We start from the raw sequence: 71,643 nt of genomic DNA on the forward strand, positions 1-71,643 counted from the left end.
GGGATTTAGACCAAGGGATACTGGTAAATGGGAGTAGATTTTTTTTATTTCAAAAATATACTTTATTCGTAAAATATTCATAAAATAATTTGATGCACTGTACACTAGGTAATGCCATGCATATTTCCACATTTACATACACAGCTCTAAATTATCATTGTTACATACAGGCCTGTGCATTTCCCACTCATACACCCATATATTGAGCTGAGGCGTCAGCAGAGCCCAAATGACTGCATGGGACTAGATTAATTTAGCATATCTTGTCAGCATGGACGAATTGGACTGAAGGGTCTGTTTCTGTTACTCTATGACCTTCTCCAGGGCAAAAAGGTGGACAATGAATGTCGGCCACACCCCATGAGTGAGTAACGTGATCTCCCCATTGTTCCAAACAAAATGCACAACCTCAAGAATCATTTGTTATCTGGTAGTTTGCGACATTTAGCAATGGATGTCCTGAGAATGTTCTCTTGTGGCATTCAGTAACAACAATGGCCAACTAGTTCGGTTGCCATAGTACCTTGTAGCATTTCTGTCCTTTGCAATCACTAGGTGATAGATGTTAATGAAACAGGGAGACACTGGGATGGAGTCCGCTTTCCCAAATCCCCTCCTTCTCAGTCACCCTGTCATCTGGTTGGTAAATTCCTGTCAGATTCGGGGACTGGAAAAATTGGAGGCCCCTTGGAGACTTTTTGGGAACGTGAACAATCTCGCTATGATATGCTCTACAGGGAACTTCCCAGAGGATTTATGAAGGGATGAGCAGAGTTACACCTCCTCCAGCCTGCTCCTCCATTGTAGATCATGTCTGTTGATCTGGCTCAATGCCATTTTCTTCGCTATCCCCATATTATGAGAAGGTGAGTACTGGGGACTGAGTTGGATGTTCATATTGAATGGTGGGGCAGACTTGAAGGGCTGAATGGCCTACTCCTATGTTTGATTAGATTAGATTCCCTATAGTGATGAAACAGGCCCTTCGTCCCAACAAATCCACACCAACCCTCCGAAGAGTAACCAACCCCCCTCTGACTAATGCACCTCAACAACTATGGACAATTTAGCATAGCCAATTCACCAACCTGCACATCTTTGGTCTGTGGGAGGAAACGGGAGCACCCAGAGGAAACCCACGCAGACACGGGGAGAATGTGCAAACTCCACACAGACAGTCGTCCAAGGCTGGAATTGAACATGGGACCCTGGCGCTGTGGGAGGCAGCAGTGCTAACCACTGAGCCACCTGGTTAAATGTCATTAACCAGAAATGTATTGAGTTTTAAAGTTATAGGAGTTTAAGTTAGAGGGAGAGGCTGAGACTTTTTTCACTGGAACATAGGAAGTTGAGGGGTGACCTGACAGGGTTTGTACAAGGTATAGATAAGGTACATGGCAGGTGTCTTTTCCATAGGATGGGGGATTTCAAAAGTTGGGGGCATATTTTTAAGGTGAGATGAGAAAGATTTCTAAAAGACACGAGGGGTAACATTTTTGACACAGATTTGTGTGTCACAAATTTGACGATTTGTGCCCAGTGAAGTAGTTGAGGCTTCCATATTGATAACTTTTTAAACAATAAAGGAATTAAGGGTTATGGTGAGTGGGTGGGTAAGTGGAGCTAAGGCCACAAAAAGATCAGCCATGATCTTATTGAATGGTGGGGCAGGCTTGAGGGGCCAGATGGCCTACTCCTGCTCCTAGTCCTTATGCTTTTGGAATGAATTTGCAGAGGAAGTGTTGTCTACAGGTATAGCTACAACATTTAAAAAAACATTTGTATAAGTCCATGAATAGGAAAGGTTTGGAGGGATATGGGCCAGGAGCAGGCAGGTGGGACCAGTTTAGTTTGAGATTATGGTCGGCATGGACTGGTTGGGCCAAAGGGTCTGTGTCCGTGCTGTATGACTATGACTCCGGCTTGGACATGCTCAATGATTGATTTCCATAACCCTAGGGGAAGAGAATTCCAAGGATTTTGTGGGAAGAAATTCCTCCTCATTTTGGGACTTGCCCCTTATTCTGAGACCGTGTCCAGTTGATTCAGAAGCATCTTCCCAGTCAGTGGGATATATTTTTGGCACAGTGGTTAGCACTGCTGTCTCACAGCACCTGAGACCCGGGTTCAATTCCCGACTCAGGCGACTGACTGTGTGGAGTTTGCACGTTCTCCCCGTGTCTGCGTGGGTTTCCTCCGGGTGCTCCGGTGTCCTCCCACAGTCCAAAGTTGTGCAGATCAGGGTAATTGGCCATGCTAAATTGCCCGTAGTGTTAGGTAAGGGGTAAATGTAGGGGTATGGGTGGGTTGCGCTTCGGCGGGTCGGTGTGGACTTGTTGGGCCGAAGGGCCTGTTTCCACACTGTAAGTAATCTAATTTCCACTGCACCAACCCTGCCGAGCCCTGTATTAATTTTATACTCAAGTCACCATTGTTCCAGAGGACCTAAGCGAGAAAGAGTTTAATTTGAGGGTTACCACACTGTAGGTGAGGGGAAAGGTTACGGTAGGGCCTTCATTGTAACCTCGGCCAGTGTGAGAATTGAACTTATGCATTGTTGTCATTCTTCATTGCAAACTAGCCAGCCAATTAACAAACCTAACTGATTATGTCCTTCTTAAATTTGCACAATGTCCCATCATGCACCACACACCAGGCTACTGAATTCCATGATTCATGGTTTATTTGAGAGAAGTAATTTCTCCTCCTCTGTTTTAAACCCTTATTCTAAAACTATGCTGTCTCATTCTAGATTTGTCCCACATGAGGAAAGATCCATAAGATCACCTTTTCTTCTGAACTTGTAAAGTAACAAGGGACATGAGTTCTACCTGGTACCAAAAATCAGTCTCATCAATAGCAAGCACAGGCAAGATGGGCAAAATGGCCACCATGTTTGCTGTATGTTCATTGAAGATGCACAGATTGTCCCTTTGTATCATTGATTGCTCCTTTGTGAAAGGTTGGCAACCTTCAAAAGCAGAGGGCTGACCCAGTTCCATTCCCAATCCCAGCTCTATTCTCAGTCCCATTCCCAATCCAAGCGATAGTCTCATTCCCAGCTCCATGTCCACTCTTAATTCCAGTGCCAATCCCAATCCCAGCTCCAATGTCATCTCAGCTCCAGACCCAATCCCAACTCCAGCCTTATCTCCAATCCCAGCTCCAGTCCCAATCACATTCCCAGTCCCAATCCCAGCACAGCTCCAGCCCCAATTCCAGCTCCAATCCCAGTCCCAATCCCAGCACAGCTCCAGCTCTAGCCCCATTCCCAGTCCCAATCCCAGCACAGCTCCAGCCCCATTTCCAGTCCCAATCCCAGCACAGCTCCAGCCCCATTCCCAGCTCCAATCCCAGTCCCAATCCCAGCACAGCTCCAGCTCCAGCCCCATTCCCAGCCCCAATTCCAGCTCCAACCCCAATCCCAGCACAGCTCCAGCCTCAATCCCAGTCCCAATCCCAGCACAGCTTCTCCAGCTCCAGCCCCAGTCTCAGTCCCAGGAGCGACCGCCTCTGGCCGAAGGGGGGCGCTGGCGGTTTCGAAACGCGTTTTCGCCGCCGGGGCCTGCGGGGCCGCCGTCCGGGACGGAGGCGCATGCGCGGCGGTGAGTTCGCCGGCGCTTCTGGAAGTTTCGGCGCGATGGATTTCGAGGGAGGGAGCGGGGGGCCCGGCTTCGTGGGAATCCGCTTCTGTCAGGAATGGTGAGGCCCCGGGGGGGGGGGGGGTAAAAAACATTCACAACCCCCACCCGACCATCCCCCACTCACCATCCCCCCACCCCCTCACCATCCCCCCACCCCCTCACCATCCCCCCACCCCCCTCACCATCCCCCCCCTCCCATCCCCCCCACCCCCTCACCATCCCCCACCCCCCTCACCATCCCCCACCCCCCCTCTCCACCCCCCCCCTCACCATCCCCCCCTCTCCATCCCCCCACCCCCTCACCATCCCCCACCCCCCTCACCATCCCCCCTCACCATCCCCCTCACCATCCCCCACCCCCCCTCTCCACCCCCCCTCTCCACCCCCCTCTCCATCCCCCCTCTCCATCCCCCACCACCCTCACCATCCCCCACCACCCTCACCATCCCCCCACCCCCCCTCACCATCCCCCCACCCCCCCTCACACCATCCCCCCACCCCCCTCACCCATCCCCCCCCCCCCCCTCACCATCCCCCCACCCCCCCCCCTCACCATCCCCCACCCCCCCCCTCACCATCCCCCTTCACCACCCCTCCATCCCCCCTCACCACCCCCCTCCATCCCCCCTCACCACCCCCCTCCATCCCCCCTCACCACCCCCCTCCATCCCCCCTCACCACCCCCCTCCATCCCCCCTCACCACCCCCCTCCACCCTCCCCTCACCATCCCCCACCCCCCCACCATCCCCCACCCCCCTCACCATCCCCCCACCCCCCTCCATCCCCCCTCACCACCCCCCTCCACCATCCCCCACCCTCCCCTCACCTTCCCCCTCCATCCCCCCCTCACCACCCCCCTCCACCCTCCCCTCACCATCCCCCACCCCCCTCACCATCCCCCACCCCCCCTCACTTTCCCCCCACCCCCCCTCCACCCCCCCTCACCACCCCCCTCCACCATCCCCCACCATCCCCTCACCTTCCCCCTCCATCCCCCCTCACCATCCCCCACCCCCCTCCACCATCCCCCACCATCCCCTCACCTTCCCCCTCCATCCCCCCTCACCACCCCCCACCCCCCTCACCATCCCCCACCCCCTCACCATCCCCCCACCCCCTCACCATCACTAACCCCTCGCCATCACCCCTCGCCATCCCCCCTCGCCATCACCCCCCCACCACCCCTCACCGCCACCCCTCCACCTCCCCTCGCCAACCCCCCCACCATCCCTCACCGCCACCCCCCTCACCTCCCCTCGCCAACCCCCCACCTCCCCTCGCCACTCACCACCACCCCCACATCCCCTCACCACCCCCCTCACCCCTCACCATCCCTCACCTTCCCTCACCATCCCCCACCCCACCCCCCTCGCCCCCACCCCCCTCGCCACCACCCCCCCGCCACCACCCCCACCATCTCCTACTCCCCCTCGCCACCACCCCCACCATCTCCTACTCCTCCTCGCCATCCCCCACTCCCCATCACCCCCACCTCACCATCGCCCACCCCCCTTTATTATCCCCTATCCACTTCATCTTCCCATCCCCCTCCTTCGTCGGCCTCCATCCCCCTGGTTCGTCACCCCTCCATCTCCCAACTTCGTCACCCCTCCATCCCCCTGGTTCGTCACCCCGCCGTCCCCCTCCTTCGTCGCCCGCCCGTTCCCCCTCCTTCACCGCCCGCCCGTCCCCTTCCTTCGCCCCTCCTTCGTCGCGCCCCCTGGCAGCAGGGTTGGGAAATTGTTTTTAGGTATTGTAATCTTTTTGTCTGTTATTTTCTAAGCATGATTTTTTTTCTTGTGTTAGTAATAATATGCTGTATCCAAAGGAAGATAAAGAAAACCGGATCCTGCTTTATGCGGTGAGTTTTTAAAGTGATTGATTTATTTGGGAATCTCAGTTTTGCTGAGATCAGCTTTCAGGAGCAAAAGTATCAACACGATATAGGCAGGTGATACAAAGGACCAAAATGGTAGATGTTGGATTAACTAACAAATGGGATGTGAGATGATAATGGGATGGGTTTGATGGAGGTGGAATGTTGTTAAGGTGAGGTGGGGGGGTGGGTTAATATGGACCGGACCGGGTAGGCAATGGAAGAATCATCAGCTTTGACCAAAAAATGTGGCAGAGCTGATGATGTGAAATACCTGAATTCAGTGGGTTCTGAAGGTAAAGAGCCCATTGAAAGATGAAGTATTGCTGCTGGAGCTTGGTTGTGCTGGCCCTTACACTATTCCACATTTTTATCAGGTGGTGTGCTACGTTGTAGTTGCATTCCCTGGTATGTATAAGGGACTGTTTGCAATTGGTCCCACCCCAGGGAAAGGTGCTTCTGCAGGTTGTTGTATTTACATAAAGTACTTGATGTGAAGGAGGAGAATCCAGTCACACATTGGTGCATCCAGAGATATTTCTGCTGCTGCAGGGGAAGGATTGGAAAAGGGAGATGATGGACAAAATAAGTGTCGTGTAAACAAAATACCCAGCTTCTCAGGATTCTACCACCCTTTGTGTATACAAGTGCTTCTTAACTTCTCTCCTAAGTGATCCGGTCCTAATTCACAGACGGTTTCTCTATTTGGAGATTCCAGAACTTGGGAAATAGTCTGTGAATTAGGGCCAGGCTGCTTATCTTTTTTTCTTGTTAATATCACAAAGACTTCAATCAGATCGCCCTTAAACATTTAGATTCAAGAAAGAACAGACCTCATTTGGGTTTTGTTTTAAGTGTATTCCTTGAAGTCTAGGTATCATTCTTTTAAACCTATATTGAATTCTCTCCAAGGCCAATCTTTCCTGCCAAAGTCACACATCTGCGCTCAGTATTCAATGTAGGGTCTATAGGGTTTTGTACATTTTCAGCATAACTTCTGCATCCTGGTCCTCCACTCCTGTAGATATAAAGACCAGCATTCCATTAGCTTTCATGATTGTTTTCTGTACCAGTTTGTGACATTTTAAAAATCTATGCATCTGAGCCCCAAAGTGTCTCGTTCATTCACTGTATTTAACTTCATACCATCTAGTAAGTACACTGATCTATCCTTTCTTGATCCAAAATAGATAACCTCTCATTTGCTTAAATTAAACTGCATCTGTTACGGTTTTGCTCATTCACTTGGTATAAAATTATAAAGAGCAATTGATAGACTATCATCAGTACCGTTATCTACATTGCCGCCTAACTTTGTGTCATCAGCTAATTTGGGTATGTGACTTTCTGTGCCATTATCCAAGATGTGAAGAAATAATGTGAATAATTGAGACCCTAACAGATCCTTTTGGCACACTACTGGTCACACTCTAACAAGTTGGGTACAGGTATCCTCCCTCTGTTATCTGAAAGTAGAGCGTTCTTATGAAATCTTTTGTTCGCCAAAATGGCATGAAGCGAAAATACATTAATTTATATGGGACAAGTTTGACCTCTTCTCGTAAAAGCAAAAGTCCTCTTCGTATTAGTGAAAACAGGTACTAATGTCGGTCTTTCATAAAAGGGAAGTGGCGTAAAGCGAACTTTCGAACAGCCTCCTCAGTTATCTCGATTTCCCCATTATCCCTACTCTGTCACCTGTCATGTCAGTATTTTGCCCTCAATCTCATAGCCATTAGTTAAAAGTCTTTATGTGGGATTTTTTATCAAATGTCTTCTGGAAGTACATATGAACGATGTAGACATTCTCCTGTCCTCAATCACCACCTCACAAAATTCAATGAGGTTTTGCTGGGCATGACCTTTCTGTCATTAATCCATGATTAACTAAATGTGTTCCAGATATGCAGTTACTCCCAATAATTTCCTCACCATAGATATCAGGCTAACTGATCTGTAATTACCTAATTTTCCTATTTCATCATGATGGGCTGGATAGCCTTCTGTCCTGTAATAATTCTGTGAAGCAACTGCAACTGGCAGTATTAAATTTCTGTAGTATTGAAGAGTAATCGTTCAAACTATAAATGAAAGAAACTGGATTGTGTTGGCTCCACTGTTGACAACAGTGACTTTAGCTGCCTGGGCCTTAAACTCTTCGCTCTTGCCTTCCCTCTTCCCTTTTTCCCCTCTTCTTCCTGCTTTCTCCTCTCTCCCTCCCCTCCTCTCACTTCTGCCCCCTTCTCTTCCCTCTTCTCACGTCTTCTGTCTTCTCCCTGCCTGCTTCTTACCACACCTTCTCCACCCTCATTCTCCCCCCTTCTGCCACGCCCTTCCCCTCCCCTGCTTCTCTCTTGTTCCTCCCCCTCCCTCCTGTCCCCATCCCCGTCCCCCACTTTTGTTTTTTGTTCACACTCCATTTCAAATACTCCTTAAGGTTTGTCTTTTTGAACAACGTTTTGATCATCTGTCCCAATATCTTCTCTGACAAATTTTGAGTTAACTGTCCCGTGAAGTACTTTGGAAGGGTTTATATTGTTCAAGGTGCTACGTAGTTTCATGTTACAGTTATGGGAATAAATGACAGTAATCTGTTGCCAGGTTCATTTCTCAAGTAGTCATGGCTGCTTTTAGTTTCTGACAAATCTTGCTGTTTGTATTCAGGAGTGCAGACCAACTGTGGGAGAGCTGAAGTTTACAAAGTGTAATTGTGATGCAATTAACGAGGTTTTTTTTAACTGTGTGGCTGGTGGAGAACTAGAAGAAAGGAAATCCCTGGAGTCTGTGCATGGATTTATGTAAAAGCAGCAGAGCTTGTCATTTAAGTTGACAACTTGTCTGAACAACAGAGAAATGTGTTTGTAAGCAAAAAAAAACGCTGAAATATTTTGTAGCTGGTGTTGGATAGAGACAAACTGATTAAATCCCTTGACTGTTGAACATGCAAAGTGTAATCTGCAATGTTGCACAACTCTAAGTTTACTGTTGGTGAAATGCTAGTCTGTATGACACATACAAAAGCACTTAAACCTTAGAATTGCATGGGTTTAATTCATGGGTTGAGGGCGTTGCTGGCTAGACCAGCAGTTATTGCCCATCCCTAATTGCCCAGAGGGCAGTTAAGAGTCAACCACATTGTTGTGGGTCTGGAGTCACATGTAGGCCAGACCAGGTAAGGATGGCAGTCTCCTTCCCTAAAGGACATTAGTGCATCAGATGGGTTTTTACTGAGAATCAACAATGGTTTTGTGGTCATCATTAGACATTTAATTTCAGATTTTTATTGAATTTGAATTGTACCATCTGCCATTACAGGATTCAAACCCAGATTGCCAGAACATTTACCCGGGTTTCTGGATTAATAGTCCAGCGATATTACCACCAGATGATTAATGTTTTGATGTTTTAGATTACTGACTGAAAATGGGGTGAATGGTTCCTACATTCACTGGCCTGGGGCAGACTTCCGACAGAGTGGGGTTGCAAGATTAAATTTTAGGGTTGCAAAGTCCAAGAACGAAGTGGTGGCCATCAAACTGGATCGCTTTGAATAAATTGTACTTTTCTGGCAAATTGTGCCAAGCTTGTGGCTGATTTTGTGACATCCGGGGAATCCCATCTCTGTTTTGTGCGTCAGATTTGATTCAGCGATGATTGCCACACATCCCAAGGGAGAGGATTTAAAACCCTAGCCACGGCTGCTGCCACGCTGATAGGTGTGCCCCCACCCCACACGCGCACACAAACCCCTACCTTACCAAACTTGTAAAATGGGATCACAGTGAGAAAATGTTTGGGACATAAAGACATTGCCCGGTGTTACACTAGCCCAGACAATGAAGAATGCTTCAGCGGTCTATGCTGAATCATCTGATCTGTTCATGAGCTGCACTGGTTATCAGTGCCTCTACATTTCTGAATTCCCAAACTCTGGGCTTCCCTGCAGAATGAATGGGAAATTGAAGATGTAAACACTTGAACCAGAAGCTTGTTCTCATCTAATCAGGGCCTGTATTAAAATGTAAATTGCTTAAAATATTCTGGAGATCTGGCAGCATCAGTGGGGAGAAACACTAAGCTAATATTTCAGGACAAACACCGAATGCTGGAAACACCCAGCTGTGGCAGCATCACTGGAGAGAGAATCAGAGTTAACGTTTCAAGTCCATATAAAGAACTACAGCTATTTTTTCATGATCTGTGTGACCAGGCTCTAATTTAAATGCTATACGTTTAAATTTCAGTGTCGAAACTGTGACTACCAACAAGAAGCTGATAACAGCTGTATCTATGTCAACAAAATCACGCATGAAGTGGAGTAAGTAGCATGTGTCTGCTGTGTGTGATGTTAAGCAGTGCATCATTGTAACGGAGGCTGGCAATTAAGTTGTAAGTGTACCACGGAGAAGCTAGCTACATGCAGGACTTTGAATAAATTGTATTCAACAGACACGAATTATTGAGAGTGATTAGATTAAATTCCCTACAGTGTGGAAACAGGCCTTTTGGCCCAACAAGTCCACCCAGACCCATTCCCGTGCATTTTACCCCTGACTAATGTACCGAGCACAATGGGCAATTTATCATGGCCAGTCCACCTGACCTGCACATCTTTGGACTGTTGGAAGAAACTGGAGCACCCAGAGGAAACCCACATGGAGAGAAGGTGCAAACTCCATGCAGACAGGCACCCGCAGCTGGAATTGAACCCAGGTTTCTGGCGCTGTGAGGCAGCAGTACTAACCACTGTGCCACCCCACCCCACTGTGGTTCTTCCCATTTCTAGTGGCTCTCTGCGGTCCTGAACCGTGCAGACCAATATTTGCTGAGTGACCTTATTTCAGTCTTTACCTAGTGCTGTGCGTTAGAGAACATAAAGTTGATCTGATTGCTGCCCCATGGACTTGGTGGAAGGTCTCTAAGTACAGGAGCAGAAACAAGAGTGTGTGAAACTGATTCTCGAACTCACTACACCATTTGAATAAAATTTTAGCTGATTTTAATCTTGATGTGGCTTGAGTCTAATAAACTTGTCCAAATATCTACTGGTCTCAAGCTTGAACTTAGTTACCAATTGAGCATCCACAGCTCTCTGGGGAAAAGAATTGCAAAGATTCTCAAACTCAATGCAGAAATCTTGCCCCATCCGAGTCACAAATGGCCCGCTCTTATTCTCTGAAACAAAGCTCTAAACTTCCAGCCAGACCACTCATCCCAGGAATCAATTTTATATTTTGATTGCATTGCATTTTAAGTAATGTGTGTCATTCCTTGGATATGGAGATCAAAACTACACAGTACTCGAGGCATCATCTCTTTAAAGTTTGTGTGCTTCAAGTCAGGATAGAACAGGTGTTCCTGTGTTGGCATCTTGATGCATAAACACCTTCCACACAGAGATTTGACTCTTTTGGTGATGTACTGGAGGATCACTAAGATGTGGCTACTTGGAATCCTCACCTTAAGAAAACCTGTTTCTGTAACCGTTTAATGACCATATAAGGATAATCCATTTAATTTTTTTTATATCCAAAAATATCTTCGTCAGCCCAGGAAAAAAAAATGATAAGTTTCTAACAAGTGATACACGGTCTAAAAGCTAGGTGATTTTTGCAAAGAACCATTTAGCAAAATATTGTAACGTTGGTAGTTTTTCATAAGAGATTCTCGGTGACCTGTACTGAGATATTGGTCTGGATTTTGTTGTTTTCAGTGAAACATTGGCACTCACTGCTGGGTTTGAAAGAACTTCCCCAGGCAAATCCAGAATCTCTACACTGTGGTTTCCTCCCATCCCCACCTGCTGTATAAATCTAGCACCAAGTCAAGGCCACCTCTAACAGCTGTGCTGTGAACAACCAATCACATTGCATTATTCTCACAGACAGTGAGGGAATTTGAAAGCGCTTGAGCTTCTTTGCTTAAAATATGAATAATTCAGCCAGTAAAATAAATGATTGAATTAAGAGGAAAGATTAATAATGAAGATAATCGATGCAGATTATTTTTCCCGAGTCAAGCAGTTTGACATCCCTGGACAAACGTTACTATTTAGGGCCAGAGGGGTGTTTAATAGTAATTTGAACTGAGTGCGTTTTAAAAAAAAACCCAGCTACTCTTCATTCGACACTGTTAGAGTTTTTTATAATGAGAACAAGAGTGTAGCAGCTGAACTTCTGTCTTCAGTTCAGCGTTTTCCAGTTGATCGCTGTCTGGGGGGGGCTCAGAGGGTGCTTGCTTTGAAGGAATGTCGAATTATGACAGCAATTCCCAAATTTCCTGGTTTCTGCTCACGTATGGACTCCAGAAGTTGCAATCAGCTTCAGTGGTGTAACAGCAACGATTGTTGTGACACTCATCACCATTGGTCCAATGGCCTTCAAGTTGAATTTCTTTTTGTTTTCCGATACATGGAATAGCTGATCTTGTATGTTTGAACTTTATACCAGTAACCGTTGCTCTGTTTTGTCCACAGCACCTACGTTGTTTTAATAAAGGTATCTTTGTTTTTCTTTCACAGTGAATTGACCCAAATCATAGCTGATGTGGCACAGGATCCCACACTGCCCAGAACAGAAGACCATCCCTGCCCAAAGCAAGTAGTACTGCAGCCTTGCCTTATTGTACAAAGATGTGGAGGTGCTAGTGTTGGATGGAATGGACAAAGTCGTTACAAGACACTAGGTTATAGACCAAGATCATTATTTAAAATCACGTGCTTTCAGAGCGCTGCACCTTTTTCAGGTGAAGTAAGAGGATGTACCTTCTTCTACTTCACCTGATGAAGAGACAGCGCTCAGAAAGCTTGTGATTTTAACTATACCTGTTGGACTATAACCTAGTGTCTTGTGACTTCAGACTTTACTTTACAAGAGTTCTCATACAGCCTAAATTTGTTGACTATCCAGTCTTGAGTTATCAGGAAGAAAGATGACATGTCTATATATTGACTGCACCATGCTCTCTAATACGCAACCATTCTCAATCGTTGATCATTGAGAACCTTTCTGATTATGAGAACATTCCTGATGAAGGGCTTATGCCTGAAAGGTCGATTCTCCTGCTGAAATGCTGCCTGACCTGCTGTGCTTTTCCAGCCCCATACTCTTGACACAGATCTCCAGCATCTGCAGTCCTCACTTTCTCCCATTGAGAACCTTTACCAACCGTGTTGTAGCAGGTCATGGTTTGGATCACACTTTCCTCTCTGTAGTAGATACGGAGCAGAGGTTCTTGTTTGGTGCGATAAGAGAAGACAAAGTCTATCTTATGAAAATGTCAGGTATATGACCTCCAATAGCACAGCAGTCAGGTGGCTTAGCTGACTCTGTGAATCATCCAAATCTTTCTCCAGTTGACTCAGATCTGACTGTCCTGTTGGAGCTAGTCAAAAAATAATAGTACCTAATCCCTAATTTCGACAGTGTGCCTCGGCTCCTTCTGCCTTGACTTGTGATATCTAATGCTGCAACATCTCACTGCCCTCTTCCATGTTGAGCCAGTCTTTAAACCTCATAATCCTTTCCATGATGATGACTACTTATTGCGCATTGTTTACCTTCTCCTAATCTCTACCCTCCTTCCGTAGGCAGATGTTAGCACCCTCAATTAGGAGTAATTCATTCTCACTATGATTGTTGTGAGCATTTAATGTCTTTTTCCTGAGAAATAGATGTTCTAACCAGAGCAGCTTGGATGTTATCCTGGATCCTGGAGCAGAGGCAGCCTCAGAAACTGGCATATCAGCCTGTGGCCTGAATGTGCAGCAGCAGCTGATGCATTGCAGAGAAAAAGCTTGAGGCATTTGCTGAGAGGAGCTGGAGCTGGGGACGGAGACTGACAGTCTGAGGCCAGTGAACCTTAGAGGGGTTTGGAATACTTGCGAAGCAGTACTCTAGCTGCCATTGCCATGAGATAGATAGGTAACGTCATTAACTGATACAGCACAGATGGTGGCCATTTAACCCATTGTGCTTATGCAGCTCTGTGTTGGGATTGTCCAGGTGATCTCCATGTCCCTCTCCCTAAACACGTGTCTTTCCCCATAGCTGTTTTCTCGCCTTCAATTATCCAGTTAATTCTTAACAGTTGCTCCTGAATCTGTTTCCAGCCCATGCAATGCATTCTTGGTCATAGGAGGTCTAGAATTGTTTTGCCAGTTACTCTGTTGTCTGTTTACTGACCCTCCTGGAAACAATTTCTCCTTAGTCTACCAAGACCCTTTGAACATCTCTATCAAATCCCCTGTTAGTACCTCAGACTGTAATGAGGGAACCTCTCTGCGTTTCCACTCCATATAACTGAGGTCCCTCAAGTGATATCATACAGTAAATCACCCTGTCCCTCCTTCCCAGGCCACAACACCCTACAGTGTATGGCTGAGCATTGGATGCAGCACTCCAGCTGAAGCCTAATATGAACTTTTAAGATTTTTGCATGTATTTGTGCTCTATCCCTCAGTTAAATCCAAGGATCCCAAGATTTTCTTTAGTGGTCTTCTGGATATCGAAGATTTGGGGGCATACAAGGTCTCTGTTACTGCACCCACTTTAAAATTGGACCATGTTGCTTCTCCTCATTGTTTCCAGAAAATGTATGCCTTCAATCAGTTTTGTATCAAAAATGATGAGGGGTCTAGAAAAATCAGAAAGGGAAAACCTGCTGCTGCTCATTAGGGGATTGAGAACAAGAGGCCACCGATTTAAACTTCTTATCAAAACAAGCAAAAGTGCCATGTGGTAAATCTTGTTTAAGCAGTGAGTGGGTACAGTCTGAAATGCACTGTCTTCAGTTCGCTTGAAATGCTCAAAAGGGAATTAAGGCTGTTATCTGAAAATGAACTGCGTGCATTGACAGATCAAGAGGAGAAGATGTAGGAATGGAACAAAGTGAATTGCTTGTGCAGGCTAGTGGGCTGAATGGTCTCCTCCTGCACTACAGCAGTTCTGAGATTGTGTGAAAATTCACCAGGCTGTCCACATTCTTCTGAAAGCTGTTAACAGCTGTTTTAAAATGTCGTTGCAGGTGTGGACACAAGGAAGCTGTGTTTTTCCAGTCACACAGTGCAAGAGCTGAGGTACAGACATTGAACCTGTTGGAGATATGCACGTAGTTGTGAAAAGCATGTATTCAAGCCACTTAATTCTACTGAATGTCATCAGTGATATGGATAATTGTGTTATCTATTAGAGGCACAGAACAAACGTTAGTTGTTTTCACTATTTGTCCTTTGGTAAAGAAAACTGAACTTTAATTTATCCTCTCTTTAAGATGTAAGGGAAGGGTGTTTAAACTTGTGAAAGTAGGTGTTGGCGTGCAGTGCTGCTTTGTTTACTGACCGTATTTTTTGTTTGCTGAGTGGGTTCTCTCAACACTCCTGCCAAGCCCAGTATCGAGCCGCCTGCAAGCTCCAGCAGCCATTGTAACCACTACTTAAACCTTCTGCTGCCTAGCTCGAAATGTGCACGTAGCTGTCTGCTTTGAAATGCCTTTGCGACAGTTTGTGCGTCTGAATGTGTAGCCAGGGAAAATAGGATAATGAACAGCCATGAATTACTCAGGGTGTGTGTGGGTTTTCTTTTGTTTTCTAAGTCATGGCACTGAATAGGTAACCTGGGTGATGAAAAGCTTTAAGTTTGACCCTTGATTGGAGTGCTATGGGAGTGTGACAATATGTTGTATTGGTTACAGACTCTCTGGAGAACCATAATTATTCGAAAGTGAGATCTCTGAGGATAACAAGGGTGTTGCTTCGTTAAAAAAAACTAATATGTGGATATGTAGTAAATCTTATGTTAAGTACAATAGGTGTACATAAGATTTAAGTATTCTTCAGTTTTAAAATGTAAAATCCAGGAAGCTTCCCTCAAAATATAGACAGTTCAACTGTTGTGTTTACGTGCCTATTAAGGTTTAGGTCAGGACTGTGACCTTGCTTTATGTACAACATTAACAGCGTTTATGGCTTTAAAAGGCTGAGAAACATATTAGAATGTAGGGAAACCCGACTGCCAGTTTGCCTCCACTTCTGCGAATGAGCCAAATGGTGTTTGTGACTCATCGGGGACAAAAGATTGAGTTTGAAGCACACATCTAATTGCAGCTACCGTTCCTCCCCGCTGCAGGATGCAATGAGGCTGTACTATGTGTGCACAGCACCACACTGCGGTCATCGCTGGACTGAGTGAGGAGGCTGTGTCAGCCCGTGAGACTTTGCTGTGTCGTTGTCAGACTGTACCACCTGTGACCTTTCTCAACAATCAGATTGTCAATTCATGGACAATGCAAAATTGAGTCAGAAAAATCAGCGTGTGGTAAAATGTTTATTTTTTTTTAATGCACTGACTGCTGATTTGTAAATACAGTAATAAATGTTTTAAAAAGTTGGAATTATGTTCTGTGAATCAGCATTTACTTAAGTGGTATCTATCAGTCCTGTTTCACGGAATCAAGAAAAACCACGTAGTATCTGAAGTGAATATACATCAGAGTTTATCTATTCTGACCCCTTGCCCCATACACACTGATGTTTCTCTTTGTCTTTATCTAGTTGTGTTAAATGATACAGTAAACTCCTGGGATTTTCTTTGTTACGTAGAGGCTCTCATATAAAAGTATGTCTCAGAGGAGCTTAAAAAATGATACGATGTACATTTTTCCACTTCTTTTGCTCTACTCTTTGGTGGCCTTGCCTTTAATTGTCTAGAGGCTTAAACTCTGCAAAACTTTCCTGAAACAAATTCTACTTCTCTTCATCTTTTGAGAAGCTCCTTAAAGCCTATCTTTTAAAGAAAACGTTTGTTCACTTCCTGCTATCTTGTTCTTTAGTTCTTTGCAGAAGGTTCACTGGATTGAAAACGTTAACTCTGCTTCCTCTCCCAGTGCTGCCAGACTTGCCGAGTATCTCCAGCTGTTTATGTTCTTGTTTCAGATCTTCAGCATCTGCAGTTCTTTGTTTTATTTTGCTCTTTAGCTCAAAGTCCATTTGTGTTTGATAAGCCCTCCTGTCAAATGCCTTGGCTCAATTTACTCCACAATAGCTGTATATAAATGAAAGCTGTTGCTGTGTCCCTACTTGTACTTGTATGAAACAGCAGTCTTATTCTGCTGCATTAATGTGTGCACCAATGTACATTTTAATGTCATTCTGCAGCCTGACTAACATGTTGCTGTTCTTTTCTGATGGACAGAGTTACCTAGTTACATCCACCCAATGCCAGCATCAGATTCTTCATTGATCCTCATGGACAGGATGGGAGAGAAGCAAACGTACTGATTTGTAGAGTCTGTGAATATTAGGTGGTCAGAGAACAGGATGTAAATGTTTTGGGTGATTTGTAGACAGCAGGATGGCTCAGTGATTAGCACTGCTGCCTCATAGCACTAGGGACTGGGTACAATTCCAACCTCGGGTAACTGTCTGTGTGGAGTTTGCACATTTTCCCAGTGTCTGTGTGGGTTTCCTCTGGGTGCTCCGATTTCCTCTTGCTATCCAAAGATGTGCAGGTTAAGTGGATTGGCCATGGTAAATTGCCCCATAGTACCCAGGGATGTGGATTAACCATAGGACATGCAGGGTTATAGGCATAGGGTGGGATGCTCTTCAGAAGGTTGGTGTAGACTCAAGGCCTACTTGCACATTGTAAGGATTCTATGATTTGGATGTGAATTGAAAAGTTTTCTGCCTGAGTCCACTCTGTGCATCTCATTTGTGTACCAACAAGCTGTGCTGCTCAATAGTACCTTAATTTTCTTTTCTGGAAAATGTACAGCCTCTAAACTGCAGTTTATGGGCTGCCAGTGGCTCTCTGGTACCCTGACCACTGTCTGAGTCTTTAACCTCAGCGAAGTTCCCCTTTGTCTTCACTCAGCATTCATATATTCATGTTCCCGACATTAGGAACATGCTTTGTTACAGTGAGATTATTTTCCCCCTCTCTAACTTGCTCTGCCTTACTGGAGTTCAGAACTATGGACAGCTAGAGGCTCCCACATATTCTCCACCACACGTCCAGGAATCTCTCCCAGTCTCGCTAGTCATCATTTGTATGTGTTGGAAAGATTTGCAGGTTGATGTGCATCCTATTTGGCCCTGTTGTGCGCACACATTTTCTTGGTCATTGAGTCCTAGAGTGGGATTCTAACTGGACCTCCTAAACTTGAGGCAAGTGCACTACCCACTGTGCCTCAGAACATTCCTTTCTCCTGTGCTTGCCCCTGAACTCATTTGGAGACATGCCTGTGTTTTATCACAATCAATCTGGCATCAAACTCAGGCCTGTGGGCAGCTCCGATCCTGTTGATGTTCCCTTCTGTCCTTTTATATTTTTTCTCTCGCCCCAATTTAAAATTGTTTGTCATCTCTTAATATGAAGTCTGTTTGATGCCAAACTACCGTCTGTTTCCCATTATCTTTTTTGAAAATTTATTCATTTTTGTGGGATGCGTGGTGTTGCTGGCTAGCCAGCATTTATTGCCCATCCCTAATTTCCCTAGCTGAAAGCAAACAAATTGTTTATCGACGCCATTGAGTTGGACAGTTCGGGTGATGAATCCTTCACTGCAGCTTAAAACTGAACTTGGAAATGCTCAGCAAGTTAATGGCCGCAGAGTCTATGGAGAGATGTATGGTTAGATTAGATAAAATTAGATTTAAAAAGTCACATCTGAAATTTTAACTCTGTTTTTCTCTCGCTGCAGATGCTCCTACACCTGGAATAAATTTTCTGTTATCATTTGAGATTTGCAATGTTCAATTAATATTTTTCAGTTCAGAAGTTGTTCAAACAATAAACAGTCTGTACTGAATAAAAACCGAAAGAACTGCAGACGCTGTAAATCAGAAACAAAAACGGAAATTGTTGGGAAAGCTCAGCAGGTGGGGAGCATCTGTGGAAAGAAATCAGAGTTAATCTTTTGTGTCAAGTGATGCCTCCTCCTCCTAGCTAACCTTCCCACCTTGTTAGATCAAGTATCACAGTGAACACCTCCAAATGACAAGTTTATTCCAGACACTTGAGCAGCTAATCTCGTTTCTTTCCTTTGGATTCTGAAGAGGCCATTTTTGCTCATTCTTAAGTGCTCTTGAACTGGGTATTTTGCTAAGCCGTTTTGGAGGATAATTAAGAGTCGACTCTTGGCTGTGAATCTGGAGTCACAGTCGGCTAGATGACACAAGGGGGCAGATTTCCTTCCCTAAAGAGCGTTAGTGAACCAGGTGGATTTTTTAAACAATATGTTGATGATCACCGTGACAGAGACCAGCTTTTATTTCCAGATTTATTCGTTTAATTTCTACCCGCTGCTATTCTGGGGTTCTGAAATGTGAGTCCCGTAATGTTACTACTTGCTAAGTGTGAAAGATAGCCTTTTCTGAAGGACTGCATTGATGATGCAGATGGGCCATTGCAGCAATCAGTGATGTTCCCCATAATTGAGACTACCTTTTAATTCCAGGCCACCTCACTGTGGTGAGATTTTGAACCCATGCTCTTAAGTTGTTTAGTGTTATTCTGACTGTCACCACCTCCATGTTAGTGACAATGTGTTCTGGTACCCTCCCCGCTACATTAAATCACAGTGATTTACTGAAACCAGAAAGAACTGCAGATGCCGGAATTCAGGGGCAAAAACAAATTGCTGAAAAAACTGGGGCGAAAGCAGGAAAATGGGGGCAAGAAGCATGTCAGCCATGATCGAATGGCGAACCATACTCGATGGGCCGAATGGCTTAATTCTGCTCCTAGAACTTATGAAGCAGGTCTGGCAGCATCTATGGAGAGAAATCTCCACGGGTGATTTACTGGTGATGGTTAATAGATGGAAAAATGCCAAAGCGACTGAGGGGGACAAAGCTAGTCTGCGTAAGAGCACTTCTGGATATAAAAAGAATTGTAGGAAAAAAAACTAGGACTTAAGCTTCCATGAAAAAAATAAGTGCACATAATTGGTTCCAAAACCAGTTTCAAGGAGTAGTGGAGTTCATCTCTGGTGTCCTTGCCAATATTTATCCCTCAGTCAACATAACTAAAAGCAGATGATTCTGTCAGCGCATTGCTGCTGTTTGTGGCATTTTGATCCTGCAAGTTGGTATCACATTGCCTATATTAGAACAATTGATGCATTTTAAAAGTTTTTCTTGGGCAACTTTTGGACGCTGCTCGTGATATCAGCTATCTCAGTGCTGCTGCTTTCTTGGCTGGTTTCTAGACAAAACGTGGGAAGAGAAGCATGTCTAATCTATCCTGGAATGACGTGCCTTGCTTGCGCAGGTACTTGCGCAGTAACGGGCTGGTTGGATGATGGTCCCTGATGTGGAGGAAATACGTGTCCCCTTGATTAGACGTAAAACCGCAGTCCTCACAGACGAAAATCTTGGAGCGCCGTTCCCGATAGGCATAGTTCTGGTGTATGCTGTGAATCTTTTTCAGGTGGGACTCCAAGGAACATCGCTGCGTGAATGCTTTCTCACACAGGTCGCACTTGTAGGGCCGGATACCTGTTTCAAGCGAAGGTGAGTTGATAAGTCCCCACCCCTCCAATGTGAGGAGATACCAGACACTACTAGAAAGAGCTTGCATTTATACAGCAACCTTTCACAAGGTTCATAGTTCCTTGAAAGTGGAGTCCCAGGTAGACAGTATAGTGAAGAAGTTTAGATTAGAGTGGTGCTGGAAAAGCACAGCAGATCAGGCAGTATCCAAGGAGCAGGAAAATCAACATATCAGGCAAAAGCCCCTCATTAGGAACCCTGCTGACTTGCTGTGCTTTTCCAGCACCACTCTAATCTAAACTCTGGTTTCCAGCATCTGCGGACCTCACTTTTGCCTAGGATAGTGAAAAAGGCATTTGATACACAAGGCTTTATTGGTCATTGCATTGAGTACAGGAGGTCATGTTGCAATTGTACAGGACATTAGGTAGGCCACTTTTGGAATACTACGTTCACCTCTGGTCTCCCTGCTGTAGGAAGGATGTTGAAAGGGTTCAGAAAAGATGTACGAGGATGTTGCCAGGTTTGGAGGATTTGAGCTATAGGGAGAGGCTGAATAGGCTGGGGCTGTTTTCCCTGGAGCATCAGAGGCTAATGGGGCAACCTTACAGGGGTTTATAAAATCATGGGCATGGATAGGGTGAATAGACAAGGTCTTTTCCCAGTGTAGGGAGGTTCAAAAGTAGGAGGGCTAAAGTTTAAGGTGAGAGGGGAAAGATTTTATGGGGCAAAGCTTTCACACAGGGGCTGATGGATGTATGGAATGAGCTGCCAAAGGAAGTGGTGTAGGCTGGTACAATGATAACATTTAACAGGCATCTGGATGGGCATACGAATAGGAAGGGTTTGGAACGATATGGGCCAAGTGCTGGCAAATGGGGCCAGCTCAGCTTAGAATATCTGGTCAGCATGGACGAGTTGGACCAAAGGGTCTGTATCTTTGCTGTACATCTCAGTGCCTCTAACTGGATATGCATCGAAGACATCTTAAAGCCAGTGTAGTCACCATTGTTTGAACATAGGAAGCATCCCCCCCAGGGGTCCCACAGGCTTCCTTAACTGGAAGGAATGACCTGCTCATCTACATTAGGTTTCATTTGAGTGATGCATTTTGGCTAAGGTATTGTGAAAATGCTTTGGCCTTGTCCCAATTCACATAAGATGTTGGAGCCTCAGTTTGGGTCTCAGCTAAAAAGCTATGCCTCCGATCCTGATTTTGTCCTTGAACAGGTCTTGGTTGCACAGAGATTCACGTGCAACGCCTCAACAGAGTTCCTCGCGCAGCACTGAGCGTGTGCGGCATTGCTGTTATCTTTTGGGATTTGACTCTTCTCTGTGAGGCCTGATGTACCTCCTCCCCCCCCCCCCCCCCCCCCCCCGCTGTACCTGTATGTGTTCGCATGTGCCTCTTCAGGTCAAACGTGTCGTTGAAGCCTTTTCCACAGAAGTTGCAGATGTGCCTCTTCACGGCACTGTGACACTTCAGGTGGCGGGTCAGCATGCGGTGTAACGGGAAGATCTTGCTGCAGGAGGAGCAGAGGAAATGGCCCTGGGTGTAGGCTGATTGCGCCTTGCAAAAAAACCCAAAAATTAATGGTTCAACAAGAGAGAATGACTTACAGCACAAAATCTAGTCCATGTTAATGTTGAGTCGCCTGTTGACCCCGTTTTGCTTAGAGCGTGCGGGAAGTTTTTTTTGGTGTGAGACCCCCTTTGAAAAATGTGTGTGACTGTCCCTTCTAAGCATTAACCTGTGCCTGGTTTCCACAGGAGACTTTTTTTGTTCTTTCATGGAATCATCTGGATGGGTATATGAACAGGAAGTGTTTAAAGGCATATGGGCCAAGTGCTGGCAAATGGGACTAATTCATAATCACACAAACACCAGGTTATAGTCCAACAGGTTTATTTAGAAGCACTAGCTTTCGGAGCATGGTTACTAGATCGGGAGTAGATTAGGTTAGGATATCTGGTTGGCATGGATGAGTTGGACTGATGGGTCTGTTTCCGTGCTGTAAGTCTCTATGACTCTGTGGCTGTGATCCTCACAGTGTGGAAAAAGGCCACACTGAACCTCCGAAGAGCATCCCACCCAATCCTCATAACCCTGCATTTCCCATGGCTGACCCACCTAACCTAACGCATCCCTGGACGTTATGGGGCAATTTCCCATGGCTAGTTCAATCTGCACATCTATGGACAGTGGGAGGAAACTGGAGTGCCCGGAGGAAACTAGAGTGCCCAGAGAGAACCCACGCAGACATGGGGAGAATGTGCAAACTCCACACTGACAGTCATAGAGATGTACAGCTCATCTGTGCTGACCCAGATATTCTAAATTAATCTAGTCCCACTTGGCCCATATCCCTCTAAACCTTTCCCTATTCAGTTATCCATCCAGATGCCTTTTAAATGTTGTCATTGTTCCAGCCTCCTGGTTCTGGACTCGCCCACTCCAGGAGAAAGACCTTGTCTATTTACCCTATGTGCCCCTCATGATTTTCTAAACCTCTATAAGGTCATTCCTCAACCTGAGGGTGGGGAAATGAACCCTGGATCCTGGTGTTGTGAGGCAGTAGTGCTAACCACTGAGCCACCACATTGATTTTGTAGGACTTGGGTGCCGTTGGCAAGACCAGCATTTGTTGCCTGACCCCAATTACCCTGGTTTGCTGGGCCCTTTGGAAGAATAAACCATAGTGTAATGGTCAACTAGGCGAAAGTGAGGACTGCAGATGCTGGAGAACAGAGTCAAGATGAGAGTCCTGCTCCTTGGATGCTGCCTGGCCTGTGCTATTCCAGCAACACTCTAATCTTGACTCATATTGTAATGGTATTTGGAATCGCATCTAGGCCAGGTTAGGCTGGCAGAATTTCTCCCTTAAAAAAGTATCAGTGAACAGATAGATTTTCACACCAATTGATGACAATTGTCTTGGTTACTATTATTGAGTCCAGCTTTATTTCATAGAACACAATGTAGAACAGTACAGGCCCTTTGCCCTCAATGTTGTACTGACCTTTTACCCTACTCCAGGATCAAACTAACCTACATACCCTACATTTTACACTCCATTTTTTAATGATAGTATTTCCTGAATTTAGTAATTGCATTTAAAAGTTGCTGTGCAGCCGTTTTCTCATAACAATAACCTGGGCGTCTGGATTACTAGTCTAGTGATATGACCCGCTGTGCCACCATCTCCCTCACTGTCTCTTTCATCCAACCCTATCTGTGTTGCTTTCTCCCTCATGTACTTCACTGGCTTATCCTTAAATAACATCGATGCTTTTTTTCCTTCAACCGTTTCATGTCACTGTGAGCTGATGTGATCTCTGGGGAAAAATGTTTCCCCTAAATGACTACATTATATTAATCAGAAACAGAAGTTGCTGGGGAAACTCAGCAGGTCTGGCTGCATCGGTGGGAGGGTAGCAGGGATGAGGCTGATTTTATTTTGGATTTGCCTCATTTCTACATTACATGTTGCATTCCTATTTCTTCTTACATGTAATAATTAAACTTCCCTGAGTAATGCAAACAAGTCTAGTTACATTGGTTTAGTTTAAAACATAACTTCATTGAACTTAGGAGAGAGGCATGTACAATGGAGGGGCTCGATTCTGAATTATAACCAACCAGGAAGCGCGTGAATAACATCCTCTATCCTGTCTGGAACCGTAACAAATTAGAGAGAGTGGTCATAATAATTTAAACTATGAAGATGTACCTTGGCTGTTTTCAGCACTGGCTGTACTTCAGGCTGATCTGTTTCATGGAATCCTTTATCAAATGATCTTTCCCATGCGTCCTTTCCACTCATTGTGTCACCTCGGTCAGGTAAACACTGCTGCCTGTCTAAACGTTCTGTGGATTGAATGAAATACTATCCATGTCAGATCACCGTTCTGTTAACGAGATGTCTTTCACGACTGGCATCAAGCCTACAGTTGGTTGTGATATAACGCGACAGTTCCGTTCCCATGAGATCCCACGTTATAAGAAAATAGCCGCACCATTTAAACCAATGGGGCAGGAATTGTTATAGCCAATATGGGTAAGGAAAGTTGGCGAATAATGGCTTAAATTCTTCAATCATATTATAGCCAGCTCGTGTTGAAGAAACGTGTGTCATGACAGAACCGACTATACTTCGAAACGAACATCATCATGCGATGGCCAGAATATTATTAAGCTGGACAGGGTTCAGAAGAGATTTACCAGGATGTTACCGGGAATGGAAGGATTGACAAAGGAGGAATTGCTGGAATAGCACAGCAGGGCTGGCAGCATCAGTGAAGAGAAACCAGAGTTAATGCTTCAGAGTGAACCAGGTTCTGGACCCGAAATGTTAACTCTGATTTCTCTTCACGGATGCTGCCAGACCTACTGAGCTTTTCCAGCAATTTCTGTTTTCAGTACTTTGTAAATAAGATGGTGCTGTGTGTGGTGACATTGCCCACTTTTCATTGTACTCCTGTACTTGAATAGATGTGACAATAAAACTTAATTCCAATACCATTCTACCCTGGTATCTACATCCTACAAAAACAGCCAGAGGGTAGGAAATTGTGGATTTGAATCCTCAAGCAGCTTGACCATGATTGTATTGACTTCCCAGCAGGACTGAAGGGCCAAATGGCCTACTCTGCTCCTAATTCCCATTTCTGGTGTGTCAGCCAATTATTAATCCCTCGCCCAGTAAAACTGTTCAATGTTTAACAACTATCTTGCTGTTTGTAGGGCTGTGTGCAAGGTGGAGCAGTGCTTACAATTCTGGCCTCCCTGGGATGGGAAGGGTATTATTAAATGGAGAGGCTTCAGAAAAGATTTACCTGGAAGGTTTGAGTTATAAGGAGGGGCTGGATGGGTTGGGACTTTTCTCATTGGAGCGTCGGAGGCTGAGGGGTGACCTTATAGAGGTTTATAAAATCATGAGGGGCATGGATAAGGTGAATGGAAGGTGACCTTTCACAAGTGTAGGGGAGTTCAAAACGAGGGGACAGAACTTTAAGATGAGAGGAGAAAGACATGAGGGGCAATCTTTTTACACAGAGTCGTTCGTGTGTGGGATGAACTTCCTGAGGATAGAATCCCTACAGTATGGAAACAGGCTATTTGGCCCATCAAGTCCACACTAACCCTCTGAAAAGCATCCCTCCTAGACACACCCCTTATCCTATATTTCCCATGGCCAATCCACCCTAACCTGCATGTTTTAGGAAATTGAAAGAAAACCAGAGTACCTGGAGGAAACTCAAGCGGACATGAGGAGAACGTGCAAACTCCACACACACAGTCGCTCGAGGCTGGAATTGAACCCAGGGTCCCTGGCGCTGTGAGGCAGCAGTGCTAGCCACTGTGCCACCCTAGAAACGTTGTTGCAGGTACACTTAACAACGTTTAAAAGACATTTGGATAAGTACATGAATAGGAAACATTTGGAGGGATATAAGGCAAGGTGGGATTAGTTTAGTTTGGGATTATGGTCAGCATGGACTGGTTTGAACCGTAGGGTCTGTTTCTGTGCTCTATAACTCTGAGTCAGTGTCCACGAGCTGGCTGATATGGGGTGAGGAGGTAGTCTTGCTTTTTAAACGGTGATCTCGCAGTATCCCAAAGCACTTTCGAGCCAAAGAGGTACTTTTTGAAGTGTAGTCCCTGTTGGGATGCTGGCTGGTTTCCACAACAAAAAGTCCCACGAATGAAGATATGGTAATAACCAGACTCAGTTCAGCATTGCCCCTCCTCCCCCACCCCCCAACAGCAAAGTTCCCCTGCTGTTCTTAATGTGGTTGCATGGGATATTGTCGATTCATGTGAAAGCCAGAACTTTGGAATGACCCACTAAGGCTGGCCTCTCAGAAAGTGCAGTACTCTATGTCTATTTATTAATCTCTATCTCTCCATCCACCTCCCCTTCTCTCCTTTCCTCTGCCTATCCTCTTCTAGCTACCTCTACCTCCCCCTCCATCTGTATGTCTTGTGCACCCGTAATCATTTCTATGTTTAACATTAACTTTATTTCTTTATCTTTCTAATTTATCACGAAGAACTGAGATTGATGAGGGCAGAGCAGTAGATGTGATCTATAGGACTTCAGTAAGGCGTTCAACAAGGTTCCCCATGGGAGACTGATGAGCAAGGTTGGATCTCATGGAATACAGGGAGAACTAGCCATTTGGATACAGAACTGGCTCAAAGGTAGAAGACAGAGGGTGGTGGTGGAGGGTTTTTCAGACTGGAGGCCTGTGACCAGTGGAGTGCCACAAGGATCGGTGCTGGGTCCTCTACTTTTTGTCATTTACATAAATGATTTGGATGTAAGCATAAGAGGTACAGTTAGTAAGTTTGCAGATGACACTAAAATTGGAGGTGTAGTGGACAGCAAAGTGGGTTACCTCAGATTACAACAGGATCTGGACCAGATGGGCCAATGGGCTGAGAAGTGGCAGATGGAGTTTAATTCAGATAAATGTGAGGTGCTGCATTTTGGGAAAGCAAATCTTAGCAGGACTTATGCACTTAATGGTAAGGTCCCAGGAAGCGTTGCTGAACAGAGAGATCTTAGAGTGCAGGTTCATAACTCCTTGAAAGTGGAGTCGCAGGTAGATAGGATAGTGAAGGCGGCGTTTGGTATGCTTTCCTTCATTGGACAGAGTATTGAGTACAGGAGTTGGGAGGTCATGTTGCGGCTGTACAGGACATTGGTTAGGCCACTGTTGGAATATTGCGTGTAGTTCTGGTCTCCTTCCTATTGGAAAGATGTTGTGAAACTTGAAAGGGTTCAGAAAAGATTTACAAGGATGTTGCCAGGGTTGGAGGATCTGAGCAACAGGGAGAGGCTGAACAGGCTGGGGCTGTTTTCCCTGGAGTGTCGGAGACTGAGGGGGGAGCCTTATAGAGGTTTACAAAATCATGAGGGGCATAGATAGGATAAATAGACAAAGTCTTTTCCCTGGGGTCGGGGATTCCAGAACTAGAGGGCATAGGTTTAGGGTGAGAGGGGAAAGGTGCTGTACATCTCTATGACTCTAACTGTCATGTAGAATCTTCCTGAAGAAGGGCTTAAGCCCAAAACGTCGATTTTCCTGCTCCTTTGATGCTGCCTGACCTGCTGCGCTTTTCCAGCAACACATTTTTAAGCTCTGATCTCCAGCATCTGCAGTCCTCACTTTTTTTCCCCAGAGTAAGGGAGTACAAAACCAGAGGACATAGGTTTAGGGTGAGAGAGGTAAGATTTAAAAGGGACCTAAAGGTCAACTTTTTCACACAGAGGGTGGTGCGTGTATGGAATGTGCTTCCAGAGGAAGTGGTGGAGGTGGGTACAGTTATGTTTAAAAGACATCTGGACAGGTACATGGTCAGGAAGGGGAGGCAGCGTCCAAGGAGCAGGAAAAATCGACGTTTTGGGCAAAAGCCCCTCATCAGGAATGAAGCCATAGAGCCTCCAGGGTGGAGGTTCCCTGGCCTCAGTCCTGATGAAGGGCTTTTGCCTGAAACGTCGATTTTTCCTGCTCCTCGGATGCTGCCTGACCTGCTGCGCTTTTGCAGCAGCACTCTGACTTCCAACATCTGCGGTCCTCACTTTTGCCCACATGGACAGGAAGGGTTTAGAGGAATATGGGCTAAACACAGGCAAATGGGACTAGCTCAATTCAGGAAACCCGGTCAGCATGGATGAGTTGGGCCAAAGGGTCTATTTCGTGTTGTACGAAGCTATGCTGTACTCATCTTCCTCTGACACTCGTTCTGTCTCTCTTTCTTTCCTCCTGGAGGGTTCGGGAGTTGGTTTGTGGAGAAAGCATACCTGGAATGTAGAAATCCCCTCGCTGATCATCCGATATGTCTCCCCAGTTGCGAGAGCCACACTTGGCGTGTTGCTTTTTGACCAGAAACGATCGCGGCATTGTGACAGAATGTAAGGCAGGCTCATAAACCCAGAGCAGCAATCACTGGTATCATCTCGTAACAAGACCAGACCTTCAGTTGTGTCCCGCATACCAGCTAAACCCTCTACCTCACAAAAAACTCTCTCTCGAAATTCAACCTATGCTCCTTGCTGTTTAAATACATACGGGCTGTAATTTGCCTACTCGCCAATATAGACAGCAAACACTTTGGATTAAATATATTTAAATTTCCTCATCCTTTCAAATGATTTTCCATTTGTAAACAGACTGTTCATGTAAAGATTGTGCAAATGAGCTCAGTATCCAATCTTTTCATCCTCTTTACGCAAATCTTCTGCCTCTCAGTGGAAGCTGTCGCTCAGTTGGTATGATTGAGCTGCCTGAGTCCAGAAGTGTTCAACTCCAGGAGTGGGCAGCATATAAGATACTCGAGGCTGACTGCTGCGTTACTGAGGGAGTGCAGCACTGCCAGTGGTGCTGTCATGGGCTGTTAATCTGAGGGCCAGTTTACTGGATGTAGAAGTGCGTACCATCTGCAAGATGCATGGCAGAAATCCACCAAGGTCCCTTAGTCAGCACCTTCCAAACCCACAACCACTCCCAATAGAAGGACAAAGGCAGCAGGTACATGGGAACACCAGCCCCTGCAAGTTCCCCTCCGAGCCACTCACCATCCTGGAACTTCCTCCCTATGGGCATTGGGGGTGAACCCACAGGAGGTGGACTGCAGTGGTTCAAGAAGACAGCTCGCCCCGGGACCTTCTCAAAGGGCAATTAGGGACAGGCAATAAATGTTGACTGATGGTGATACTCAACATACTATAAATGACTAAAATTTAGTCAAAAAAGTAAGACAGGTACACACATTAACACAAAAACACACGCACACAGACACACACAAACATGCACTTACACTCACAGACACAGACTCTCACATTCATACACACACACCCACACACGCAGACATACACACACATACACAAACACATGCACTCACACACAGGCACAGCATACGCACACAAACAGGTAGATACACACAGAGGCACAGACACACATAGACAAAACACACATAGACGCACACCCTGCTAGGTGGAGACATTCAACAGTATGGAGCGTGTCACCAAGAGAAAATACTCACATAGACTGGAAATTAAGGCATGGAAAATGCATTGATATTTTGTGCTGAGAAGTTAATTGCAATTCATGATAAGTGGCGATTAATGAAGAGGAGCCCAGCTTATTGGAGCAGGTTGATTGACTAGTCGTTGAGCTGCCAGTGTTTACACAGGGCAGCTGATCAAAGGGAGACCCGTTGATGAAAGCACGGCTGTGGGCTGGAGCGAACACAAGGGGGCAGCACTCAAGCCTGTGGCAAAGGAATGGGTTTACACTGAGCTCTCACTGATAATTAACCCTCATCATAGAGACGTACAGCACGGAAACAGGCCCTTCGGCCCAACCCGTCCATACTGACCATAGAGTCATAGAGATGTACAGCATGGAAACAGACCCTTCAGCCCAACCCGTCCATACTGACCATAGAGTCGTAGAGATGTACAGCACGGAAACAGGCCCTTCGGCCCAACCCGTCCATACTGACCATAGAGTCATAGAGATGTACAGCATGGAAACAGACCCTTCAGCCCAACCCGTCCATACTGACCATAGAGTCGTAGAGATGTACAGCACGGAAACAGGCCCTTCGTCCCAACCCGTCCATACTGACCATAGAGTCATAGAGATGTACAGCATGGAAACAGACCCTTCGGCCCAACCCGTCCATACTGACCATAGAGTCATAGAGATGTACAGCACGGAAACAGACCCTTCGGCCCAACCCGTCCATACTGACCATAGAGATGTACAGCACGGAAACAGACCCTTCGGTCCAACCTGTCCATACTGACCATAGAGATGTACAGCACGGAAACAGACCCTTCGGTCCAACCAGTCCATACTGACCATAGAGTCATAGAGATGTACAGCACGGAAACAGACCCTTCGGCCCAACCCGTCCATACTGACCATAGAGATGTACAGCACGGAAGCAGACCCTTTGGCCCAACCCGTTCCACACTGACCATAGAGTCATAGAGATGTACAGCACGGAAACAGACCCTTCGGCCCAACCCGTCCATGCTGACCATAGAATCATAGAGATGTACAGTACAGAAACAGACCCTTCGGCCCAACCCATCCGTACTGACCATAGAGTCATAGAGATGTACAGCACGAAAACAGACCCTTCGGTCCAACCTGTCCATGCCGACCAGATATCCCAACCCAATCTAGTCCCACCTGCTAGCGCCCGGCCCATATCCCTCCAAACCCTTCCTATTCATATACCCATCCAAATGCCTCTTAAATGTTGCAATTGGACAGCCTCCACCATATCCTCTGGCAGCTCATTCCATACACGTACCACCCTCTGTGTGAAAAAGTTGCCCTTTAGGTCTCTTTTATATCTTTCCCCTCTCACCCTAAACCTATGCCCTCTAGTTCTGGACTCCCTGACCCAGGGAAATGACTTTGTCTATTTATCTTATCTATGCCCCTCATAATTTTGTAAACCTCTATAACGTCACCCCTCAGCCTCTGACGCTCCAGGGAAAACAGCCCCAGCCTGTTCAGCCTCTCCCTGTAGCTCAGATTCTCCAACCCTGGCAACATCCTTGTAAATCTTTTCTAACCCTTTCAAGTTTCACAACATCTTTCCGATAGAAAGGAGACCAGAATTGCACGCAATATTCCAACAGTGGCCTAACCAATGTCCTGTATAGCTGCAACATGACCTCCCAACTCCTGTACTCAATACTCTGACCAATAAAGGAAAGCATACCAAACACTGCCTTCACTATCCTATCTAGCTGCAACTCCACTTTCAAGGAGTTATGAACCTGCACTCCAAAGTCTCTTTGTTCAGCAACACTCCCTCGGACCTTACCATTAAGTGTGTAAATCCTGCTAAGATTTGCTTTCCTAAAATGCAGCACCTCACATTTATCTGAATTAAACTCCATCTGCCACTTCTCAGCCCATTGGTCAAGATCCCGTTGTAATCTGAGGTAACCTTCTTCACTGTCCACTACACCTCCAATTTTGGTGTCAAATGCAAACTTACTAACTGTACCTCTTATGCTCACATCCAAATCATTTATGTAAATGACAAAAAGTAGAGGGCCCAGCACCGATCCTTGTGGCACCCCACTGGTCACAGGCCTCCAGTCTGAAAAACTATCCTCCACCACCACCCTCTGTCTTCTACCTTTGAGCCAGTTCTGTATCCAAATGGCTAGTCATCTGAGTACAATGTCTACATATTGAGTCTGCCCTATTCCTATTTACTTCCGGATTTGCAAATTTTCCACTTACTCCCCTTCACGCTCCAAATGCCCACAGCGAGGCTAAAGATTCAAATTGCCCTTATTCTGTGCTGTTCCTGTCTTGAGATTATTTCATGGGGGACAGTGTAGAGAAAGCTTTACTCTGTATCTAACCCCGTGCTGTCCCTGTCCTGGGAGTGTTTGATGGGGACGGTGTAGAGGGAGCTTTACCCTGTATCTAACCCCGTGCTGTCCCTGTCCTGGGAGTGTTTGATGGGGACAGTGTAGAGGGAGCTTTACTCTGCATCTAACCCAATGCTGTCCCTGTCCTGGGAGTGTTTGATGGGGACAGTGTGGAGGGAGCTTTACTATGTATCTAACCCGGTGCTATCCCCTGTCTGGGAGTGTTTTATGGGGACAGTGTAGAGGGAGCTTTACTCTGTGTCTAACCCCGTGCTGTCCCTGTCCTGGGAGTGTTTGATGGGGACAATGTAGAGGGAACTTTACTCTGTATCTCACCCCATGCTGTCCCTGTCCTGGGAGTGTTTGATGGGGGACAGTGTAGAGGGAGCTTTACCCTGTATCTAACCCTGTACTGTCCCTGTCCTGGGAGTGTTTGATGGGGGACAGTGTAGAGGGAGCTTTACCCTGTATGTAACCCCGTGCTGTCTCTGTCCTGCATATGTCTCTTAAGATCCTGACAAACTTGTACTTACTTTTTCATTTTGTCTCAATACAGGAATGGCTTCAAAACATTGGACAATAATGAGGACAAAACAGTACACTGAGCAGGTGTGGGGAAGTGCAGAGATTATGTTTATCCTGACAATGTGAGCCAGAGAGAGAAGGTTTGGGGAGAGTTTACAATGCGCAGGGTGTGAGCCTTGGAGTTTCATTGCACAGAGTGTTAGCAAGAACTCTCCACGTGGAAGTAAGAGGGAAAATGAGTGTCTGAGTCCGTGTTTGAGTCTGATTGTCTCATCCCCCATGCTACAGTGAAATGTGTTGTTTTGAGTGCTCACCAGGCAGATTGTACTACACATGGTGACCAGGGTAGCAGAAGAGTGTGCAAAATACAGAGTTAAAACTGCACAGATGGTGCAGAGAGAGAGAGAGATCAGAATATACATTTGAGAGGTCCATTGAAAAGCCTGATGACAGCAGGGAGGAAGCTGTTCTTGAATCTGTTCATATGTTTATACAATCTTTTCTATCTTTTGCCCGACAGTAGAGGGTGGAACAGAGTATAACCGGGGTGGGAGGGGCTTTTGATGATGTTGGTTGCTTTCCTGAGGCAGTGGGAAGTGTAGACGGAGTCAGTGGATGGGAGGCTGGTGATGGACTGGGCTGTGTTCACATCGCTCTGCAGTTTCTGACTGTCCTGGGCAGAGCAGTTGCCGAACTAGGCCGTGATGCATCTGGATAGGATGCTTTCTCTGGTGTACCTTTAAAAATTGGTAAGAGTCTTTGTGGCCATGCTGAATTTCCTTTGCCTCCTGAGGAAGTAGAGACGTTGTTGTGCTTTCTTGACCATCGTGTCAATGTGGGTGGACCAGGCCAGATTGCTGGTGATTGTCACTCCCAGGAACCTGACACTCTCCACCATCTCCACTTCAGACCTTCTGTGGTACAGGAGGAGGCCATTTCGCCATCTTGGTGAAAGTGAGGACTGCAGACGCTGGAGATCAGAGTCTAGGTCAGAGTGGTGTTGGAAAAGCACAGCAGGTCAGGCAGCATCTGAGGAGCTGGCGAATCGACGTTTAGGGCAGGAGCCCTTCCTCATTCCTGATGAACTTTTGCCCGATTTTCCTGCTCCTCGGATGCTGCCTGACCAGCTGTGCTTTTCCAGCACCACTCTGATCTAGACTCTGATCTCTAGCATCTGCAGTCCTCACTTTTGCCTAGTTGATTTTAACCTTACTGCAAATACTCTTGCAAGGATGCCTACATTGAAGAAGTTCTCCTCTCTCTTCAGGAATCTCAGTGAATCTCTTTCTCACTGCAAGCCTCAGGTCAGCTCCTCTCATTCGTCCATCTTGTCTGTACTGCCCAGTCCAGTAGTGGATGGGAGGAGCTGGCTGGAGACCAGGTAGAATCTGAGCATCAAGTAGGAGCCCTCAATTCTGTTTCTCTACTGCATATTGTCTAATCATTGGCCAAACCAAATAAACCTGTCCCTTAACAACTCACTTAGATACCACTGACTCATGCTTTTCCTTGTAAGCTGTAGTGTGGGGGTGGCTCGGTGGTTAGCACTGCTGCCTCACAGCGCCAGGGACCCGGGTTCGATTCCAGCCACGGGCTACTGTCTGTGTGGAATTTGCACATTCTCCCCGTATCTGCGTGGATTTGCTCTGGGTGCTCTGGTTTCCTCCCACAGTCCAAAGATGTGCGGGTTAGGTGGATTAGCCATGGGCAATGCAGGGTTTATGGGGATTGGGTGGGTTGCTCTTCAGAAGGTCACTGCAGACTCAATGGGCTGAATGGCCTTTAGGTGTACTATACGGAATCAGTGATTCTAGAGCAAACCGAATTACCACAATCAGCAAAATGCCCCACTGGTCCTTGAAGGACAATAGTGTAGTGACTGTCCACTACACTAGGTTTAAGGAAACAGCCCACACGATTTGGGCAAAAGGACATTTTGGGTCATAGATGGAACTCTATTCATCCCTCCAAATCTACAAACTGCCTTCACAATTTCATTTCATGAAAGTAAATCATCCAAAGCCAGAGGGGATGTTGGCTGCTTCAAAAAGTGTTAAGGTGGACAAGGCCCCAGTACCTGCTGGGATCTATCCCAGAATGCTGAGGGAGGCAGGTCAGGCCTTGTAAGAAATCTTTATCTCCTCTTTCATCACAGGAGAGGTCCCAGAGGTCTGGAGATTAACCAACATTCTTCTTTGTTGGAGAAGGGTAACAGGGAAAATCTGGGAAAATATAGTCCTGCCAGTAACAGGGAAATTGTTGGAGAAGATTCTAAGGGATAGGATTTACTTACCGATTTTTGATATTTAGTATTTACTTTGGGAAAATACGGGCTTGTTATTGATAGACAGTGCGGCTTTTTGGGAGGGAGGTCATGTCTCGCACAATGATTATTGAAGGCAGCATAGTATATGTCGTCTACATGGACTTTAGCAAGGCCTATGACAAGGTGCCCCATGGCAGGCTGATACCGAAGGTGAAGACACATGGGATCCGCACTGAGATGGATACAGAACTGGCCAAGTCTTAGAGGACAGAGAGTAGTAGTGGAAGGGTGATTTTTAGATTAGGAGATCTCTGACTAGTGGTGGTCCACAGGGATCAGTGCTGTTGTGTGTAATCTATCCAAATGACTTGGAGGAGGATGTAGGTGATTTGATGAGCATGGTTACGATAACACCAAGACCGGGGGAGCTGTGGATACTGAGGAGGATTGTCAGAGGATACACCAGCTTAGCCAGAGAAATGGTCAATGGAGTTTAATCCGAACAAATGCAGGCTGATGTATTTTGGGTGATCTAACGCAGGAGGGAAATATAGAAGGATTGGCAAAACTCTGAGCAGTATCAACATGCAGAGGGATCTAGAAATATCGGGCCACAGTTCCCTGGAAGTGGCAACACATAGATACGTTGGTCAAGAAGGCATACAGCATGTTTGATTGGAGCAGAGAGTATAAAAATGGACAAGGCATGTTGCTGCTGTATAGAGCTTTAGTTAGGCCCCATTTGGAGCATTGTGTACAGTTCTGGTCCCTATACTAATAGCAGGATGTGGAGGCTTTGGAGAGGGAACAGAAATGATTTACAAGGACGTTGTTGGATTTGGAGGGTAATTGCTACGAGGAGAGATTGGACAAACTTAGTTTGTTTTCACTTGAACGTCAGAGGCTGAGGAGCAATCTGATAGACGTTTACAAAATTCTGAGCAGCATGGATAGGATGAATAGTCAGTGTCTTTTTTCCCAGGGTAGAAATGTCAATGACTGGGGGACATGGGTTTAAGGTAAATGGGGATTAAGTTTAAAGGAGATGTGAGAGGCAGGTTTTTTTACACAGAGGGTGGTAAGTGCCTGGAATGCGCTGCCAGATGAGATAGGTACAATACCAACGTGTAAGAGACACCTTGACAGATACAGGAACAGGCAGGGAACAGAGAGATACAGACTGTGTCGAGGCAAAAGGTTTTAGTTTAGAAAGGCATCATGTGTCAGCACAGGCTTGATGGGCCGAAGGGCCTGTTCCTGTGCTGTACTGTTCTTTCTTGGCTCTATACTGACCCGAGTCAACTCCTTCTCTCGCAGGAAAATTGGAAGTGGGGTCTGGGGGAGGGGTGGGATCCGATACTCCGCAATTTGCTTTACAAAGGCAGTAGCAGTAACAGCCTTGTCAGCATGTTTTCGTCTGCACGCTGGGGATTGTTTTGTTTTTGCCGGTTCAGTTACATTTCTCTTGTTCCATATTCAAATAAACCGGCCGCGCCACAGGGGCGTGGAGTATTTCACAAATGTACCTGGTCAGGGAGAATGGGATGGCCTTTTCACTCTTCAGTGTGCAACCCTGTTCAATTCAGACAATGAACGCAGTCTGTGCTCTGATAGGATCAGGCAATAGTGCATTGTAGAAGAAGGCACTTTGGTCTGTCATACCTGTGCTGGGCTCTCCATCAGATTACCCCCATTTTGTGGGCGGCACGGTGGCACAGTGGTTAGCACTGCTGCCTCACAGCGCCTGAGACCCGGGTTCAATTCCCGACTCAGGCGACTGACTGTGTGGAGTTTGCACGTTCTCCCCGTGTCTGCGTGGGTTTCCTCCGGGTGCTCCGGTTTCCTCCCACAGTCCAAAGATGTGCGGGTCAGGTGAATTGGCCATGGGAAATTGCCCGTAGCGTTAGGTAAGGGGTAAATGTAGGGGTATGGGTGGGTTGCGCTTCGGCGGGTCAGTGTGGACCTGTTGGGCCGAAGGGCCTGTTTCCACACTGTAAGTAATCTGATCATCTTGTTTTTCATGGCCAATTTACCTGGCCTGCACACACAAAAAGATGTTCAGGTAAGGTGAACTGGCCATGATAAACTGCCCATAATGTTAGGTGCATTGGTCAGGGGTAAATATAGGGTAGGGGAATGGGTCTAGGTGGGTTACTCTTCAGAGGGTCAGTGTGGACTTGTTGGGCCAAAGGGCCTGTTTTCATACTGTAAGGGATCTAATCTAATCTTGTATGTCTCTATTAAGTAACCTCTTAGTCTTCTTCTTTCTGATGAAAACAGCCTCAAGTCCCTCAGCCTTCCTCATAAGACTTCCCCTCCATACCAGGCAACATCCTGGTAAATCTCCTCTGCACCCTTTCCAAAGCTTCCACATCCTTCCTATAATGCAGCGACCAGGACTATACACAATACTGGAGTCACAAGGCAATCAGAAATGCAGAAGTAGGAATGGGAGGAGGCCATTCAGCCCGTCGAGCTGCTCTACCATTCAATAGGATCGTGGCCGATCCAACATGTTTTTATGTCTACTTTCCTGCTCTTTCCCCATAACCCTTCATTTCCCTAAATGATTAAGAATCGATCTCAGCCTTAAACATACACAAGGCCATTCAGCCCTTCGAGCTGCTCTACCATTCAATAGGATCATACATTCATGGGCGGCACAGTGGTTAGCACTGCTGCCTCACAGCGCCTGAGACCCGGGTTCAATACCCGACTCAGGCGACTGACTGTGTGGAGTTTGCACGTTCTCCCCGTGTCTGCGTGGGTTTCCTCCGGGTGCTCCGGTTTCCTCCCACAGTCTCAAAGATGTGCGGGTCAGGTGAGTTGGCCATGCTAAATTGCCCATAGTGTTAGGTAAGGGGTAAATGTAGGGGTATGGGTGGGTTGCGCTTCGGCGGGTCGGTGTGGACTTGTTGGGCCGAAGGGCCTGTTTCCACACTGTAAGTAATCTAATCTAATCTAAAAAGGACTCTGCCCCCACAACTCTCTGTGGCAAGGAATTCCAAAGTTTCACATCCCTCTGAGAGATGTTAATTTCCTTCCCTAAAAGGCATTAGTTAATCAGATGGATTTTTGATGACAGTGGCACACGGTTTCTCATTAAGTTAACTTTGAATTCCAGATTTTTTTTGAATTGAAATGTCACTGTCGGCTTTGGTGGGATTCGAGCCCTTGTCCCCGCGGCATTAACCTCATGTTCTGGACTAGTGTTACACCAACACGTCCAGTTGATTTCAGACCAGAAGGATCCATCCTAACCTGCCCATCGTTGGAAGGAAACTCACACAGAGAATGTGCAAACTCCACACAGCCCCCTGAGGGTGGGATTGAACCCAGGTCCCTGACACTGTGAGGCAGCAGTGCTAACCACTGAGCCACCGTGCCACCCCAACAAGGCATTTGGCCGTTTGGCCCATTATGACCGTGCCCTGCTCGCTATGTGAGCACAGCCACAGGCCAGGAAATAACATTCCAACTCCCATGTGAGATCTCGAGTGAAACGGTGAAGCCTGGGAACTGTGCCGACAGCAGCTGGTAACTATCAGCCGGCCTGTTTGTCAAAGGCAGAGCATTGAATTCGGAAACCCAGCTGTGTCAACAACACCCGGACTCTATGTAAATGCAGCGCCCGTTCAATCAACACTTGCTGAGAGGCTCAGTTATCACTGCTCTGCTTCCTACAACTGCAAACAAAATGAAAACAAACACTGCTGTGAAGGGCTGAAAATGTGTTGCTGGAAAAACGCAGCAGGTCAGGCAGCATCCAAGGAGCAGGAGAGTCGACGTTTCGGGCATAAGCCCTTCTTCAGGAATCATTCCTGAAGAAGGGCTCATGCTCGAAACGTCGACTCTTCTGCTCCTTGGATGCTGCCTGACCTGTTGCGCTTTTCCAGCAACACATTTTCAGCTCTGATCTCCAGTATCTGCAGTCCTCACTTACTGCTGTGAAGGGGCAGGGATGGCCTAGTGGTGCTATCACTGAGCCTTTCATCCAGAAACCCAGCTAACGGCCTGGGGGTCTGGGTTTGAATCCTGCTACAGCAGATGGTAGCAATTGAGCTTCCCTTCAAGGTATAATTGTTTTTCTTGACTCATTTGTGGGATATGGGTGTTGCTGGCCGGGCCCAGCATTTATAACCCCATCCCTAATTGCCCCCTTGAGAAGGTGGGGGTGAGCTGCCTTCTTGAATTGCTGTGTGCTGTGGGTTGAACCACGATGCCCTTGGGGAGGAAATTCCAGGATTTTGACCCAGCGACACTGAAGAAACAGCGATATATTTCCAAATCGGAATGGTGAGTGGTGGGGAACTTGCAGGAGGTGGTGTTCCCATGTATCTGCTGTCCTTGTCCTTTGAGATGGAAACATTGGGGGTTTGGAAGGTACTGCCTCGGGATCATAATGATGACTATGAATCCATTGCCAATTATCAGGAAATACTGATGTCTTTTAGGGAAGGAAGATGCCATCCTTACCTGTTCTGGCCTACACGTAACTCCAGACCCACAGCGATGGGGTTGACTCTTAACTCTCCTCTGGGCAATTAGGAACAGGCAATAAATACTGGGCTGGCTTAATTACTAGCTGTAAAAATCTATAACAGGGCTGCCCTGAGGTATCTGATGATTGAAGATTAATCTCCAGTCCAGGGCTGCAAGCGATGTTGAAGAAAAATCAAAAGGTTAACAACAACTTAGATTTTTGTGGCGCCTTCAGTGTAATGAAACGTCCCAGGGAGTGTTACAAAGGAGCACTGGTTCATTTAAGGACAAAGTTAAAAATCACACAACTCCAGCTTATAGTCCGACAGGTTTATGTGGAAGCACTAGCTTTCGGAGCGCTGCCCCTTCACCAGGTAGCTGTGCAGCAACACTCTAACAGCGAGTGCTTCCACAATAAACCTGTCGGACACTTACCTGGAGTTGTGTGATGTTTAACTTTGTCCACCCCAGTCCAACACCAGCTCCTCCACATCATTTAAGGTCAGATCAAGGCAGATCAGGGAAAGCACGCTCAAAGGGGTAGATTATCCCAGAGGAACAGAGGGAGGTTTATACAATCATGGAATCCCTACAGTGTGGAAGCAGGCCATTCAACCCATCAGGTCCACTCTGCCCCTCCAAAGAGCATTCCACCCAGACCCCCGCCTCCATGGCAGTTGGTGGGATTTTAAATTCTCTTTAACGAACCTGGTATGGAAAGGATAGTCTCAGTGTTGGTGACCATCGATTAGTGTTAAAAGCCCCTGCTAGTTCACTAATGCCCTGTGGAGAGGGAAATCTGCCATCCTTCACCAATCTGGCCTATAGGTAGCTGCAGACCCACAGTGATGGGATTACTTCAACTGCCTTCTGAAGTGACCGAGTGAGACCCTCAGTTTGGGGGTAATTAAGGATGTAAAAAATGAGGTCTGCAGATGCTGGAGATCACAGCTGCAAATGTGTTGCTGGTCAAAGCACAGCAGGTTAGGCAGCATCTCAGGAATAGAGAATTCGACGTTTCGAGCATAAGCCCTTCATCAGGAATAAGAGAGAGAGAGCCAAGCCGGCTGAGATAAAAGGTAGGGAGGAGGGACTAGGGGGAGGGGCGATGGAGGTGGGATAGGTGGAAGGAGGTCAAGGTGAGGGTGATAGGCCGGAGTGGGGTGGGGGCGGAGAGGTCAGGAAGAGGATTGCAGGTTAGGAGGGCGGTGCTGAGTTGAGGGAACCGACTGAGACAAGGTGGGGGGAGGGGAAATGAGGAAGCTGGAGAAATCTGAATTAAAAGGATGGGTAATGAATGTTCGCCTCACCAATGACAAATCGCCTCTTGTCAAAGAATAACCGAGGCCATGAATAACCCAATCTTTTCTCATGGGACGACCAGGAATCAGTGGAGTGAAGGTGCTCTGATCTGTTTCTGAAGCAGTTACATCATTCCCGAAGTAAGGACGATGCAGATGTGTCCTCATCAATTCTCTATACAACTTCAGCCAAACATCTCTGCTTTTCCATTCCATTGCCCTTGCAATAAACACCACCATTTCATTTGCCTTCCAAATCATCGAGTCGAAACCTTTAAGGAACGGGATACACCAGTCCACTCAGGAACACCCCTACCCTATCTCTGTGACCCTGCATTTCCCATGGCTAACCCACCTAGCCTGTGCATCCCTGGACACTACGGGACAATCTAGCATGGCCAATCCACCTAAACCTTCACACACACACTCCCATTTACATACGTGCATTCACACACATGCACAGTCACATGCATGTTCACACACGCTCATGTTTACACATGTACATCCACACATATGCACAATCACATTCACGTGCATGTTCACACATTCACGTTTACACACATGTACATTCACACACATGCACAATCATATTCACACACATTGACATGCATGTTCACACTCACAATCCCAATCATGCGAATTGCACTATTGGTGTTCAATCACAGAAGGAAACCAGGGTCTGATCTTAAGACAAAAGAATATAGAGAGAGAAGCCGGATGCAGAAGGTCAGTAAGTGGGAAAAGGTAGATCACCGTTCAATAACAGAGAAAGAGCAGTCCTTTGATAAGTTAAAACATGAATCATCAAAGCTGATTTTCATAGAATGATAAAGCAGTCATCGGGTATCTAAGCAGCTGCTAACTGAACTTGGAGAGAACAAAGAGAGTGAACAACCTTTGTTCAGCTCAGCCAGACATTCCGACTGAGTCCATTCTGCCCCGACATTTCCATGTTGGAATATCGGACTACTTCGAATTCCTTGGATCCAGGTAATCAGGGTCACGTCAATGGAAGCTCCCTATTGATTGACAGTTCATCAAACGAGTCTAGCTCAGGTCAGAGGGTCCAGTTTATAATTACAACAATTTAAACAAAGTGTCACAGACAGCAGATTTATCCGCAGGCTTGTGTCTCCCACTTGTATCACTGTGCTTGGCATTGTCTCCAATACCACTATAGCTTCCCCTCAACGTATCCATGTTATTCAACTCAATGCCCCCCTGTGGTGGTGAGATCCATGTGCTCCCCATTCTCCGGGTGAAATCCAGTGGCGTGGCGTGCTAGAGGATGGATAATAAACAAAGCAATGTAACAGGATCCCAGTGATTAGCACCTTACCCTACAGTGTGGTACTGGAGACAATGCCAAGCACAGTGATACACTGGGAGACTCAAGCCTGCAGATAAATCTGCTGTCTGTGACACTGTTTAAATTGTTGTAATTATAAACTGGACCCTCTGACCTCAACTGGACTCGTTTGATGAACTCTCAATCAATTCCATTGACGTGACCCTGATTACCTGGATCCAAGGAATTCAATGCGGCAGAATCCCAGTGATTTGAATCCAATAGAAATCTGGAAATAAGAATCTAATGATGACCATGAAACGATTGTCAGGAAATCCCACCTGGTTCACTAATGTCTATCAGGGAAGGAAACTGCCATCCTTACCTGGCCTGGCCTACACGTGACTCCAGACCCACAGCAATGTGGTTGATTCTCAACTGCCCTCTGGGCAATTAGGGATGGGCAATAAATGCTGGGCCTAGCCAGTGATGCCCACATCCTGCGAATGAATAAAGAAAAAGGCTTCTTTCTCTGTTGTTTTAAAAAAAGTCAGATTTGCATCTATTTGGCCCTATTCCTGACTGTCAGATATCTCAAAACACTTTCCAGTCAATGAAGTAAGTAAGGTTTTATATTGAATGATTTAATTGCATGAACTTTTGCTATAAATTCTGTGTGTTATGATCCTCGTCCACTCGTTACCTGATGAAGGAGTGTCGCTCTGAAAGCTAGTGCTTTCAAATAAACCTGTTGGACTATAACCTGGTGTTGTGTGGTTTTTAACTTTATACACCCCCGTCCAACACCAACACCTCCAAATAATGTATACCTACAGTGGTTACCATGAAGGACTCTTCTCCCCCCACTCACCTGAGGAGTGGTGAGCCTCAGGTTAAACAACCACTCCCTATTCATCTCTCTCTCTGTCTCTCTCTCTTTGTCTCTCTGTCTCTCTCTTGTCTGTCTCTATCTCTCTGTCTGTCTCTCTCTTTGTGTCTCTCTTTATCTTTCTGTCTGTCTCTCTCTATGTCTCTCTGTCTGTCTCTCTCTATCTCTCTATCTGTCTCTCTCTTTGTGTCTCTCTTTATCTTTCTGTCTGTCTCTCTCTTTGTCTCTCTCTCTGTCTGTCTCTATCTCTCTGTCTGTCTCTCTCTTTGTGTCTCTCTTTATCTTTCTGTCTGTCTCTCTCTTTGTCTCTCTCTCTGTCTGTCTCTCTCTATCTCTCTATCTGTCTCTCTCTTTGTGTCTCTCTTTATCTTTCTGTCTGTCTCTCTCTTTGTCTCTCTCTGTCTGTCTCTCTCTATCTCTCTGTCTGTCTCTCTCTTTGTGTCTCTCTTTATCTTTCTGTCTGTCTCTCTCTATCTCTCTGTCTGTCTTTCTCTTTGTGTCTCTCTTTATCTTTCTGTCTGTCTCTCTCTTTGTCTCTCTCTCTGTCTGTCTCTCTCTATCTCTGTCTGTCTCTCTCTTTGTGTCTTTCTTTATCTTTCTGTCTGTCTCTATCCATCTCTCTATCTGTCTCTCTCTCTGTCTGTCTCTCTTTATCTTTCTGTCTGTCTCTCTCTTTGTCTCTCTCTTTGTCTCTCTCTCTGTCTAATGAGCAAGCAGCCCTATGGTGCGGTCAGACTATGGTGACCCGACCTACTCACCATTGTGTTGTCTGCTCACGGCATGAGAGAGGGAACAGGTGAAGTGCATTCTGATTTGGATACCATGCCTCGATTTGACTGTCAAATGACAGGATAAAGTGTGAGAAAACAGCAGGAGGCAAAACACTCAAAAATCAACAGACTAACAGGGGAACAGTACACTTGGTGAGATGGCGAAGTCAGAGGAAAGCAAACCCAGCAGAGAACATGCTCAAAAATAATGATATCCCGCCCACCCCTAAGTGGCCCAGGGGACGTTCTGTGCAAATGCATTTGAAAATTCGGTAATAATTCCACTAATGCAACAGATTTTCCTCAGGGCTAGTGGGGGAGCTTTTGTATGTCGCACAACAGAAAAACCGAAAGAACCGTGGATGCTGTCAGTCAGAGTCAAAAACAGAAATTGCTGGAAAAGCTCAGCAGGTCTGGCAACCAAGATTGTGTCCAACACAAACACCCCGCAGAGTGGCCAATAAAATAAGAATGGTTTGGAGATGCCGGTGTCGGACCGGGGTGGACAAAGTTAAAAATCACACAACACCAGGTTACAGTCCAACAGGTTTAATTGCAAAAAAATAATAACTTCTGCAATGCAAGGGAGGCAAAAATAGCGATTGCTGGAAAAGCTCAGCAGGTCTGGCAGCGTCTGTGCAGGAGGATGCTGCCTGACCTGCTGTGCTTTTCCAGCACCATTCTAATCTAGCATCTGTGCAGACAGAGCATCCAGTGTTGCTGCCAGACCTGCTGAGCTTTTCCAGCAATCGCTATTTTTGCCTCCCTTGCATTGCAGAATTGTTATCATTTTTTTGCGGCCATTCTGCAGAGTGTTTGTGTTAAACACTGTCATTACTTCCACATTAAAACCGCACCCGAAATGAGCTTCATTGAGCTGAGCAGCGGCTGACTTTGATCACACCACCTTGACGATTTTACCTGCCTACTTTAGATGCGAGAGCACAGCGCAGTCAGAGAACCCCCTCCATAAACAGGGGCTAACATATAATCAGTGAGTAAAAAGTGAGGTCTGCAGATGCTGGAGATCAGAGCTGAAAATGTGTTGCTGGTTAAAGCGCAGCAGGTCAGGCAGCATCCAAGGAACAGGAAATTCGACGTTTCAGGCATAATGAAGGGCTTATGCCTGATGAAGGGCTTATGCCCGAAACGTCGAATTTCCTGTTCCTTGGATGCTGCCTGACCTGCTGTGCTTTAACCAGCAACACGTTTTCAGCACTAACTTTTAATCAGTCTCTTCCGAGTCGTTACGGCATCCCTGCACTACGGCTGAGACTCAAAATGCAGCCCTTCTGGTCCAGAGGTTGGGTCCCTACCATGAGGTTCTTAAAGGAGTCGACTTATGACGCCTTGTTTATTAGACGGTCAATATGCCCCAGGCAACTAATTGGCGTGATCCAGGGTAAAGAAGGGTTGGAAAGCTGTTGTTGAGACAGTGATGGGGTTGGGTCTCCCATATCCAGGGGTCTGCACACGCTATTAACTCTGCATCAGCCTTTCCTGGACAGGCCCACTGTGCCTTCTGTGCTGGCATTGGGGTGGCATGGTGGCACAGCGGTTAGCACCGCTGCCTCACTGCACCAGAGACCTGGGTTCAATTCCCACCTCAGGCAACTGTCTGTGTGGATTTGCACATTCTCCCCGTGTCTGCGTGGGTTTTCCTCTGGGTGCTCTGGTTTCCACCCACAGTCCAAAAATGTGTAGGTTAGGTGAATTGGCCATGCTAAATTGCCCATAGTGTTAGGTGAAGGGGTAAATGTAGGGGTCTGGAAGGGTTGCTCTTCGGTGGGTCGGTGTGGACTTGCTGGGCCAAAGGGCCTGTTTCCATGCTGTAAGTAATCTAATCTAATTACCTGCTTTCTAATTCTTTGCCCGGTTGGGTATTTAGTGCCCATCCATAATTGCCCCTGAAGAAGGTGGTGATGAGCTGCTTCTTGCGCCGTGGCCGTCCTTAGGGTATAGCGACAATGCTGTTAGGGAAGGAATCCAGGATTTTATCCAGCAACACTAGATAAACAGCGATACATTTCTGAGTCAGGATGGTGAGTGGCTTGGAGGCAAAGCCTTTTGAAATGATCGGCGAACATCCCCATTTCGAATCTTATGATGGAGGGAAGGTCATTGATGATACAGCTGAAGATGGTTGGGTCTAGGACACTATCCTGAGGAACTCCTGCAGAGATGTCCTGGAGCTGAGAGGACTGACCTCCAACAACCACGACCATCTTCCTATGTGCCGGGTATGACTGCAGCCAGCAGAGAGTTTGTCCCCTGATACACATTAACACCAGCTTTGGCAGGACCCCTTGATGCTATACTCGGTTGAATGTAGCCTTGATGTCAAGGATTGTCTCTCTCGCCTCCCCTCTGGAATTCAGCTCTTTTGTCCATGTTTGACCCAAGGCTGTAGTGAGGTTCCTGACAGAACCCAAACTGGGCGTCACTGAGCAGGTTCTTGTTGATTAGATATCATGTGATAGCACTGTTGACACCTCCCATCAGTTTGTAGATGACAGAGAATAGACTGGGGGGCTTTGATGGATAACTAAAGAGAAACTATTTACAAACCAGTTAAAATGAACTGACTAATTAAGGTGCAATGTTGTTCATTCAGTCACTGCTGCTCATTGTCCATTGCGTTCAGAGGTTGGTGGTTCCCAAGAACTGAGTGACCAGTGCAGACAGCAATGAGCAACATCACTACCAGCATGAGTAACCCAGGCAGATTCCCTTCCCAAAAGGACATTAGTCAAGCAGATGGGGTTTAAAGACAATCAGACTGTTTCATTGTCACCATTACTCAGATCTTTCTCATGATTCTAGATTTATGTCCTAGGTTGGATCTAATTTCCTCCAGCTGCTGTGGTTGGATTTGAATTCTTGCCTGCAGATCATTTATTCAGACTATGAGCACCAGTAACATAACCAATATCCCAGTAACATAACCACTATTTCAGTAACATAACCAATAGCCCGTACTCCAGTAACATAACCATTATTTCAGTAACATAACCAGTGTTCCACCAGGCAACACAGGAAAGCACAAGCCATCTCACTGTATGAGCAACATCCCAGCCAGTATCTTTAACTTTCGGTAGGTTTATATTGTTCATTTAATCAGGAGAAGAGCTGATGTTCAAAGGAGACAGACAGCTTTATACATTTGATAGCGATATTCTCAACTGTAGGAAATACAATGTAACCAAAATCCTTTGTTATATTTTGCTTCACAGTTCATGTCTCAATCTAATCAAGAGGTGCATGTGTTTATATATATAGAATAAAAGATACTTGGGAGTGGGTTACAGACAGGAATCTAATCGAGGTGTTCTGGGGGTTTATATATAGAATAACAGATACCCAGGAGTGAGTTATAGTCTGGAATCTAATCAAGGGGTTTAAGGGGTTTATATATTGAATAACAGATACCTGGGAGTGAGTTACAGACTTGAATCTAATTGAGGGGTTCAGGGGATTTATATACAGAATAATAGATACCTGGGAGTGAGTTACAGACTGGAATCTAATCAAGGGTTTAAGAGAGTTTATATATAGAATAATAGATACCCAGGAGTGAATTACAGACTAGAATCTAATCGAGCGGTTAAGGAGGTTTATATATAGAATAACAGATACCTGGGAGTGAGTTACAGACTAGAATCTAATGAGGAGTTCAGGGTATGTAAAGCAATACTGAGATTCAGCAATGAGTTACCCATTCAAATTTGTTGAAGGTATTTGGATAATTTATGCATAGAACTTGCTGGAAGTACAGGGAGGGACAATCGGCTTTAGTGTATTTTCAGAATTCGATTTCATATTTGGTGTTTATTTATAGAGAATAATGGATCTCCAGGATAGCTTTCAAACAGGCAATCTAATCGAAGTCGTCACCGTGCTCTAGATCAAAGTTTGCATTGTTTATATGTGTCACCGGAGCAGTCTGATCAGATTACATTATCCCCTGCACCCGTTACACATTAACAAGAACTTGACGCAATCAAGCAAATTTATCAGGGAATGATTGCCAGTTAATTAGAAGGAAGTTGTGTCTGGTATGAGTTCTTGCCAGATGCTGTGTATGTTGCTGTTTCGTTTAGACTAACTGCAGGTAAGAGACTTGTTGTTCCGTCTGCCGCACACTTAAATTAATTTCAACCAATTTTGCAATTTCAGTTCACCCCTTACCTGTTGGAAATAGCCCTCTGGGAGGGAGGCGCTTGGGTAATGAAAGCAGTGAGATGCCCTTAATTTAGAGTCATAGAGATGTACAGCATGGAAACAGACCCTTCGGTCCAACCCGCCCATGCCGATATCCCAACCCAATCTAGTCCCACCTGCCAGCACTTGGCCCATATCCCTCCAAACCCTTCCTTTTCATATACCCATCCAGATGCCTCTTAAATGTTGTAATTGTCTCCACCACTTCCTCTGGCAGCTCATTCCATACACGTGAAAATGTTGCCCCTTAGGTCCCTTATTTATCTTTCCCCTCTCACCCTAAACCTATGCCCTCTAGTTCTGGACCCCCGGACCCCAGGGAAAATACTTTGTCTATTTACCCTTTCCATGCCCCTCATAATTTTATAAACCTCTATAAGGTCACCCCTCAGCCTCCGACGCTCCAGAGAAAACAGCCCCAGCATATTCAGCCTCTCCCTGTAGCCCAAACCCTCCAACCTTGGCAATTTCCTTATAAATCTTTTCTAAACCCTTTCAAGTTTCACAACATCTTTCCGATAGGAGAGAGACCAGGATTGCACGCAATATTCCAAAAATGGCCTAACCAATGTCCTGTCCAGCTGTAATATGACCTCACTCTGGTTCAGGTATGATGGGAGTAGAATCCAGAGGCTGGTTAGCTCAGTTGGCTGGATGGCTGGCTTACAATACAGAGTAATACCAACAGTGTGTGGTTCAATTCTCAGGTTGGCTGAGACCACCTGAAGGAACTCTCCCACAACCTCTCCCCTTGCCTACAGCATCCTGAGTCTGTGACTAGAACCACCCCCAAGTCTCTCTCCATCTAACAAGAGAGCAGCCTGATGCCCTCGTAAGACTCTGCCTTAATTTAGCATCTATGTAGGACCAGGGCTAATGGGGATTTCCTTTCAGAGATTTGATTGCTCTGGGTGTTAACTGACTCTGTTCTATGAGAAAGTGAGCACAGGACATCAGAGTCAAAAAGTGAGGTGCTGGAAAAGTGCTGGTCAGGCAGCAGGAGCGTCGATGTTTTGGGCATAAGCCCTTCATTTTTTGAGTTTGACTTTGTTCTGTGGCCATCCAGATTGAGGCTGGGTGCTGGGGAGAAGGAGGGTATAACAGGTACACAGTCGACGGGATTGCCCTGTGACTCAATGGGAAACATTCCCACCTCCAGGACAGAAGGCTGTGGATTAAAATCTCACTCTATCCATCTACATTCACTAACCAGGGCAGTCGGGACCGTTGAGTATGACATTAAACTCAAAGTCACTCCACAGAGGGCGATATCCCATCATCCTTTATTCACACGTGGAAAATCTTTAACACTGAGCCAGCTCTCAGAGTGAACAGGACCCCTGACACTCCTGTTTCTATCTGTCAGCCCGGGCTCCCTGATTGGACCAGATTAACAGCCCCAGTCAGGGAACTCAGATTCTATGAGGTCCACCTGACTGACCTCATTATAATCACTACACAACTGAATCCTTATCTATCCTCCCAAGTGGATATCCTGTAGGCTATTTCATTGGGGTTTTGATTTGCAGATGCCAGTGTTGGACTGGGGTGGACAAAGTTCAAAATCACACAACACCAGGTTATAGTCCAACAGGTTTAATTGGAAGCACTAGCTTTCGGAGTGATGCTCCTTCATCAGGTGGTTGTGATGAAGAAACAGCGCTCTGAAAGCTAGTGCTTCCAATTAGACCTGTTGGAATATAACCTGGTGTGTGATTTTTATCATTGGAGTTTGCCCTTGTATTCTGACCACTATGTATCCCTCAAACAATAATCACTGAGAGCGGATTATTAGCTTGCTATCACAATACTGTTAGTGTGAACTTGCAGTGTTTCCTAACACAGCAAGAGTGATGACTCCTTATAACTGCTTTGGCACATCCTAAGTGTGTGAAAGGATCTATATCAATGCAGGACCATTTCAGTTTCCACATCTTGCCCCAAACATCTGGATATTTTTCTTTGTTCTTCTATGGGATATGGCTAGATCAGTAGTGGTTGTCCATCCCCAATTGCCCCTTGAGCCAAATGGTTTACTTGGGTCATTTAAGGGTATTTAAGAGTTGATCTCCATTTCGGTGGGTCTGGAGTCACGTGTAGGCCAGACTGGGATAAGGACGGCAGATTTCCTTCCCGAAAGGACATCAGTGAACATTGATGATTGTTTCACCCTCACTGGGACTAGCTCTGTAGCATTGCACAGCACGGAAACAGACCCTTCGGCCCAACCAATCTGTGCTGGCCATAATCCCAAACTAAACTATTTCACCTGCCTGTACTTGGCCCACACCCTCCAAACCTTTCCTTGTTCATGTATCTGTGAATGAATTAAAAAACACAAACCTCTTCCCCTTTTCCGTCCTCTCAATCTCTGTTGTCATCTCTATTCCCTTCCCCATCACCTGCCCATCCAGTTTCCTCTTAAACACACACCATTCACTCCCTGTGGGAGCAAGTCCCACCTTCTCCCCACCCTCTGGGTAAATACTGCTGGATTGCCGATGGGAATTTCCTGGAGCCTATCTTATACCATGAGGATAAACTCTCTGTCTCCAAACCATCGAAACATTTCAGCATTTTAATGACCTCCACTAGGTCACTCTCCACCCCCTTCCTGGCCTTTATTTCCAAGAGAGTAGAGGCTGAGCCTGGAAATTTTCTCCGAAGGTCCAGCTCTATTTATTTCCTGTGTTCACATTGGTAAATCACCCCCATACCCTCTCCAGGACCTCAATATTCTTCTTATAAATAGTGGCCAGAGCTCAATACATTCAGGGTCATAGAGTCAGAGATACAGGTCCTTCGGACCATCGAGTCTGCTATGGTCAGCTAACTCTTAGAATCCCATTTCCCAACACTTGGTCCATAGCCTTTCCTGGTTAAGGGCTCTAGCCCAAAACATCAATTCTCCTGCTCCTCAGATGCTGCCTGACCTGCTGCGCTTTTCCAGCGCCACACTCTTGACTACAGCCTCGTGTGAGAAAGTGAGGACTGCAGATGCTGGAGATCAGAGCTGAAAATGTGTTGCTGGAAAAGCGCAGCAGGTCAGGCAGCATCCAAGGAGCAGGAGAGTCGACATTTCGGGCATGAGCCCTTCTTCAGGAAAGCCTTGTGTATCTTAGCATTAAAAATACACATTTAATGACAGTAAACTTTTCAGTAACCAGTACCTTCGGGACCAGGAATGTGTCTGTCAAGCAAGAGGTCCGTATAGTCAATGTAAAAACGCACATTAAGTAATAGAGACATGATGCAGGAGTTATACACAACACTGTTACACTTTATTGACACTTAAATAATAATTCAACTTTGCCTTTAATAAAACTTAACGAGGGACAGCCTTCTCACTTCCACCCTCCCTGGACATAATGGTGCTGGAGGAGAAATTGACTCGAAATTGAATCAGTGATAATTCATGTGGCCTTTTGAATAAACAATGAAGTATATTTACATTGAGATAAATATGTTTTTGAAAAATAATTGGACGGAACAATATGTTAAATGTGGTTGAGGTATATAATTCGTGCTGCGTTATCGAAAATGCCACTTCAAGGGTTAAAACAGCTGTATTTTTTCAGGCAGTGAGTTCTGGGTTCCTACCAACCTCTTGGTGAAAACATGTTCCCTCAAATCTCCTCAACGCCTTCTGCTCCTTTACACTCTATCTCCTGGTCTTTGGGCCCTCTCCCAAGGGGAAGTATTTCTTCCTGTTGACCTTACCCATCACCCTCGTAATCTTTTACATCTCAATCATGTCAGTGATAAAGAGAAACCTCTTCAGCCAGAGACTGGTGAATGGATGGAACTCACTGCCACAGAGGGCTGTGGAGGCCGGGTCAATGAGTATATTTAAGACGGAGATAGATAGGTTCTTGGTTGTCAAGGGGATTGAGGGTTATGGGGAGAAAGCGGGAGAATGGGGTTAAGAAAGTTATCAGCCATGATTCAGCAGAGCAGACCCGATGGACCGAATGGCCTAATTTCTGCACCAATGTCTTCTGGTCTTATATTGCCATTTCTCAGTCGTCTCTATTCCAAGGCAAACAGCCCCATTCGGTCCAATCGCTGTTCAAAACTACAACCCTCCAGACCAGGCAATATCATAGAATCCCAACAGTGTGGAAGCAGGCCATTCAGCCCATTGAGTCAACACCAACCCTCCGAAGCACATCCTATCCAGACCCACCCTATCCCTGTAATCCCTACATTTCCCATGGCTAATCCACCTAGCCTGCACATCCCTGAACACTATGGGGCAATTAGCACGGCTAATCCACCCTAACCTCACATCTTTTGGACTGTGGGAGGAAACCGGAGCACCCGGAGAAAACCCACGCAGACACGGGGAGACTGTGCAAACTCCACACAGTCGCCCGAGGCTGGCATTGAACCCGGGTCCCTGGTGCTGTGAGGCCACTGTGCCACCCTTAGTATCCCAATAACTCTCCTCTGCACTGGCAGGTCTCTAACTGTGATCAAACTAAACTTCAATACAGATTTATCATAATTCCTTACTTTTCAATTGTCAACCCGTCATCTTGGAAGTTGTAGGCACGGTGGGCCTGTTAAATGCCGATAAGATTTGGGCATCTTTGTAAGGACACCATGCCAGATAACATTCAGAAACCACAATGAGAGACTGGTCACTGGAAGGACATTGTAAAAGGGCGGTACAGTGGCTCAGTGGTTAACGCTGCTACCTTAAAGCACCAGGGGCCCAGGTTCAATTCCAGCCTCAGGCAACTGTCTGTGTGGAGTTTGCACGTTCTCCCTGCGGGTTTCCTCTGGGTGCTCCGGTTTCCCCCCACAGTCCAAAGACGTTCAGGTTAAGGTGGATTGGCCATGGGAAATTGCCCCATAATGCTCAGGGATGTGTAGGTTAGGTGCATTCGTCAGGGGTAAATGTAGAGTAATAGGGTAGGAAAATGGGTTTGGGTGGGATATTCTTCAGAGGGTCAGTGTGGACTTGTAGGGCCAAAGGGCCTCTCACCACACTGTAGGGATTTGATGAAAAAATTCAATTGTCCTTGAAGGTGAACTAAAGGGGGAATAACATAAAAGAATTCTCTGACTGAATGTTGCTTTCCCTTATCAAAGAAAGATGATAAACTCCTTACACGCTTACAATTAATTACCTGTTCCCATCATGAAAAATTAGTTGGGATGTCTCCTTGACGAGCAGTGACCTAAGGGGATAATAGTCTACTGCTTAGAAGGTGAGATTAGGTTGGACAGCTCCTGGGTAACCACAGAACAATGGGCTGAATGGCGCCCCTCCCTCCCCCCGCCCGCCTCCATGTTGTGAACTTTCAATGAGCAGAGCGGGAGTTCCATCCTTCTAAAGTTGTACCCTTTTCACCCCCCTGCAAGGGCAAAACAGAACGACCCAAATCGTCCTGTACAGCTATTTGGAAAACCACCGAGGAGCCATGAGGAATTAAGGCAGGAGTCAACGCGGAGAGGAATTTCTCATTTCACTATGGACGGATTGGCAGGTTATGTCAGGAATGTGTCAAACCTGTCCCAGAGTGAGATCAATTGCACCAACCCTTCCTTGCCCATCAACGTTGGATATTTTATTGCGGAGGCATTAACCGCCTTCCTTGCTGTTTTCGGGAATGTCTTTATCTGTTTCGTTGTGGCCAGGAACAGGAAGCTGAGGACAGCGACGAATTACCTCCTGGTGTCACTGGCCGTGGCGGACATATTGGTTGGGGCAATTGCCATCCCGTGCGCCCTGCTGACGGACGTCGGCCTACCCCGGTGCAGCTACTACCTCTGCGTCCTCATGCTGTGCACCCTGCTGGTCCTCACTCAAGCGTCCATCTTCGGCATGTTCACCATCGCTGTGGAGCGCTACATCGCTATCCTGAGGCCCTTCCGTTACCCGGTCCTGGTGACGCCCGGGAACGCCGGCCTGGCCATCGCCGCGACGTGGGTGCTGGCCGTAGCCATCGGGCTGGTGCCCCTGATGGGATGGCGCAAGGTGCGGGTCTCCAACAGAGGCTGCTTCTTCAACGTTGTCATCGACGAGAGCTACATGGTCTACTTCAACTTCCTCGGCTGCACCCTGTTGCCCCTCCTTGCCATGTTCGTCATCTACGCCAAGATATTCTTCGAGGTGAAGCGGCAGATCCGGAGGATAGCCGAGAGACACGTCGGCATCAGCGCAGAGGAGAAACGCCGGAGGATTATCTGTCGGGAACTCCAGACGGCAATGTCACTCTTCATCGTCCTCTTCTGTTTCACCCTGAGCTGGATTCCGATCCACATCCTGCACTGCATCAGACTCTATTGCCCAGAGTGCGACGTCTCCAGGTCCATGATGCTGGCCATGGTCATTCTGTCCCACTTCAACTCAGTCATCAACCCCGTCATCTACGTCTTCAGGATCAAGGCCTTCTGGGAAGCCTTCAAGGAGGTCTCCTCATGCATCCCCTACCCCGCACTCTTCGGGAAGTATTCCAAATCGAACTTGACCGTGATGATTACAGCTGAAACTTTCAGGAATCGGAACAATGCGTTGCCGGGGTTGTAGGACTGGGGAGAGGAACTCCCAAGGGCTGGCGTGACCCAGTGACCTGGCACCCTCTCAGTTGAGACACTCTCTGTTTCGTCAATTCTGTTTCCGTTTGAATTGAACGTTTCTGGTGGTCAGGACTCATGGACCGCGAGTGCTCAGAGGTCACACTTTGTAGCTTCATAAAGGGCAGAGAAGTTCCATCAGGTCTGCACCAACATAACTACCGCACTCATCCCAATTGTCCCATATCCTTGATTCCTTTGGACTGGGGACCAGGGAGGTGTGTGCTGTGAGAAGGATGCTAAGAGGCTGCAGGCTGACTTGGACAGACTGGCTGAGGGGACCAATATGTGGCAAATGGGATATAATGCAAGGTTATCCACCTTGGTGGCAAAAACAGGAAGGCAGGGACTACTGAACGGTAGCAGTTGAGGGAAAGGTGAGGTGGGATGAGACCTGGGTGTCATGGTGGAACAGTTGCTGAAGGTTGGCATGGAGGTACAGCAGGCAGTGAGGAAAGCTAATGGCATGCTGGCCTTCATAGAGAGAGGATTGGAGTCAGGATGTCTAGCTGCAGTTATACAGGGCCTTGGTGAGGGCACTCCTTGAGTATTATGTGCAGTTTTGATTAGATTAGATTCGATTCCCTACAGCACGGAAACAGGCCTTTTGGCCCAATAATTCCACACCTACCCTCCAAAGGGTAACCCACCCAGACCCATTTCCCTCTGACTAATACACCTAACACTACAGGCAATTTAGCGTGGCCAATTCACCTGGCCTGCACATCTTTGGATTGTGGGAGGAAACTGGAGCACCCGGAGGAAACCCACACAGACACGGGGAGAATGTGCAAACTCCACACAGTCAGTCACCCGAGGCTGGAATCAAACTTGGGACCCTGTGCTATGAGGCAGCAGTGCTAACCACTGTGCCACCATGCCGCCCGAGTCTGAGACAGGACATTCTAGCTATTGAAGGAGTCCAGTGAAGGTTCACCAGACTGATTCCTGGGATGGAAGGACTGATTTCTGAGGAAAGGTTGGATCAACTGGGCTTGTACCCACTGAAATTTAGAATAATGGGAGGGGCATCTCATAGAAACATATAAATCCTGATTGGACTGGACAGGCTGGATGAGGGAAGAATGGTCCCAATGTTGGGGAAGTCCAGAACTAGGGGTCACCATCTAAGAATAAGGGGTAAACCATTCAGGATGGAGATCAGGAAGAATTTCTTCTCTCAGAGAGTCGTGAACCTGTGGACTTCTCTCCCACAGGAAGCTATTGGGGCCAGTTCATCAGATACATTAAAGAGGGAACTGGACGTGATCCTTGTGGCTAAGTGGATCAAGGGATATGGAGAGAAAGAGGGAACGTGATACTGAGATTGCATGATCAGCCATGATCCGATTGAAGGGTGATGCAGGTTCGATGGGCCGAATAGCCTATTCCTGGACCTATTTTCTATGTTTCTATGTTATTAAATATGACAATTCATAATGATTTGCTTCTGATCCAGTTGCCTGTCAATTATAATGTAAATAATTAAAATTAATTTGCAGGATGTGGCCGGGCCAACATTTATTGCCCTTTAGATGGTGAGGCAGTGAGGAGATTCTCAATAACTGAATCATTTTTTCAAGCTATTTCAGGGGACAACCCCATCGCTGTGGGTCTGGAGTCACGTGTAGGCCAGACTGGGTAAGGATGGCAGATTTTCTTCCCTGAAGGACGTTAGTGAGCCGGGTGGGTTTTTACAATAGTGTCCAACACCGAGGCTCATTGTTAATTCCAGGTGTATTTGAATTTCCTAGCTGTAGTGATGGGATTTGATGTCTTGTCTCCAGGTCATCACAACGGGCCTTCTCGATGCTCATGTAACCATTGCATTTGATCATTGTTGACAGTAGATAAAGTTTGTCAAAGATTTCAGTCTTTCCAGTCATCAGGACAATTCACCAAGAGTCAACATTCTGAGACTTGGATGAGAATTTGGGAGGTACGGTTAGTACGTTTGCAGATGACTCCAAGATTGGTGACAGAGTGGAGAGTGAGGAAGGCTATCCGGGAGTACAGCGAAATCTGGATCATCTGGGCTGAGGAATGGCAGATGGACCTTAATTTGGATAAATACGAAGTATTGCATTTTGGTCAGGTAAACCAGGGCAGGATTTACATAGTCAATGGTAGGGCGCTGGGGAGTGCAATAGAACTAAGAGATCCAGGGGTATAGGTTCATTGCTCCTTGAAAGTGGAGTCACAGGTAGACAGAGTGATGAGCTGAAAATGTGTTGCTGGAAAAGCGCAGCAGGTCAGGCAGCATCCAAGGAACAGGAGATTCGATGTTTCGGGCATAAGCCCTTCTTCAGGAATGCCCGAAACGTCGAATCTCCTGTTCCTTGGATGCTGCCTGACCTGCTGCGCTTTTCCAGCAACACATTTTCAGCTCTGATCTCCAGCATCTGCAGACCTCACTTTCTCCCAGACAGAGTGATGAAGAAGGCTTTCAGCAAGTTAGCTTTCATCAGCCAGAGAATGGGATGTCTTGTTGCAGCTGTACAAGACGTCAGTGAGACCACAATTGGAGTGCTGTGTGCAGTTCTGGTCACCCTACTGTGGAAAGGATATTATTAAACTAGAACGAGTGTAGACAAGATTTACCGGGATGCTATCCGGACTGGAAGGTTGGAGTTAGAAGGGGAGGTAGGAGTGCAGGAGACTGAGGGGTGACCTGATAGAGGTTTATAAAATCGTGAGGGGCATTGACGAGGTAGATAGCCAACAGCTTTTCCCCAGGGTAGGGGAGTGAAAAACCAGACGGCATAGGTTTAAGGTGAGAGGGGAGGGATACAGAAGGTCCTGAAGGGCACTTTTGTCATACAGAGGGTGGTGAGTGTCTGGAGCAGCTTGCCAGAGGTAGTGGTGGAGGCGAGTTCTATTTAAGAAACATTTAGACAGATAGAAGGATGGGATAGGTATGGAAGGATATGGGCCAAATGGAGGTAAATGGGACTAGTTTAATTGTGAAAACGGGACAGCATGAGCAAGTTGGGCCGAAGGGCCTGTTTCCATGCCGCAGACCCCAATGTACCTCTGACTTCCATGTATCATTGGGACTTCTTGTGAATCGTCCTGAATATTGCTGGAAGAAAAATGGTGACAAAACGTCTTTACTTCAGTGACCCTGAGAGTCTGTCCCACCAAGTGACTACGTGTAACTTGGATACAGTAAGGATTGCAGATGCTGGAAGCAAGAGTCAGTAGATAGTCATAGAATCATAGAAATATTGTGAAACTTGAAAGGGTTTAGAAAAGATGTACAAGGATGTTGCCAGGGTTGGAGGATCTGAGCAACAGGGAGAGGCTGAACAGGCTGGGGCTGTTTTCCCTGGAGCGTCGGAGGCTGAGGGGTGACCTTATAGAGGTTTATAAAATTATGAGGGGCATGGATAGGATAAATAGGCAAAGTCTTTTCCCTGGAGTCGGTGAGTCCAGAACTAGAGGGCATAGGTTTAGGGTGAGAGGGGAAAGATATAAAAGAGACCTAAGGGGAAACTTTTTCACACAGAGGGTGGTACGTGTATGGAATGAGCTGCCAGAGGAAGTGGTGGAGGCTGGTACAATTACAGCATTTAAGAGGAATTTGGATGGGTATATGAACAGAAAGGGTTTGGAGGGATATGGGCCGGGTGCTGGCAGGTGGGAATAGATTGGGTTGGGATATCTGGTCGGCATGGACGGGTTGGACCGAAGGGTCTGTTTCCATGCTGTACATCTCTATGACTCTATGGCTCACCCTAATTCCATGTCCTCTAGTTCTGGACTCCCCCACCCCAGGGAAAAGACTTTGTCTACAGGGTGACCACTGTATCCACGGAGTTGGTTTCCACAGTCTCGGTTACCTGCGGTTTACCACAGCCTGAACATATTACAGGGAACATTCCGGAACCAGGAATCGGGGGCTACCAGGAAAGTACATTTTCCATATAAATGAATGGGTTTGCTCAAATCCTCAATTCCGGGCTTCTGCAGTTGGTCTTGGAACATATCCCCCATGGGTACTGGGGGTCGGGGGGTGGGAAGCTACTGTATTTACCCTATCCATGCACCTCATGAATTTATAAACCTTCATAACGTCACCCCTCAGTCTCAGACGCTCCAGAGAAAACAGCCCCAGCCTATTCAGCCTCTCCCTGTAGCTCACACCCTCCAACCCTGGCAACATCCTCGTAAATCTTTTCTGAACCCTTTCAGCTTTCACAACATCCTTCCGATAGGAGGGAGACCAGAATTGCACACAACATTGAGATGCTGTCCTACCTACTGCTCTTCTCCAGCTATTGACGGCGTGTTAGCCCTGCTCTGCTGAACCCACTTGACCTTCGGCCTTTACAGTTTTGCCAATGATTTGTTCCGTGGGACACTCCAGACGTTCTCCGTGAAGTAGAGAAGGTGGAGAGGGGGGTTTGAGCGAGGTGGTCAAACCTTGGAAGGGTTTTGATGCAGTAAGCAGGGAGCGACTGTGTCCAGGGGCAGGAGGGTCAAAGGACAGATTGGGAAAAGGATCCCAAGGTGATGGGAAGCAGTGTTCCTGTTGAACTCAGCGAAGTGTGGTCTGGAACGCATTGCCTGAAAGAGGGGGCAGACTCAGCAGGAACTTTCAAAAGGGAATTTGATAACTATTTGAAGGGGCACATTTTCACATTTACAGGAAAAGAGCAGAGGGACAGTGGGACTTATTGTTTAATATGTTGACCTCCATCACTGATGCACAGTCACAGCAGTGTGTACCATCTACAAGATTCACTGTTGCATCATACCATACCCCTTTGCAAATCCACAATCTCTACCATCTAGAAGAACAAGGACCATCCCCTGCAAGTTCTCCCCCTTGTTACTCACTGTCCCAAATCGGAAATATAATCGTCCGTCCCTTCAGTGGCGCTGGATTAGGTTCCTGGAATTCCCTCCCTAACGTCACCATGGAATCACGACAGTATGGAAGCAGGCCATTTGGCCCATCAAGTCCGCACCACCCCGCCAAAGTACAGCTTATCCAGACCCACCCCCGACTCTATCTGTGCATTTACCATAGCTAATCCACCTAGCCTGCACATCCTTGGGCACTACAGAGCAATTTTCCACAGCCAATCCACCCTAACCTGCACATCTTTGGGCTGTGGGAGGAAACCAGAGCACCCGGAGGAAACCCACGCAGACACGGGGAGAATGTGCAAACTCCAGTCGCCCGAGGGTGGAATCGAACCCTGGCACCATGAGGCAGCAGTACTAACCACTGAACCACCATCCCACCCCATGGGTGTCCCTTCACCACGTGGGACTGCGGTGATACAAGTTGGCAGCTTACCGCTATCTTTTCAAGGGGCAATTAGGGATGAACGATACACATGGTCCAGCTGGCAATGCCCCACATCCTGTGAGAGATGAGGAAGAGTCCTTACTGTCTTGCCCATGCATCAGTCAATGTTGGGAGGAGGGTAATGAAGGAAAGGTGAACTCTTGTCAGTTTTGGTGGTGTTTGTGGTTTTGATGAACAATAATTCTCAGTGGTTTTGCTGAAGATATTGATCTGAACTCAGTTTCTTTCATTTGAATGGTAAAAGGTCATATCACAGGAGGAGATCGCTCTGCCCATCACCTCTAAGTCAGCTATTTTGAATAACCTTCTCTCCACAGTTCAATATCTTCCCTCATCACCAAATGCGGTTAATTCTGGGCTTACCGTCACCCGGTGAGGTTCAAAAACAGCCAGCTTCAGCAGCAGATGATGAGTTGAGGTACTACACAGTTCTCTGGCCTCAGGGGTACTGTGTACTGTCTACCTTCTTGGGGCAGAGCTGGATAGATGGGCTGAATGGCCTACCTCAATTTCCATGTTAGTTCTCTCAGGGAGAATGTAAAATAAACAGAGATCACTCAAGCAGATTGGCTCAACTAATACCTGGAGTGAGAGAATTGTCTTATGAACAAATGTTCGTAAGAATTTCTTTTATTCAGGTATGCGATGAGGGCCACTCTGGCTAGGCCCAACATTTATTGCCCATCCCTAATTGCCCCAGAGGGCAGTTTAAGAGCCAACCCCATTGCTGTGGGTCTGGAGTAACATGTAGGCCAGACCAGGTAAGGATGGCAGATTCCTTCCCTAAAGGACATTAGTGACCCACATGGGTTGTTCTGACAATTGACAATGGATTCATAATCATCACTGGACACTTAATTTCAGATTTTTAAAAAATTGAATTCAAATTTCACCATTGACCGTGGCAGGATTTGAACCCAGCTACCCAGAACATGTCTAGGGTCTCAGGATTAAAATCTCAACGATAATACCACTCACCCATTGCTTTACCAACTTGGCAGCCTCTGGAATTTAGAAGGGTCATACAACCCCTACAGTGTGGAAGCAGGCCATTCAGCCCATCAAGTCCATGCCAACCCTACGAAGGGCATTTCACCCAAACCCACCAACCCCTTACCCTGTATTCCCCATGACCTATCCATCCTGACCTGCACATCTTTTGGACTGTGGGAGGAAACCCACACAGACACGGGGAGAATGTGCAAACTCCACACAGACAGACACCTGAGGGTGGGATCGAGCCTGGGTCCCTAGCGCTGTGAGGTCGCAGTGCTAACCACCGAACCATCCTCAGAGTAGGGTTCCTCTACTAATATCTCGGATGAGCAGATTATCTTGTGAGGCAATGTTGGGCAGACTCGTTTTGTATCCTCTAGAATTTGGAAGAGGTGGAGGTGACTGAATTGAAACATCAAGGATCCTGTGGGGGACTTGACCGGGTGGATGTGGGAAGGATGGTTCCTCTTGAGAGAGAACGTAGAACTGACGCATTTAAAAGAGAAAAGAGGTGAATATTTCTCGCACAGAATCACGAGACCCTGGAGCTTTCTTCCTGAAAAGGTGGTGAAAAATGAATATTTTTTAAAGTGGAGGTGGATATATTTTTTTTAGATTACTTACAGTGTGGAAACAGGCCCTTCGGCCCACGCAGTCTGCCAAAACGCACCCAGCCAGACCCATTCCCCTAACACTATGAGCAATTTAGCACGGCCAACTCACCTAACCTGCACATTTTTGGATTGTGGGAGGAAACCCACGCAGACACAAGGAGAATGTGAAACTCCCACACAGTCAGTCGCCTGAGTCGGGAATTGAACCCTGGTCTTGGGTGCTGTGAGGCCATAGTGTTAACCACTGTGCCACCGTGCCACCTGCTATATATTCTTGTTAAGCAAGTAGGGTCGCAGGAATAAAGACATTTCTTAAACTCACTTGCAGAATGAGGGCGTCTTTGGCTAGGCCAGAATTTATTGTCCAGGCAGAGGGTAGTTTAAAAGTCGACCCCATTGCTTTGGGTCTGGAGTCACATGTAGGCCAGACTGGGTAAGGATGGCAGATTTCCTTCCCTAAAGGGCATTAGAGAACCAGGTGGGATTTCTGACAATGGAGTCGTGGTTATCCTTAGATTTGTAGTTCCAGATTCTTTTTTTTCAAATTTGAATTCAAATTCCACCATCTGCCCTGGCAGGATTCAAACCTGGAAGCTTCCCTGGGTCTCTGGATAAACAGTCCAGGCCATCGCCTCACTTTGTGATTTGAGATTACAGTCAGATCTGCTGAGATTTTATTGAATGGTGAAACAGACTGGAAGGGCTGAATGGCCAACTCCAACTCTTAGGTTTTCTCAGGGGGGCACTTCTTGACCAGCTGAGCTTGCCATTTCCCCACGCAGTGTCCGATGGAATCACCTCCAGGCCAGAATGTCCATGCTGAGGCCAGGCCGGGCTGGGAGATTGCCAGGCAGGGCTGGGAGACCACCACAATGGGCTGGGAGACCACCACAATGGGCTGGGAGACCACCACACCATGCTGAGGGACCATCACACCACGCTGAGGGACTACCACACCGGGCTGGGAGACCACCACAATGGGCTGGGAGACCACCACACCAGGCTGAGAGACCATCACACCACGCTGAGGGACTACCACACAGGGCTGGGAGACCACCACAACGGCTAGGAGACCACAACACAGGGCCAAGAGACCATCACACCATAACGGGCTAGGAGACCACCACCCAGGCCAAGAGACCACAACACCGGGCTAGGAGACCACCACACCAAGACAAGAGACCACCACACCAGACGAGAGACCGCCACACTGGGCTTGGAGACCACCACACCAGACGAGAGACCACCACACTGGGCTTGGAGACCACCACACCAGACGAGAGACCACCACACCAGGCCAAGAGACCACCACACCAGGTGAGAGACCACCACACTGGGCTTGGAGACCACCACACTGGGCTTGGAGACCACCACACCAGGCCAAGAGACCACCGCACCAGCTGAAGAGGGTTCAGAAGAGATTTCCAGGATGTTGCTGGGAACGGAGGTTTTGCATTATAAGGAGAGGCTGGATAGGCCGGGGCATTTTCACTGGAGCATAGGAGGTTGAGGGGGTGACCTACTACAGGTTTATAAAATCATGAGGGGCATGGATAAGGTGAATGGCAGGTGTCATTTCCCCAGGGTGGGGGATTTCAAGACTGGGGCATACTGTGGGGCCGGGGGGTGGCAATTGTTTTTACGCAGAGAGTGATCTGTGTATGGAATGAGCTGCCAGAGGGTATGGTGGATGTGGGTAGTGTTAAAACATTTAAAAGACATTTGGATAAGTATGTGAGTAGGAAAGGTCTGGAGGGATTCGGGCCAAGTGGAGGCAGGTGGGACTGGTGTAGCTTGGGATTATATGGGTTGGCATGGACTGGTTGGACTGAAGGGTCTGTTTCTGTGCTGACTCAACTCCATAACAGGTTTGTGAAGATTGATACCATCAAGGAGATAGTGCAGGTAAATGGCATTGAGATAGACCACCAGACATGGTCGAATTCAATGGGCAGGCAGGTTCGATGGGCTGAATGGCCTACCTTAGTTCCTGTGTTAGTTAAACAATCTGTTTTGTCTAAAGGGGTGTATTGGTCTCTGCCTCAGCCACTGATGGTGACAAAGTATTCCAGCATGGGCACGATGGGCCAAGTGGTGCATTTCTGTGTTGCGTACCTCTGCTCTCCAACAAGCCAATGTGTGGGGAAATTTCTCCTCTTCCCTCCCGTCCGTCGCCAATTTTAAATTAACCTCCCATCGCTGTCCGCTCAAATGCGTCACTCTGTACTCAAGTGGCAACTCAGGACAGGCAATAAATGTCAGTCCAGCCAGTCATGCCCACGTCCCACTGGTGAATAAAAAATGAAATTTAAATTCACGCCAACGTGACCCTTCAATTAATTTCTTTCAGTCTTCTCGCTAAGTTCAAAATGACCCTAGGATCTTGTTCCTATCCCTCTTCAGCCACAGTTGTGAATTCCTGGCTCAGTCTATGTGATATCCTCACCGTGGGTGACACAGTCCGCTCTATAATGTGGTGTTCATATTGTGCAAGATGTTCAGTATCTACTGGCCACCAGTTGGCAGGTTGGGTGAGGGTGGGAGTTTTATCATATCATGCCATTGAGTCATACAGCACGGAAACAGACCCTTCGGTCCAACTCCTCCATGCTGACCCAATATCCTAAACTAATCTAGTCCCATTTGCCAGCACCCGGCCCATATCCCTCCAAACCCTTCCTATTCATATACCCATCCAGATGCCTCCACCACTTCCTCTGGCAGCTCATTCCATACATGCACCACCCTCTGGGTGAAAAGTTACCCCTTCAGTCCCTTCTAAATATTTCCCCTCCCACCTTAAACCTACACCCTCTAGTTTTGGACTCCCCCAACCCAGGGAAAAGACCTTGTCTATTTATCCTATCCATGCCCCTCATGATTTTATAAACCTCTATAAGGTCACCCCTCAGCCTCCGATGCTCCAGGGAAAACAGCCCCAGCCTGTTCAGCCTCTCCCTGTAGCTCAAACTCTCCAACCCTGGCAACATCCTTGTAAATCCTTTCTGAACCCTTTAATAATATCTTTGCTGTAACAATCCATATGGTGTGGGCACACCCACTCACAGCTGGTAAATGGGATTGGTGCTGGTGGTTATATCACTGGACTATAATCCTGAGCTCAAACCTGGTCAGATGATTACTTCAATAAAAGCAACATGCAAGGGGATGGAGAAAAAGGCAGAGAATATCAATCAGCCTAAAAGTCATTCAGAGAGTTAGTACTTAGATGATGGGCTGAATGGCCTAATATTCTGTGACCCTGGGTTTAAATCCCATCATGGCGGAGGGCAACCGTAGAATTCAACAGAACTCTGGAGTGAAGAGTTAACTTACTGGTGACCATGTAGATGAAGGGTTAAACCCAAAATGCCAACTCTCTTGTTCCTCAGATGTAACTCCACACTTTATCGACCATGTAATCCCTACCAACCGTTGTTTAAAAAGCATCATGGGAGGTGATGGCCTAGTGGTATTGTCGCTGGACTGTTAATCCAATTCAGGTCTGGCAGCCTCCCAGTCCACTCTGACTCCATTTCTTTCCGGCCTCAGAGCTGACCCAGCAAGGCTCCCATGGCATTATCTCGGCCCAGTCTCTCTCTCAACAGCTTGTGGTGGTGTCTTGGTCTGGTCTCTAGGTGACTTTGGCAGGTGCTAGCCTGGTCTAATGGCAGGTCTTGGCCCAGTCTCTCAGCAGCTGTGATGGTGTCTCGGCCCAGTTTCTCGGCAGGTCTCGGCCTGGTCTCCCAGTAGTTTGTGGGAAATTTTGGCCTGGTCTCTCGCTAGCTTTTGGCAGGTCTTGGCCTGATCTCTCGGCAGTTTGTTGTAGTATCTCGGTCTGATCTCTCAGCAGCTTGTTGTAGTATCTCGGTCTGATCTCTCAGCAGCTTGCGGTGGTGTCTCTGCCTGGTCTCCTAGTGGCTCTTAACCAGTGGCTTGTATTAGCATTTCAGCCTGATCTCTTGGTTGTTCTTGGCTGTTCTCAGCCTGGTTTCTCGGCGGCTTCTTGTGGTAGTATCTTGGCCTGGTCTCTTGCGGTTGTATTTCGGCAGCTCTTGGCGTGCCGTGGCCTGGTCTCTCAGCGGCTTGTAGTGATTTCTCAGCTCGGCATGTGAGTGGGTACTGCCTGGGCATGTTCCAGAGGCACCGGGAGAGACGGCAGCTTCAGCAGCAACAATGGCACCGCAGCCCAACGTGGGAAGAGCGAGCTCCCCTGGTATTTGTGGGAGGTGGCATCAAGAACAGGCAGCTGAGTTAAGTGGAGGACTCATCAAAGACCATTGAACTTTTAACTTTATTTCTTCATGTTTCCAGTTTAAATTGAGAAAGCCTTTTGTGTTAACTATTATCTTATTTCTTTATTTGTCAACTTAGTTTATGAAGGTAATGATTAACCTTTTAACTCTGTTTCATACATTTTTTGGTCCTAGGTACCTTTGTACTTAAGATGGTGCCGTGTGTGGTGACATTAGACACTTTTCACTTACGTCTGTACTTGAGGCAATAAAATCTAAATCTATATCAGGCAATGTTCTGGGGAACCAGGTTAGAATCCCACCAGGGCAGATGGTGAAGTTTGAATTCAATAGAAATCTGGAATTAAGAATCTAATGGTGACCGTGAATCCATTGTCAGTTGTTGTTAAGAATCCATCAGGTTCACTAATGTCCTTTAGGGAAGGAAACTGCCATCCTTACCTGGTCTGGCCTACATGTGACTCCAGACCCACAGCAATGGGGTTGGCTCTTAAACTGCCCTCTGGGTAATAAATGTTGGCCCAGTCAGCGACACCCATGTCCCAGCTAAAATTTTTAAAAAATCTTTGTAGACTGTCACAAAGACGATGGGCAGAGTGGCCTCCTCCTTCCATGCTGTCTCTGGAAATGGGCGATAGGGTAGAACGTGAGAAGATGTCTCCACTTGTGGAAGTTAGACAAGGTCTTTTCCCTGGGGTGGGGGAGTCCAGATCTAGAGGGCTTAGGGTTAGGGTGAGAGGGGAAAAGGTATAAAAGGGTCCTAGAGGGCAACTTTTTCACACAGAGGGTGGTACGTGTATGGAATGAGCTGCCAGAGGAAGTGGTGGAGGCTGGTACAATTGCAACATTTAAGAGGCATCTGGATGGGTATGTGAATAGGAAGGGTTTGGAGGGATATGGGCCAAGTGCTGGCAAATGGGACTAGATTAGATTAGGATATCTGGTTGGCATGGACAAGTTGGACTGAATGGTCTGTTTCTGTGCTGTACATCTCTCTGACTCTATCACTCTATGACTTGAAACAGGACCATCCAATGTAGGACAGTCACTCATAAACCCATTAATGCATTTAATACAATTCCCCAACAGGAGATTAGGTTTTGAGATCACGTGGAATGTTTGAGGTAACAGGCGCCAATGCGCGGAGGGGAAGGTAGATTCAATTCTGAGGGAGAAAGTGACGGAACTACCTTGATGGAGGCTATTCAGCCCATCTCTGTGGTAGAGGTTTTTAAAATGAGCTCATGGGCGAAGACGTTGCTGGCTGGTTGGGCATGTATGGCTCATCCCTAGTTGCCCCTTGAGAATGTGATGATGAGCTGCCTTCTTGAACCGCTGCAGTCCGTATGGTGTAGAGACACCCACCATGCCCGAGGGAGGGAGTTCCAGGATCCTGACCCAGTGATACTAAAGGAACGGCGATACATTTCCACATTCGGGATGGTGAGGGGCTCGGAGAGGAACTTGCAGGGGGTGGTGTTCCCACATATCTGCTGCCCTTGTCTTTCTAGATGAAAATGGAAGGTGCTGTCGCTGGACCCTTGGTTGATGGGGCGAGGGGAAGAGACGTAGTGATAGAGGAGGTTTGTGTGGAGCATAAACACCAGCATAGGGAAATTGGGCCGAATGGCCTGTTTCAGCACCAGCCAGCACTGAACCTCTGACCCTCCCCGACTGTGGATGGTAGGAGTTGACCCTGAACCATTTCTCTTTCCTCTTTCATTCCCTTTCTGGCTTTTCTTCAAACTACATACCCTGTCGTCTCCCACCCGTTTCACCCCCTCATTTCCGACTGTTCGGAATGTTATTTCTCTCCCTCAGAGTATCTCCTCCGGCTCTCCAAGTCACGCAGTGGGGTGTTTGAAAAGAGGTTTCATGGGTGTAACAATATCACCAAAAACCAGCCTGAAATAGTAGAATTGTACAGCACTGAAATAGGCCATTCAGCCCATCTCTCCGGTAGAGTTTTTTAAACATACTAGTTCACAGGTAGATGGCATTGCTGGCTAGGCCTAATTGTCCATCCCTAATTACCCCTTCAGAAGGTGGTGTTGAGTTGCCTTCTTGATTTGCTGCAGTCCATGTGCTGTCGGAATACTCACAATGCCCTTAGGGAGGGAATTCCAGCATTTTGACCCAGCGACACTGAAGGGACGGTGATGTATTTCCAAATCAGGATAGTGAGTGACTCGGAGGGGAACTTGCAGGGGGTGGTGTTCCCATGTGTCCTTCTGTACGGAAGTGGTTGTGCGTGTGTAAGGTGCTGTCTGAGGATCTTTGGTGAATTCTGCAGTGTATCTTGTAGGTGGTACACACTACTGCTACTGAGCATCGAGGGTGGAGGCTGTGGATGCCTGTGGATGTGATGTCAATGAAGCAGAATAAGAGGAGACGTGGTAAACTCCCACCTGCTCTGCAATTCAGTAAGATCTACTCGTGTTTTAAGTTCCATATTCCTACTTTCCCACCAATAACCATCGATTCTCGTAAGGCAAGGGCATCTACTGACATCGGACTTAAAAATATTCAGTGGCCCCACTTCATCACTGTCTGAGGCAGAATGTGCTCTGAAACACAATCACTCTCCTCTACATGGCGGAATGATGTGGTAATGTGCGATCACATGGCATTCAGGCAGAGCTTGCCAATTGGATAAAACAAATTGGCTTGACATTAGAGCCAGAGGGTGGCGGTGGAGGGTTGTTTTTCAGGCTGGAGGTCTGTGACCGGCAGTGCTCCGCAGGGATCGGTGCAGGGTCCAATGTTGCTTGTTGTTTATATAAACAATTTGGATGGGAATTCAGAAGGCATGATTAGTAACTTTGTAGATGGCACCAAAATTGGTGGGTATAGTGAAGAAGATCATCTAAGATTAGATTACTTACAGTGTGGAAACAGGCCCTTCGGCCCAACAAGTCCACACCGACCCGCCGAAGCGCAACCCACCCATACCCCTGCATTTACCCCTTACCTAACACTACGGGCAATTTAGCATGGCCAATTCACCTGACCCACACATCTTTGGACTGTGGGAGGAAACCGGAGCACCCGGAGGAAACCCACGCAGACACGGGGAGAACGTGCAAACTCCACACAGTCTGTCGCCTGAGTCAGGAATTGAACCCGGGTCTCAGGCGCTGTGAGGCAACAGTGCTAACCACTGTGCCACCGTGCCGCCCAGAAGATTCCAAATGGATCTTGATCAATTGGGCCAAGTGGCCTGAGGAGTTTTACTTGGACAAATACAAAATATTGAATTTTGGTAAAACGAACAGGGTTTAACAGACTTACTCACACAGTTAATGGGAGGGCCTTGGATAGTGTTGTAGAACAGAGAGACCTGGGGGCTCAAGTACATACATTTTGAAAAGTTGCGTCATATATAGATAGTGTGGTTAACAAGGCATTTAGCATGCTTGCCTTCATTTCTCAGCCCATTGGGACATTATGTTATGGTTGTACAGGCTGTTGGTGAGGCCATTTTTGGAGTACCGTGAACAGTTCTGGTCACCCTGCTACAGGAAAGATATTATTAAATTGGTGAGGGCTCAGAAAGGATTTATCATGATGTTACCGGGATTGGAAGGTTTGAGTTATAAGGAGAGGCTATGTAGGCTGGGACTTTTCTCGGGGTAGAAGAGTTTAAAACCGGAAGGCGTAATTTTAAGGTTGGAGGGGGAAGATTTAAAAGGGCCCTGGGGGCAATGTTTTCACACAGAGGGTGGGTCGTGTGTGGAATGAACAGCCAAAGGAAGTGGTGGATACAAGCACAGTTACAACATTTAAAAGACATTTGGGTAGGAAAGGTTTAAATTGACCTGTGCACAGATAAGCAGGACTAGTTTAGTTTGGGAAACTTGGTGGTCATGGAGAGTTGGACCAAAGGGTCTGTTTCCATTCTGTATGACTCTCTCTAAACTGGCTGCTCTATCCTGAACGGTTTTGAGCTTCTTAGGACTGCACCCATCCAGGGCAAGTGGGGATTAATCCATCCCACTCCTGCCTTGTACATGGTTGACAGGCTTTGGGAAGGTGAGTTACTCACTGCAGTATTCCCAGTCTTTGCAAGCACAATATTCCCACACAGCTGTGGAAGCAGGTGGGATTTGAACCTGGGACATCCAGTGTAGCAAGAGATCTGCATCACCAGAGCAGAGTCGAAATGGCTGGTGCAGTTCAGCTCCTGGTCAACGGTAAAATCATTTTCTTACAGGAGTGCAACAAATTGTACTTTCTCGATTTGCCTTCTACAGAAAGTCAGTAGATGAAATTGAAAAATGTTTGATGCACTGATCAGTTTGAACAGACAAAGGCAGAGTGTAAGTTCAGTTACGCAGTGTAGACCGAAACCGAAATTCTTTTTGTTGCAGCCTTGGTTCTTCTGCAGGTTTTAACTTAACATCCTGTTGTGATTACTTCTGTTCATTCAAGCTCGTGAGTTCTATTTATAACAAATGTCACACTTTTGCGGTATGACGTACATTGCTTGGTGATGCTATGTTCGAGACGAGGTCCCAGTGGCTCTGCAAATGTCAGGCGGGCCAAGTGCAAAGCAAAACAAAGAGCTTACATTTATGTAGCCACCATTTGCAAAATCCCATGAAGCACCCTGGAAGTGCAGCCACAGTACACAAGTACACAAGGCAGTAAAAAGAGAAATGGGGAGATCCAGGGGGAAAAAACAGAAAGAGAAAAGCAGCGTGAGAAGGAGAAATTAAAAAGAAGTTGATTAAAGGGTGAGAGAGAGAAAGAGCAAGTAAAGGAAGGCAGAAAGAGAGAGACAGAGTGTGTGAAAGATGAAAGGTGACAGAGAGAGAGAGAGAGAAAAGAAGCACATTGGGAAAGACAGAGAAGGAGAATGTGCGAAATTTGGAAAAGTGAGAGACAGAGAGAGAGAAACTGGGAAAGACTGAGAGAGGGAGAGAGTGTGAAAGATGGCGGGTGACAGAGAGGGACAGCAGAGGAAAACTGGAAAAGACAGAGAAGGAGAGAGTGTGAGAGAAAGTGACCAAAAGAGAGAAGAGAAAAGCTGAAAAAGACTGGGAAAGGGGGAGAGTGTGAAAGACAATATGGAATGAGCTGCCAGAGGAAGTGGTGGAGGCTGGTACAATTACAACATTTAAGAGGCATCTGGATGGGTATATGAATAGGAAGGGTTTAGAGGGATATGGGCTGGGTACTGGCAGGTGGGACTAGATTGGGTTGGGATATCGGGTCGGACCGAAGGGTCTGTTTCATTGCTGTACATCTCTATGACTCTATGAAAGAAGGGACAGCGTGAAATTAAAGGGATAGAAACGGGTTTATAATCTATTTCCTATCTTTTGGAGGGAAGAGACTGAAAGAGACAGATAGATAAGGGAAACAGAGGGAGAGAATGTGAAAAACACCAAAGGAGGTGGAGGACACGAAAAGAGAGAGACAGCAATTAAGAAAAAGAAACAGGGAGTATTTAAAGAGAGAAATGAAGGAGTTAAGAAGATCCCCTATTGCTTTCCGTTTAATTTCAGCCTCTCACATCTTCCCTTTGTTTTTCACACATTCTCTCTCTCAATCTTTTGGGTGGCATGGTGGCTCAGTGGTTAGCACTGCTGCCTCATAGCGCCAGGGACCTGGGTTCAATTCCAGCCTGGGGTGACTGTCTGTGTGGAGTTTGCGTGTTCTCTGTGTGGGTTTCCTCCTACAGTCCAAAGATGTGCAGGTCAGGTGAATGGGCCATGCTAAATTGTCCATATTATTAGGAAATTAGTCAGGGGTAAATATCAGGTGGGGAATGGGTCTGGGTGGGTTACACATCGGAGGGTTAGTGTGGACTTGTTGGACCATAGAGCCTGTTTCCATGGAGCAGTACGTGGCTCAGTCATTAGCACTCTCCAGCACCAGAGACCCAAGTTCAATTCCAGCCTCGGGGTAAATATAGAGTAGGGGAATGGATCTGGGTAGGTTAATTTTTGGAGAGTCAGTGTGGAGTTGTTGGGCCGAAGGGCCTGTTTCCACACTGTAGGGAATCTAATCTAATACGTTTCTTTCTGTCACCCCACAACTCCTGTTTCTTTTCTCTCTCTCTCTTTTTTTTATTTGTTGTTTCTTCGTTCACGCTCTCCTCCTCTCTCATGTCAACTGAATGCTTGGAAAATGTATCCTCAGGCCTTGAAAGTAAGCTACCAAATTCAGACCGTGTCAGTAAACAACAAAACAAATTAATGAAAGGTACCTGCGTGTGGCAGTGGTTCTGTAGCAGATCTTATCTGTCAGTATCTTTTCTGCAATCCCTCTACGAGTTCTAACTCTGGGAGGGCTGAGGTTCTATCCCATTGTAGAGGGACTTTATGAGTCACCCAGTAATAGGTCTACAAATTCGATCTTCACATTTATCAGTACACCCACGTCCAGGCGCTGTAACATTACTGATTCCATTCGGAATGTATAAGTCATCTGACCTGACACCTCCTGACATGTTAATTTTCACTTATTAATGCTCTAATTGCCACAACAGTAATGTGGAAGATTTGCATTTGCATAGCCCAGCTTTGCACAGAATTAAACACTCCGCCCCCACCTCCATCCCCACCCCCAAAACCGTGAGTTTCACAGGAGGGTGGTGTAGGCTTGACTCCAAACCATTTGTGAATGTGCCAAGAAGGTCAGTTAGACCTTAGAAGAGAGCAAGTTGAGACAGAACGGTTTAAGGGGAGTGG

General features: G+C 46.8%; 3 protein-coding genes across 3 annotated transcripts; 2 read left to right on the forward strand and 1 right to left on the reverse strand.

The window, feature by feature from the left end:
- Nucleotides 1–3,611: 3,611 nt before the first annotated feature.
- Nucleotides 3,612–15,910, forward strand: polr2i (RNA polymerase II subunit I). The gene is made up of 6 exons (XM_060855919.1): nt 3,612–3,702; nt 5,452–5,506; nt 9,766–9,839; nt 12,042–12,116; nt 14,546–14,597; nt 15,646–15,910. The coding sequence occupies exons 1-6, from the start codon at nt 3,641–3,643 to the stop codon at nt 15,706–15,708; spliced, it is 381 nt and encodes a 126-aa protein (XP_060711902.1). The 5' UTR covers nt 3,612–3,640; the 3' UTR covers nt 15,709–15,910.
- A 3,815-nt stretch (nt 15,911–19,725) lies between these two features.
- Nucleotides 19,726–23,824, reverse strand: LOC132836622 (putative transcription factor Ovo-like 1). The gene is made up of 3 exons (XM_060856014.1): nt 23,744–23,824; nt 21,399–21,582; nt 19,726–20,018 (listed from the first exon to the last, which is right to left on the reverse strand). The coding sequence occupies exons 2-3, from the start codon at nt 21,511–21,513 to the stop codon at nt 19,726–19,728; spliced, it is 408 nt and encodes a 135-aa protein (XP_060711997.1). The 5' UTR covers nt 21,514–21,582; nt 23,744–23,824.
- A 28,829-nt stretch (nt 23,825–52,653) lies between these two features.
- Nucleotides 52,654–53,712, forward strand: LOC132836623 (adenosine receptor A1-like). The gene has a single exon (XM_060856015.1). It carries the CDS (start codon nt 52,654–52,656, stop codon nt 53,710–53,712), a length of 1,059 nt encoding a protein of 352 aa, XP_060711998.1.
- Nucleotides 53,713–71,643: the final 17,931 nt, after the last annotated feature.

This window comes from Hemiscyllium ocellatum, chromosome 47 (genome assembly GCF_020745735.1).
Source record: "Hemiscyllium ocellatum isolate sHemOce1 chromosome 47, sHemOce1.pat.X.cur, whole genome shotgun sequence".
In the NCBI taxonomy this organism is placed as follows: domain Eukaryota; kingdom Metazoa; phylum Chordata; class Chondrichthyes; order Orectolobiformes; family Hemiscylliidae; genus Hemiscyllium; species Hemiscyllium ocellatum.

Excerpts from the sequence above, each read along its gene's own strand:
- polr2i (XM_060855919.1), top strand. The coding sequence starts at position 3,641 with ATGGATTTCGAGGGAGGGAGCGGGGGGCCCGGCTTCGTGGGAATCCGC. Across the intron at positions 3,703-5,451 it reads ATCCGCTTCTGTCAGGAATG|TAATAATATGCTGTATCCAA; the intron begins GTGAGGCCCCGG and ends TTCTTGTGTTAG. Across the intron at positions 14,598-15,645 it reads CACACAGTGCAAGAGCTGAG|GATGCAATGAGGCTGTACTA; the intron begins GTACAGACATTG and ends TCCCCGCTGCAG.
- LOC132836622 (XM_060856014.1), bottom strand. The coding sequence starts at position 21,513 with ATGCTGACCCGCCACCTGAAGTGTCACAGTGCCGTGAAGAGGCACATC. Across the intron at positions 20,019-21,398 it reads GCACATGCGAACACATACAG|GTATCCGGCCCTACAAGTGC; the intron begins GTACAGCGGGGG and ends CGCTTGAAACAG.
- LOC132836623 (XM_060856015.1), top strand. The coding sequence starts at position 52,654 with ATGGACGGATTGGCAGGTTATGTCAGGAATGTGTCAAACCTGTCCCAG.